Source organism: Botryllus schlosseri, chromosome 15 (genome assembly GCF_051294905.1).
Source record: "Botryllus schlosseri isolate E-star chromosome 15, Bs_hap1, whole genome shotgun sequence".
In the NCBI taxonomy this organism is placed as follows: Eukaryota; Metazoa; Chordata; class Ascidiacea; order Stolidobranchia; family Styelidae; genus Botryllus; species Botryllus schlosseri.
Window position 1 is genome coordinate 5175813 of NC_137250.1, and position 72089 is coordinate 5247901.

Genomic DNA, 72089 nt, shown 5'->3' on the forward strand with positions numbered 1-72089 from the left:
TGTAGTTTAGGAGATATTGGCAGATTTAGCCATTTTGGGGGGTATGAAAATTTATGAAAAGTTCATTTCCACCAAGATTTCGCTATGTTCTCGAGGGCCTACAGTTACAACTCTGCTACCAGATTGTAGCAATTCAAAAGTTACATCGAATGAGCCTATCGGCGTATTCCTGGCTATTGTAGTTTAGGAGATATTGGCAGATTTAGCCATTTTGGGGGGTATGAAAATTTATAAAAAGTTCAATTCCACCAAGATTTCTCTATGTTCCCGAGGGCCTGCAGTTACAACTCTGCTACCAGATTGTCGCAATGCAAAAGTTACATCGAATGAGCCTATCGGCGTATTCCTGGCTATTGTAGTTTAGGAGATATTGGCAGATTTAGCCATTTTGGGGGGTATGAAGATTTATGAAAAGTTCAATTCCACCAAGATTTCTCTATGTTCCCGAGGGCCTACAGTTACAACTCTGCTACCAGATTGTAGCAATTCAAAAGTTACATCGAATGAGCCTATTGGCATATTCCTGGCTATCGTAGTTTAGGAGATATTGGCAGATTTAGCCATTTTATGGGGTATGAAAATTTATGAAAAGTTCAATTCCACCAAGATTTCTCCATGTTCCCGAGGGCCTACAGTTACAACTCTGCTACCAGATTGTAGCAATTCAAAAGTTACATCGAATGAGCCTATCGGCGTATTCCTGGCTATTGTAGTTTAGGAGATATTGGCAGATTTAGCCATTTTGAGGGGTATGAAAATTTATGAAAAGTTCAATTCCACCAATATTTCTCTATGTTCCCGAGGGCCTACAGTTACAACTCTGCTACCAGATTGTAGCAATTCAAAAGTTACATCGAATGAGCCTATCGGCGTCTTCCTGGCTATTGTAGTTTGGGAGATATTGGCAGATTTAGCCATTTTGAGGGGTATGAAAATTTATGAAAAGTTCAATTCCACCAAGATTTCTCTATGTTCCCGAGGGCCTACAGTTACAACTCTGCTACCAGATTGTAGCAATTCAAAAGTTACATCGAATGAGCCTATCGGCGTATTCCTGGCTATTGTAGTTTAGGAGATATTGGCAGATTTAGCCATTTCGGGGGGTATGAAAATTTATGAAAAGTTCAATTTCACCAAGATTTCTCTATGTTCCCGAGGGCCTACAGTTACAACTCTGCTACCAGATTGTAGCAATTCAAAAGTTACATCGAATGAGCCTATCGGCGTATTCCTGGCTATCGTAGTTTAGGAGATATTGGCAGATTTAGCCATTTTGGGGGGTATGAAAATTTATGAAAAGTTCAATTCCACCAAGATTTCTCTATGTTCCCGAGGGCCTACAGTTACAACTCTGCTACCAGATTGTAGCAATTCAAAAGTTACATCGAATGAGCCTATCGGCGTCTTCCTGGCTATTGTAGTTTAGGAGATATTGGCAGATTTAGCCATTTTGAGGGGTATGAAAATTTATGAAAAGTTCAATTCCACCAAGATTTCTCTATGTTCCCGAGGGCCTACAGTTACAACTCTGCTACCAGATTGTAGCAATTCAAAAGTTACATCGAATGAGCCTATCAGCGTATTCCTGGCTATCGTAGTTTAGGAGATATTATCAGATTTAGCCATTTTGGGGGGTATGAAAATTTATTAAAGTTCAATTCCACCAAGATTTCTCTATGTTCCCGAGGGCCTACAGTTACAACTCTGCTACCAGATTGTAGCAATTCAAAAGTTACATCGAATGAGCCTATCGGCGTATTCCTGGCTATTGTAGTTTAGGAGATATTGGCAGATTTAGCCATTTCGGGGGGTATGAAAATTTATGAAAAGTTCAATTCCACCAAGATTTCTCTATGTTCCCGAGGGCCTGCAGTTACAACTCTGCTACCAGATTGTCGCAATGCAAAAGTTACATCGAATGAGCCTATCGGCGTATTCCTGGCTATTGTAGTTTAGGAGATATTGGCAGATTTAGCCATTTTGGGGGGTATGAAGATTTATGAAAAGTTCAATTCCACCAAGATTTCTCTATGTTCCCGAGGGCCTACAGTTACAACTCTGCTACCAGATTGTAGCAATTCAAAAGTTACATCGAATGAGCCTATCGGCGTATTCCTGGCTATCGTAGTTTAGGAGATATTGGCAGATTTAGCCATTTTATGGGGTATGAAAATTTATGAAAAGTTCAATTCCACCAAGATTTCTCCATGTTCCCGAGGGCCTACAGTTACAACTCTGCTACCAGATTGTAGCAATTCAAAAGTTACATCGAATGAGCCTATCGGCGTATTCCTGGCTATTGTAGTTTAGGAGATATTGGCAGATTTAGCCATTTTGGGGGGTATGAAAATTTATGAAAAGTTCAATTCCACCAAGATTTCTCTATGTTCCCGAGGGCCTACAGTTACAACTCTGCTACCAGATTGTAGCAATTCAAAAGTTACATCGAATGAGCCTATCGGCGTCTTCCTGGCTATTGTAGTTTAGGAGATATTGGCAGATTTAGCCATTTTGAGGGGTATGAAAATTTATGAAAAGTTCAATTCCACCAAGATTTCTCTATGTTCCCGAGGGCCTACAGTTACAACTCTGCTACCAGATTGTAGCAATTCAAAAGTTACATCGAATGAGCCTATCAGCGTATTCCTGGCTATCGTAGTTTAGGAGATATTATCAGATTTAGCCATTTTGGGGGGTATGAAAATTTATGAAAAGTTCAATTCCACCAAGATTTCTCTATGTTCCCGAGGGCCTACAGTTACAACTCTGCTACCAGATTGTAGCAATTCAAAAGTTACATCGAATGAGCCTATCGGCGTATTCCTGGCTATTGTAGTTTAGGAGATATTGGCAGATTTAGCCATTTCGGGGGGTATGAAAATTTATGAAAAGTTCAATTTCACCAAGATTTCTCTATGTTCCCGAGGGCGTACAGTTACAACTCTGCTACCAGATTGTAGCAATTCAAAAGTTACATCGAATGAGCCTATCGGCGTATTCCTGGCTATCGTAGTTTAGGAGATATTGGCAGATTTAGCCATTTTGGGGGGTATGAAAATTTATGAAAAGTTCAATTCCACCAAGATTTCTCTATGTTCCCGAGGGCCTACAGTTACAACTCTGCTACCAGATTGTAGCAATTCAAAAGTTACATCGAATGAGCCTATCGGCGTCTTCCTGGCTATTGTAGTTTAGGAGATATTGGCAGATTTAGCCATTTTGAGGGGTATGAAAATTTATGAAAAGTTCAATTCCACCAAGATTTCTCTATGTTCCCGAGGGCCTACAGTTACAACTCTGCTACCAGATTGTAGCAATTCAAAAGTTACATCGAATGAGCCTATCAGCGTATTCCTGGCTATCGTAGTTTAGGAGATATTATCAGATTTAGCCATTTTGGGGGGTATGAAAATTTATGAAAAGTTCAATTCCACCAAGATTTCTCTATGTTCCCGAGGGCCTACAGTTACAACTCTGCTACCAGATTGTAGCAATTCAAAAGTTACATCGAATGAGCCTATCGGCGTATTCCTGGCTATTGTAGTTTAGGAGATATTGGCAGATTTAGCCATTTCGGGGGGTATGAAAATTTATGAAAAGTTCAATTTCACCAAGATTTCTCTATGTTCCCGAGGGCCTACAGTTACAACTCTGCTACCAGATTGTAGCAATTCAAAAGTTACATCGAATGAGCCTATCGGCGTATTCCTGGCTATCGTAGTTTAGGAGATATTGGCAGATTTAGCTATTTTGGGGGGTATGAAATTTTATGAAAAGTTCAATTCCACCAAGATTTCTCTATGTTTCCGAGGGCCTACAGTTACAACTCTGCTACCAGATTGTAGCAATTCAAAAGTTACATCGAATGAGCCTATCGGCGTTTTCCTGGCTATTGTAGTTTAGGAGATATTGGCAGATTTAGCCATTTTGGGGGGTATGAAAATTTATGAAAAGTTCAATTCCACCAAGATTTCTCTATGTTCCCGAGGGCCTACAGTTACAACTCTGCTACCAGATTGTAGCAATTCAAAAGTTACATCGAATGAGCCTATCGGCGTATTCCTGGCTATTGTAGTTTAGGAGATATTGGCAGATTTAGCCATTTTGGGGGGTATGAAAATTTATAAAAAGTTCAATTCCACCAAGATTTCTCTATGTTCCCGAGGGCCTACAGTTACAACTCTGCTACCAGATTGTAGCAATTCAAAAGTTACATCGAATGAGCCTATCGACGTATTCCTGGCTATTGTAGTTTAGGAGATATTGGCAGATTTAGCCATTTTGGGGGGTATGAAAATTTATGAAAAGTTCAATTCCACCAAGATTTCGCTATGTTCTCGAGGGCCTACAGTTATAACTCTGCTACCAGATTGTAGCAATTCAAAAGTTACATCGAATGAGCCTATCGGCGTATTCCTGGCTATTGTAGTTTAGGAGATATTGGCAGATTTAGCCATTTTGGGGGGTATGAAGATTTATGAAAAGTTCAATTCCACCAAGATTTCTCTATGTTCCCGAGGGCCTACAGTTACAACTCTGCTACCAGATTGTAGCAATTCAAAAGTTACATCGAATGAGCCTATCGGCGTATTCCTTGCTATCGTAGTTTAGGAGATATTGGCAGATTTAGCCATTTTATGGGGTATGAAAATTTATGAAAAGTTCAATTCCACCAAGATTTCTCTATGTTCCCGAGGGCCTACAGTTACAACTCTGCTACCAGATTGTAGCAATTCAAAAGTTACATCGAATGAGCCTATCGGCGTATTCCTGGCTATTGTAGTTTAGGAGATATTGGCAGATTTAGCCATTTTGGGGGGTATGAAAATTTATGAAAAGTTCAATTCCACCAAGATTTCTCTATGTTCCCGAGGGCCTACAGTTACAACTCTGCTACCAGATTGTAGCAATTCAAAAGTTACATCGAATGAGCCTATCGGCGTATTCCTGGCTATTGTAGTTTAGGAGATATTGGCAGATTTAGCCATTTTGGGGGGTATGAAAATTTATGAAAAGTTCAATTCCACCAAGATTTCGCTATGTTCTCGAGGGCCTACAGTTACAACTCTGCTACCAGATTGTAGCAATTCAAAAGTTACATCGAATGAGCCTATCGGCGTATTCCTGGCTATTGTAGTTTAGGAGATATTGGCAGATTTAGCCATTTTGGGGGGTATGAAAATTTATGAAAAGTTCAATTCCACCAAGATTTCGCTATGTTCTCGAGGGCCTACAGTTACAACTCTGCTACCAGATTGTAGCAATTCAAAAGTTACATCGAATGAGCCTATCGGCGTATTCCTGGCTATTGTAGTTTAGGAGATATTGGCAGATTTAGCCATTTTGGGGGGTATGAAAATTTATGAAAAGTTCAATTCCACCAAGATTTCGCTATGTTCTCGAGGGCCTACAGTTACAACTCTGCTACCAGATTGTAGCAATTCAAAAGTTACATCGAATGAGCCTATCGGCGTATTCCTGGCTATTGTAGTTTAGGAGATATTGGCAGATTTAGCCATTTCGGGGGGTATGAAAATTTATGAAAAGTTCAATTCCACCAAGATTTCTCTATGTTCCCGAGGGCCTGCAGTTACAACTCTGCTACCAGATTGTCGCAATGCAAAAGTTACATCGAATGAGCCTATCGGCGTATTCCTGGCTATTGTAGTTTAGGAGATATTGGCAGATTTAGCCATTTTGGGGGGTATGAAGATTTATGAAAAGTTCAATTCCACCAAGATTTCTCTATGTTCCCGAGGGCCTACAGTTACAACTCTGCTACCAGATTGTAGCAATTCAAAAGTTACATCGAATGAGCCTATCGGCGTATTCCTGGCTATCGTAGTTTAGGAGATATTGGCAGATTTAGCCATTTTATGGGGTATGAAAATTTATGAAAAGTTCAATTCCACCAAGATTTCTCCATGTTCCCGAGGGCCTACAGTTACAACTCTGCTACCAGATTGTAGCAATTCAAAAGTTACATCGAATGAGCCTATCGGCGTATTCCTGGCTATTGTAGTTTAGGAGATATTGGCAGATTTAGCCATTTTGGGGGGTATGAAAATTTATGAAAAGTTCAATTCCACCAAGATTTCTCTATGTTCCCGAGGGCCTACAGTTACAACTCTGCTACCAGATTGTAGCAATTCAAAAGTTACATCGAATGAGCCTATCGGCGTCTTCCTGGCTATTGTAGTTTAGGAGATATTGGCAGATTTAGCCATTTTGAGGGGTATGAAAATTTATGAAAAGTTCAATTCCACCAAGATTTCTCTATGTTCCCGAGGGCCTACAGTTACAACTCTGCTACCAGATTGTAGCAATTCAAAAGTTACATCGAATGAGCCTATCAGCGTATTCCTGGCTATCGTAGTTTAGGAGATATTATCAGATTTAGCCATTTTGGGGGGTATGAAAATTTATGAAAAGTTCAATTCCACCAAGATTTCTCTATGTTCCCGAGGGCCTACAGTTACAACTCTGCTACCAGATTGTAGCAATTCAAAAGTTACATCGAATGAGCCTATCGGCGTATTCCTGGCTATTGTAGTTTAGGAGATATTGGCAGATTTAGCCATTTCGGGGGGTATGAAAATTTATGAAAAGTTCAATTTCACCAAGATTTCTCTATGTTCCCGAGGGCGTACAGTTACAACTCTGCTACCAGATTGTAGCAATTCAAAAGTTACATCGAATGAGCCTATCGGCGTATTCCTGGCTATCGTAGTTTAGGAGATATTGGCAGATTTAGCCATTTTGGGGGGTATGAAAATTTATGAAAAGTTCAATTCCACCAAGATTTCTCTATGTTCCCGAGGGCCTACAGTTACAACTCTGCTACCAGATTGTAGCAATTCAAAAGTTACATCGAATGAGCCTATCGGCGTCTTCCTGGCTATTGTAGTTTAGGAGATATTGGCAGATTTAGCCATTTTGAGGGGTATGAAAATTTATGAAAAGTTCAATTCCACCAAGATTTCTCTATGTTCCCGAGGGCCTACAGTTACAACTCTGCTACCAGATTGTAGCAATTCAAAAGTTACATCGAATGAGCCTATCAGCGTATTCCTGGCTATCGTAGTTTAGGAGATATTATCAGATTTAGCCATTTTGGGGGGTATGAAAATTTATGAAAAGTTCAATTCCACCAAGATTTCTCTATGTTCCCGAGGGCCTACAGTTACAACTCTGCTACCAGATTGTAGCAATTCAAAAGTTACATCGAATGAGCCTATCGGCGTATTCCTGGCTATTGTAGTTTAGGAGATATTGGCAGATTTAGCCATTTCGGGGGGTATGAAAATTTATGAAAAGTTCAATTTCACCAAGATTTCTCTATGTTCCCGAGGGCCTACAGTTACAACTCTGCTACCAGATTGTAGCAATTCAAAAGTTACATCGAATGAGCCTATCGGCGTATTCCTGGCTATCGTAGTTTAGGAGATATTGGCAGATTTAGCTATTTTGGGGGGTATGAAATTTTATGAAAAGTTCAATTCCACCAAGATTTCTCTATGTTTCCGAGGGCCTACAGTTACAACTCTGCTACCAGATTGTAGCAATTCAAAAGTTACATCGAATGAGCCTATCGGCGTTTTCCTGGCTATTGTAGTTTAGGAGATATTGGCAGATTTAGCCATTTTGGGGGGTATGAAAATTTATGAAAAGTTCAATTCCACCAAGATTTCTCTATGTTCCCGAGGGCCTACAGTTACAACTCTGCTACCAGATTGTAGCAATTCAAAAGTTACATCGAATGAGCCTATCGGCGTATTCCTGGCTATTGTAGTTTAGGAGATATTGGCAGATTTAGCCATTTTGGGGGGTATGAAAATTTATAAAAAGTTCAATTCCACCAAGATTTCTCTATGTTCCCGAGGGCCTACAGTTACAACTCTGCTACCAGATTGTAGCAATTCAAAAGTTACATCGAATGAGCCTATCGACGTATTCCTGGCTATTGTAGTTTAGGAGATATTGGCAGATTTAGCCATTTTGGGGGGTATGAAAATTTATGAAAAGTTCAATTCCACCAAGATTTCGCTATGTTCTCGAGGGCCTACAGTTATAACTCTGCTACCAGATTGTAGCAATTCAAAAGTTACATCGAATGAGCCTATCGGCGTATTCCTGGCTATTGTAGTTTAGGAGATATTGGCAGATTTAGCCATTTTGGGGGGTATGAAGATTTATGAAAAGTTCAATTCCACCAAGATTTCTCTATGTTCCCGAGGGCCTACAGTTACAACTCTGCTACCAGATTGTAGCAATTCAAAAGTTACATCGAATGAGCCTATCGGCGTATTCCTTGCTATCGTAGTTTAGGAGATATTGGCAGATTTAGCCATTTTATGGGGTATGAAAATTTATGAAAAGTTCAATTCCACCAAGATTTCTCTATGTTCCCGAGGGCCTACAGTTACAACTCTGCTACCAGATTGTAGCAATTCAAAAGTTACATCGAATGAGCCTATCGGCGTATTCCTGGCTATTGTAGTTTAGGAGATATTGGCAGATTTAGCCATTTTGGGGGGTATGAAAATTTATGAAAAGTTCAATTCCACCAAGATTTCTCTATGTTCCCGAGGGCCTACAGTTACAACTCTGCTACCAGATTGTAGCAATTCAAAAGTTACTTCGAATGAGCCTATCGGCGTATTCCTGGCTATTGGTGTTTAGGAGATATTGGCAGATTTAGCCATTTTGGGGGGTATGAAAATTTATGAAAAGTTCAATTTCACCAAGATTTCTCTATGTTCCCGAGGGCCTACAGTTACAACTCTGCTACCAGATTGTAGCAATTCAAAAGTTACATCGAATGAGCCTATCGGCGTATTCCTGGCTATCGTAGTTTAGGAGATATTGGCAGATTTAGCTATTTTGGGGGGTATGAAATTTTATGAAAAGTTCAATTCCACCAAGATTTCTCTATGTTCCCGAGGGCCTACAGTTACAACTCTGCTACCAGATTGTAGCAATTCAAAAGTTACATCGAATGAGCCTATCGGCGTTTTCCTGGCTATTGTAGTTTAGGAGATATTGGCAGATTTAGCCATTTTGGGGGGTATGAAAATTTATGAAAAGTTCAATTCCACCAAGATTTCTCTATGTTCCCGAGGGCCTACAGTTACAACTCTGCTACCAGATTGTAGCAATTCAAAAGTTACATCGAATGAGCCTATCGGCGTATTCCTGGCTATTGTAGTTTAGGAGATATTGGCAGATTTAGCCATTTTGGGGGGTATGAAAATTTATGAAAAGTTCAATTCCACCAAGATTTCTCTATGTTCCCGAGGGCCTACAGTTACAACTCTGCTACCAGATTGTAGCAATTCAAAAGTTACATCGAATGAGCCTATCGACGTATTCCTGGCTATTGTAGTTTAGGAGATATTGGCAGATTTAGCCATTTTGGGGGGTATGAAAATTTATGAAAAGTTCAATTCCACCAAGATTTCGCTATGTTCTCGAGGGCCTACAGTTACAACTCTGCTACCAGATTGTAGCAATTCAAAAGTTACATCGAATGAGCCTATCGGCGTATTCCTGGCTATTGTAGTTTAGGAGATATTGGCAGATTTAGCCATTTTGGGGGGTATGAAAATTTATGAAAAGTTCAATTCCACCAAGATTTCTCTATGTTCCCGAGGGCCTACAGTTACAACTCTGCTACCAGATTGTAGCAATTCAAAAGTTACTTCGAATGAGCCTATCGGCGTATTCCTGGCTATTGGTGTTTAGGAGATATTGGCAGATTTAGCCATTTTGGGGGGTATGAAAATTTATGAAAAGTTCAATTTCACCAAGATTTCTCTATGTTCCCGAGGGCCTACAGTTACAACTCTGCTACCAGATTGTAGCAATTCAAAAGTTACATCGAATGAGCCTATCGGCGTATTCCTGGCTATCGTAGTTTAGGAGATATTGGCAGATTTAGCTATTTTGGGGGGTATGAAATTTTATGAAAAGTTCAATTCCACCAAGATTTCTCTATGTTCCCGAGGGCCTACAGTTACAACTCTGCTACCAGATTGTAGCAATTCAAAAGTTACATCGAATGAGCCTATCGGCGTTTTCCTGGCTATTGTAGTTTAGGAGATATTGGCAGATTTAGCCATTTTGGGGGGTATGAAAATTTATGAAAAGTTCAATTCCACCAAGATTTCTCTATGTTCCCGAGGGCCTACAGTTACAACTCTGCTACCAGATTGTAGCAATTCAAAAGTTACATCGAATGAGCCTATCGGCGTATTCCTGGCTATTGTAGTTTAGGAGATATTGGCAGATTTAGCCATTTTGGGGGGTATGAAAATTTATGAAAAGTTCAATTCCACCAAGATTTCTCTATGTTCCCGAGGGCCTACAGTTACAACTCTGCTACCAGATTGTAGCAATTCAAAAGTTACATCGAATGAGCCTATCGACGTATTCCTGGCTATTGTAGTTTAGGAGATATTGGCAGATTTAGCCATTTTGGGGGGTATGAAAATTTATGAAAAGTTCAATTCCACCAAGATTTCGCTATGTTCTCGAGGGCCTACAGTTACAACTCTGCTACCAGATTGTAGCAATTCAAAAGTTACATCGAATGAGCCTATCGGCGTATTCCTGGCTATTGTAGTTTAGGAGATATTGGCAGATTTAGCCATTTTGGGGGGTATGAAAATTTATAAAAAGTTCAATTCCACCAAGATTCCTCTATGTTCCCGAGGGCCTGCAGTTACAACTCTGCTACCAGATTGTCGCAATGCTAAAGTTACATCGAATGAGCCTATCGGCGTATTCCTGGCTATTGTAGTTTAGGAGATATTGGCAGATTTAGCCATTTTGGGGGGTATGAAGATTTATGAAAAGTTCAATTCCACCAAGATTTCTCTATGTTCCCGAGGGCCTACAGTTACAACTCTGCTACCAGATTGTAGCAATTCAAAAGTTACATCGAATGAGCCTATCGGCGTATTCCTGGCTATCGTAGTTTAGGAGATATTGGCAGATTTAGCTATTTTGGGGGGTATGAAATTTTATGAAAAGTTCAATTCCACCAAGATTTCTCTATGTTCCCGAGGGCCTACAGTTACAACTCTGCTACCAGATTGTAGCAATTCAAAAGTTACATCGAATGAGCCTATCGACGTATTCCTGGCTATTGTAGTTTAGGAGATATTGGCAGATTTAGCCATTTTGGGGGGTATGAAAATTTATGAAAAGTTCAATTCCACCAAGATTTCGCTATGTTCTCGAGGGCCTACAGTTATAACTCTGCTACCAGATTGTAGCAATTCAAAAGTTACATCGAATGAGCCTATCGGCGTATTCCTGGCTATTGTAGTTTAGGAGATATTGGCAGATTTAGCCATTTTGGGGGGTATGAAAATTTATAAAAAGTTCAATTCCACCAAGATTTCTCTATGTTCCCGAGGGCCTGCAGTTACAACTCTGCTACCAGATTGTCGCAATGCAAAAGTTACATCGAATGAGCCTATCGGCGTATTCCTGGCTATTGTAGTTTAGGAGATATTGGCAGATTTAGCCATTTTGGGGGGTATGAAGATTTATGAAAAGTTCAATTCCACCAAGATTTCTCTATGTTCCCGAGGGCCTACAGTTACAACTCTGCTACCAGATTGTAGCAATTCAAAAGTTACATCGAATGAGCCTATCGGCGTATTCCTTGCTATCGTAGTTTAGGAGATATTGGCAGATTTAGCCATTTTATGGGGTATGAAAATTTATGAAAAGTTCAATTCCACCAAGATTTCTCTATGTTCCCGAGGGCCTACAGTTACAACTCTGCTACCAGATTGTAGCAATTCAAAAGTTACATCGAATGAGCCTATCGGCGTATTCCTGGCTATTGTAGTTTAGGAGATATTGGCAGATTTAGCCATTTTGGGGGGTATGAAAATTTATGAAAAGTTCAATTCCACCAAGATTTCTCTATGTTCCCGAGGGCCTACAGTTACAACTCTGCTACCAGATTGTAGCAATTCAAAAGTTACTTCGAATGAGCCTATCGGCGTATTCCTGGCTATTGGTGTTTAGGAGATATTGGCAGATTTAGCCATTTTGGGGGGTATGAAAATTTATGAAAAGTTCAATTTCACCAAGATTTCTCTATGTTCCCGAGGGCCTACAGTTACAACTCTGCTACCAGATTGTAGCAATTCAAAAGTTACATCGAATGAGCCTATCGGCGTATTCCTGGCTATCGTAGTTTAGGAGATATTGGCAGATTTAGCTATTTTGGGGGGTATGAAATTTTATGAAAAGTTCAATTCCACCAAGATTTCTCTATGTTCCCGAGGGCCTACAGTTACAACTCTGCTACCAGATTGTAGCAATTCAAAAGTTACATCGAATGAGCCTATCGGCGTTTTCCTGGCTATTGTAGTTTAGGAGATATTGGCAGATTTAGCCATTTTGGGGGGTATGAAAATTTATGAAAAGTTCAATTCCACCAAGATTTCTCTATGTTCCCGAGGGCCTACAGTTACAACTCTGCTACCAGATTGTAGCAATTCAAAAGTTACATCGAATGAGCCTATCGGCGTATTCCTGGCTATTGTAGTTTAGGAGATATTGGCAGATTTAGCCATTTTGGGGGGTATGAAAATTTATGAAAAGTTCAATTCCACCAAGATTTCTCTATGTTCCCGAGGGCCTACAGTTACAACTCTGCTACCAGATTGTAGCAATTCAAAAGTTACATCGAATGAGCCTATCGACGTATTCCTGGCTATTGTAGTTTAGGAGATATTGGCAGATTTAGCCATTTTGGGGGGTATGAAAATTTATGAAAAGTTCAATTCCACCAAGATTTCGCTATGTTCTCGAGGGCCTACAGTTACAACTCTGCTACCAGATTGTAGCAATTCAAAAGTTACATCGAATGAGCCTATCGGCGTATTCCTGGCTATTGTAGTTTAGGAGATATTGGCAGATTTAGCCATTTTGGGGGGTATAAAAATTTATAAAAAGTTCAATTCCACCAAGATTCCTCTATGTTCCCGAGGGCCTGCAGTTACAACTCTGCTACCAGATTGTCGCAATGCAAAAGTTACATCGAATGAGCCTATCGGCGTATTCCTGGCTATTGTAGTTTAGGAGATATTGGCAGATTTAGCCATTTTGGGGGGTATGAAGATTTATGAAAAGTTCAATTCCACCAAGATTTCTCTATGTTCCCGAGGGCCTACAGTTACAACTCTGCTACCAGATTGTAGCAATTCAAAAGTTACATCGAATGAGCCTATCGGCGTATTCCTGGCTATCGTAGTTTAGGAGATATTGGCAGATTTAGCTATTTTGGGGGGTATGAAATTTTATGAAAAGTTCAATTCCACCAAGATTTCTCTATGTTCCCGAGGGCCTACAGTTACAACTCTGCTACCAGATTGTAGCAATTCAAAATTTACATCGAATGAGCCTATCGGCGTTTTCCTGGCTATTGTAGTTTAGGAGATATTGGCAGATTTAGCCATTTTGGGGGGTATGAAAATTTATGAAAAGTTCAATTCCACCAAGATTTCTCTATGTTCCCGAGGGCCTACAGTTACAACTCTGCTACCAGATTGTAGCAATTCAAAAGTTACATCGAATGAGCCTATCGGCGTATTCCTGGCTATTGTAGTTTAGGAGATATTGGCAGATTTAGCCATTTTGGGGGGTATGAAAATTTATGAAAAGTTCAATTCCACCAAGATTTCTCTATGTTCCCGAGGGCCTACAGTTACAACTCTGCTACCAGATTGTAGCAATTCAAAAGTTACATCGAATGAGCCTATCGACGTATTCCTGGCTATTGTAGTTTAGGAGATATTGGCAGATTTAGCCATTTTGGGGGGTATGAAAATTTATGAAAAGTTCAATTCCACCAAGATTTCGCTATGTTCTCGAGGGCCTACAGTTACAACTCTGCTACCAGATTGTAGCAATTCAAAAGTTACATCGAATGAGCCTATCGGCGTATTCCTGGCTATTGTAGTTTAGGAGATATTGGCAGATTTAGCCATTTTGGGGGGTATGAAAATTTATAAAAAGTTCAATTCCACCAAGATTTCTCTATGTTCCCGAGGGCCTGCAGTTACAACTCTGCTACCAGATTGTCGCAATGCAAAAGTTACATCGAATGAGCCTATCGGCGTATTCCTGGCTATTGTAGTTTAGGAGATATTGGCAGATTTAGCCATTTTGGGGGGTATGAAGATTTATGAAAAGTTCAATTCCACCAAGATTTCTCTATGTTCCCGAGGGCCTACAGTTACAACTCTGCTACCAGATTGTAGCAATTCAAAAGTTACATCGAATGAGCCTATCGGCGTATTCCTGGCTATCGTAGTTTAGGAGATATTGGCAGATTTAGCCATTTTATGGGGTATGAAAATTTATGAAAAGTTCAATTCCACCAAGATTTCTCCATGTTTCCGAGGGCCTACAGTTACAACTCTGCTACCAGATTGTAGCAATTCAAAAGTTACATCGAATGAGCCTATCGGCGTATTCCTGGCTATTGTAGTTTAGGAGATATTGGCAGATTTAGCCATTTTGGGGGGTATGAACATTTATGAAAAGTTCAATTCCACCAAGATTTCTCTATGTTCCCGAGGGCCTACAGTTACAACTCTGCTACCAGATTGTAGCAATTCAAAAGTTACATCGAATGAGCCTATCGGCGTCTTCCTGGCTATTGTAGTTTAGGAGATATTGGCAGATTTAGCCATTTTGAGGGGTATGAAAATTTATGAAAAGTTCAATTCCACCAAGATTTCTCTATGTTCCCGAGGGCCTACAGTTACAACTCTGCTACCAGATTGTAGCAATTCAAAAGTTACATCGAATGAGCCTATCAGCGTATTCCTGGCTATCGTAGTTTAGGAGATATTATCAGATTTAGCCATTTTGGGGGGTATGAAAATTTATGAAAAGTTCAATTCCACCAAGATTTCTCTATGTTCCCGAGGGCCTACAGTTACAACTCTGCTACCAGATTGTAGCAATTCAAAAGTTACATCTAATGAGCCTATCGGCGTATTCCTGGCTATTGTAGTTTAGGAGATATTGGCAGATTTAGCCATTTTAGGGGGTATGAAAATTTATGAAAAGTTCAATTCCACCAAGATTTCTCTATGTTCCCGAGGGCCTACAGTTACAACTCTGCTACCAGATTGTAGCAATTCAAAAGTTACATCGAATGAGCCTATCGGCGTATTCCTGGCTATTGTAGTTTAGGAGATATTGGCAGATTTAGCCATTTTGGGGGGTATGAAAATTTATGAAAAGTTCAATTCCACCAAGATTTCTCTATGTTCCCGAGGGCCTGCAGTTACAACTCTGCTACCAGATTGTAGCAATGCGAAAGTTACATCGAATGAGCCTATCGGCGTATTCCTGGCTATTGTAGTTTAGGAGATATTGGCAGATTTAGCCATTTTGGGGGGATGAAGATTTATGAAAAGTTCAATTCCACCAAGATTTCTCTATGTTCCCGAGGGCCTACAGTTACAACTCTGCTACCAGATTGTAGCAATTCAAAAGTTACATCGAATGAGCCTATCGGCGTATTCCTGGCTATCGTAGTTTAGGAGATATTGGCAGATTTAGCCATTTTGGGGGGTATGAAAATTTATGAAAAGTTCAATTCCACCAAGATTTCTCTCTGTTCCCGAGGGCCTACAGTTACAACTCTGCTACCAGATTGTAGCAATCCAAAAGTTACATCGAATGAGCCTATCGGCGTATTCCTGGCTATTGTAGTTTAGGAGATATTGGCAGATTTAGCCATTTTTGGGGGTATGAAAATTTATGAAAAGTTCAATTCCACCAAGATTTCTCTATGTTCCCGAGGGCCTGCAGTTACAACTCTGCTACCAGATAGTAGCAATGCAAAAGTTACATCGAATGAGCCTATCGGCGTATTCCTGGCTATTGTAGTTTAGGAGATATTGGCAGATTTAGCCATTTTGGGGGGTATGAAGATTTATGAAAAGTTCAATTCCACCAAGATTTCTCTATGTTCCCGAGGGCCTACAGTTACAACTCTGCTACCAGATTGTAGCAATTCAAAAGTTACATCGAATGAGCCTATCGGCGTATTCCTGGCTATCGTAGTTTAGGAGATATTGGCAGATTTAGCCATTTTGAGGGGTATGAAAATTTATGAAAAGTTCAATTCCACCAAGATTTCTCTATGTTCCCGAGGGCCTACAGTTACAACTCTGCTACCAGATTGTAGCAATTCAAAAGTTACATCGAATGAGCCTATCAGCGTATTCCTGGCTATTGTAGTTTAGGAGATATTGGCAGATTTGGCCATTTTGGGGGGTATGAAAATTTATGAAAAGTTCAATTCCACCAAGATTTCTCAATGTTCCCGAGGGCCTACAGTTACAACTCTGCTACCAGATTGTAGCAATTCAAAAGTTACATCGAATGAGCCTATCGGCGTATTCCTGGCTATTGTAGTTTAGGAGATATTGGCAGATTTAGCCATTTTGGGGGGTATGAAAATTTATGAAAAGTTCAATTCCACCAAGATTTCTCTATGTTCCCGAGGGCCTACAGTTACAACTCTGCTACCAGATTGTAGCAATTCAAAAGTTACATCGAATGAGCCTATCGGCGTATTCCTGGCTATTGTAGTTTAGGAGATATTGGCAGATTTCGCCATTTTGGGGGGTATGAAAATTTATGAAAAGTTCAATTCCACCAAGACTTCTCTATGTTCCCGAGGGCCTACAGTTACAACTCTGCTACCAGATTGTAGCAATTCAAAAGTTACATCGAATGAGCCTATCGGTGTATTTCTGGCTATTGTAGTTTAGGAGATATTGGCAGATTTAGCCATTTTGGGGGGTATGAAAATTTATGAAAAGTTCAATTCCACCAAGATTTCTCAATGTTCCCGAGGGCCTACAGTTACAACTCTACTACCAGATTGTAGCAATTTAAAAGTTACATCGAATGAGCCTATCGGCGTATTCCTGGCTATTGTAGTTTAGGAGATATTGGCAGATTTAGCCATTTTGGGGGGTATGAAAATTTATGAAAAGTTCAATTCCACCAAGATTTCTCTATGTTCCCGAGGGCCTACAGTTACAACTCTGCTACCAGATTGTAGCAATTCAAAAGTTACATCGAATGAGCCTATCGGCGTATTCCTGGCTATTGTAGTTTAGGAGATATTGGCAGATTTAGCCATTTTGGGGGGTATGAAAATTTATGAAAAGTTCAATTCCACCAAGATTTCTCTATGTTCCCGAGGGCCTACAGTTACAACTCTGCTACCAGATTGTAGCAATTCAAAAGTTACATCGAATGAGCCTATCGGCGTATTCCTGGCTATCGTAGTTTAGGAGATATTATCAGATTTAACCATTTTGGGGGGTATGAAAATTTATGAAAAGTTCAATTCCACCAAGATTTCTCTATGTTCCCGAGGGCCTACAGTTACAACTCTGCTACCAGATTGTAGCAATTAAAAAGTTACATCGAATGAGCCTATCGGCGTATTCCTGGCTATTGTAGTTTAGAAGATATTGGCAGATTTAGCCATTTTGGGGGGTATGAAAATTTATGAAAAGTTCAATTCCACCAAGATTTCTCTATGTTCCCGAGGGCCTACAGTTACAACTCTGCTACCAGATTGTAGCAATTCAAAAGTTACATCGAATGAGCCTATCGGCGTATTCCTGGCTATTGTAGTTTAGAAGATATTGGCAGATTTAGCCATTTTGGGGGGTATGAAAATTTATGAAAAGTTCAATTCCACCAAGATTTCTCTATGTTCCCGAGGGCCTACAGTTACAACTCTGCTACCAGATTGTAGCAATTCAAAAGTTACATCGAATGAGACTATCGGCGTATTCCTGGCTATTGTAGTTGAGGAGATATTGGCAGATTTAGCCATTTTGGGGGGTATGAAAATTTATGAAAAGTTCAATTCCACCAAGATTTCTCTATGTTCCCGAGGGCCTACAGTTACAACTCTACTACCAGATTGTAGCAATTTAAAAGTTACATCAAATGAGCCTATCGGCGTATTCCTGGCTATTGTAGTTTAGGAGATATTGGCAGATTTAGCCATTTTCGGGGGTATGAAAATTTATGAAAAGTTCAATTCCACCAAGATTTCTCTATGTTCCCGAGGGCCTACAGTTACAACTCTGCTACCAGATTGTAGCAATTCAAAAGTTACATCGAATGAGCCTATCGGCGTATTCCTGGCTATTGTAGTTTAGGAGATATTGGCAGATTTAGCCATTTTGGGGGGTATGAAAATTTATGAAAAGTTCAATTCCACCAAGATTTCTCTATGTTCCCGAGGGCCTACAGTTACAACTCTGCTACCAGATTGTAGCAATTCAAAAGTTACATCGAATGAGCCTATCGGCGTCTTCCTGGCTATTGTAGTTTAGGAGATATTGGCAGATTTAGCCATTTTGAGGGGTATGAAAATTTATGAAAAGTTCAATTCCACCAAGATTTCTCTATGTTCCCGAGGGCCTACAGTTACAACTCTGCTACCAGATTGTAGCAATTCAAAAGTTACATCGAATGAGCCTATCAGCGTATTTCTGGCTATTGTAGTTTAGTAAATATTGTCAGATTTAGCCATTTTGGGGGGTATGAAAATTTATGAAAAGTTCAATTCCACCAAGATTTCTCTATGTTCCCGAGGGCCTACAGTTACAACTCTGCTACCAGATTGTAGCAATTCAAAAGTTACATCGAATGAGCCTATCGGCGTATTCCTGGCTATTGTAGTTTAGGAGATATTGGCAGATTTATCCATTTTGGGGGGTATGAAAATTTATGAAAAGTTCAATTCCTCCAAGACTTCTCTATGTTCCCGAGGGCCTACAGTTACAACTCTGCTACCAGATTGTAGCAATTCAAAAGTTACATCGAATGAGCCTATCGGTGTATTTCTGGCTATTGTAGTTTAGGAGATATTGGCAGATTTAGCCATTTTGGGGGGTATGAAAATTTATGAAAAGTTCAATTCCACCAAGATTTCTCTATGTTCCCGAGGGCCTGCAGTTACAACTCTACTACCAGACTGTAGCAATTTAAAAGTTACATCGAATGAGCCTATCGGCGTATTCCTGGCTATTGTAGTTGAGGAGATATTGGCAGATTTAGCCATTTTGGGGGGTATGAAAATTTATGAAAAGTTCAATTCCACCAAGATTTCTCTATGTTCCCGAGGGCCTACAGTTACAACTCTGCTACCAGATTGTAGCAATTCAAAAGTTACATCGAATGAGCCTATCAGCGTATTCCTGGCTATTGTAGTTTAGGAGATATTGGCAGATTTAGCCATTTTGGGGGGTATGAAAATTTATGAAAAGTTCAATTCCACAAAGATTTCTCTATGTTCCCGAGGGCCTACAGTTACAACTCTGCTACCAGATTGTAGCAATTCAAAAGTTACATCGGATGAGCCTATCGGCGTATTCCTGGCTATCGTAGTTTAGGAGATATTATCAGATTTAACCATTTTGGGGGGTATGAAAATTTATGAAAAGTTCAATTCCACCAAGATTTCTCTATGTTCCCGAGGGCCTACAGTTACAACTCTGCTACCAGATTGTAGCAATTCAAAAGTTACATCGAACGAGCCTATCGGCGTATTCCTGGCTATTGTAGTTTAGAAGATATTGGCAGATTTAGCCATTTTAGGGGGTATGAAAATTTATGAAAAGTTCAATTCCACCAAGATTTCTCTATGTTCCCGAGGGCCTACAGTTACAACTCTGCTACCAGATTGTAGCAATTCAAAAGTTACATCGAATGAGCCTATCGGCGTATTCCTGGCTATTGTAGTTTAGGAGATATTGGCAGATTTAGCCATTTTGGGGGGTATGAAAATTTATGAAAAGTTCAATTCCACCAAGATTTCTCTATGTTCCCGAGGGCCTACAGTTACAACTCTGCTACCAGATTGTAGCAATTCAAAAGTTACATCGAATGAGCCTATCGGCGTATTCCTGGCTATTGTAGTTTAGGAGATATTGGCAGATTTAGCCATTTTGGTGGGTATGAAAATTTATGAAAAGTTCAATTCCACCAAGATTTCTCTATGTTCCCGAGGGCCTACAGTTACAACTCTGCTACCAGATTGTAGCAATTCAAAAGTTACATCGAATGAGCCTATCGGCGTCTTCCTGGCTATTGTAGTTTAGGAGATATTGGCAGATTTAGCCATTTTGAGGGGTATGAAAATTTATGAAAAGTTCAATTCCACCAAGATTTCTCTATGTTCCCGAGGGCCTACAGTTACAACTCTGCTACCAGATTGTAGCAATTCAAAAGTTACATCGAATGAGCCTATCAGCGTATTTCTGGCTATTGTAGTTTAGTAAATATTGTCAGATTAAGCCATTTTGGGGGGTATGAAAATTTATGAAAAGTTCAATTCCACCAAGATTTCTCTATGTTCCCGAGGGCCTACAGTTACAACTCTGCTACCAGATTGTAGCAATTCAAAAGTTACATCGAATGAGCCTATCGGCGTATTCCTGGCTATTGTAGTTTAGGAGATATTGGCAGATTTAGCCATTTTGGGGGGTATGAAAATTTATGAAAAGTTCAATTCCACCAAGATTTCTCTATGTTCCCGAGGGCCTACAGTTACAACTCTGCTACCAGATTGTAGCAATTCAAAAGTTACTTCGAATGAGCCTATCGGCGTATTCCTGGCTATTGTAGTTTAGGAGATATTGGCAGATTTAGCCATTTTGGGGGGTATGAAAATTTATGAAAAGTTCAATTCCACCAAGATTTCTCTATGTTCCCGAGGGCCTACAGTTACAACTCTGCTACCAGATTGTAGCAATTCAAAAGTTACATCGAATGAGCCTATCGGCGTTTTCCTGGCTATTGTAGTTTAGGAGATATTGGCAGATTTAACCATTTTGGGGGGTATGAAAATTTATGAAAAGTTCAATTCCACCAAGATTTCTCTATGTTCCCGAGGGCCTACAGTTACAACTCTGCTACCAGATTGTAGCAATTCAAAAGTTACATCGAATGAGCCTATCGGCGTATTCCTGGCTATTGTAGTTTAGGAGATATTGGCAGATTTAGCCATTTTGAGGGGTATGAAAATTTATGAAAAGTTCAATTCCACAAAGATTTCTCTATGTTCCCGAGGGCCTACAGTTACAACTCTGCTACCAGATTGTAGCAATTCAAAAGTTACATCGAATGAGCCTATCGGCGTATTCCTGGCTATCGTAGTTTAGGAGATATTATCAGATTTAACCATTTTGGGGGGTATGAAAATTTATGAAAAGTTCAATTCCACCAAGATTTCTCTATGTTCCCGAGGGCCTACAGTTACAACTCTGCTACCAGATTGTAGCAATTCAAAAGTTACATCGAATGAGCCTATCGGCGTATTCCTGGCTATTGTAGTTTAGAAGATATTGGCAGATTTAGCCATTTTAGGGGGTATAAAAATTTATGAAAAGTTCAATTCCACCAAGATTTCTCTATGTTCCCGAGGGCCTACAGTTACAACTCTGCTACCAGATTGTAGCAATTCAAAAGTTACATCGAATGAGCCTATCGGCGTATTCCTGGCTATTGTAGTTTAGGAGATATTGGCAGATTTAGCCATTTTGGGGGGTATGAAAATTTATGAAAAGTTCAATTCCACCAAGATTTCTCTATGTTCCCGAGGGCCTACAGTTACAACTCTGCTACCAGATTGTAGCAATTCAAAAGTTACATCGAATGAGCCTATCGACGTATTCCTGGCTATTGTAGTTTAGGAGATATTGGCAGATTTAGCCATTTTGGGGGGTATGAAAATTTATGAAAAGTTCAATTCCACCAAGATTTCGCTATGTTCTCGAGGGCCTACAGTTATAACTCTGCTACCAGATTGTAGCAATTCAAAAGTTACATCGAATGAGCCTATCGGCGTATTCCTGGCTATTGTAGTTTAGGAGATATTGGCAGATTTAGCCATTTTGGGGGGTATGAAAATTTATAAAAAGTTCAATTCCACCAAGATTTCTCTATGTTCCCGAGGGCCTGCAGTTACAACTCTGCTACCAGATTGTCGCAATGCAAAAGTTACATCGAATGAGCCTATCGGCGTATTCCTGGCTATTGTAGTTTAGGAGATATTGGCAGATTTAGCCATTTTGGGGGGTATGAAGATTTATGAAAAGTTCAATTCCACCAAGATTTCTCTATGTTCCCGAGGGCCTACAGTTACAACTCTGCTACCAGATTGTAGCAATTCAAAAGTTACATCGAATGAGCCTATCGGCGTATTCCTTGCTATCGTAGTTTAGGAGATATTGGCAGATTTAGCCATTTTATGGGGTATGAAAATTTATGAAAAGTTCAATTCCACCAAGATTTCTCTATGTTCCCGAGGGCCTACAGTTACAACTCTGCTACCAGATTGTAGCAATTCAAAAGTTACATCGAATGAGCCTATCGGCGTATTCCTGGCTATTGTAGTTTAGGAGATATTGGCAGATTTAGCCATTTTGGGGGGTATGAAAATTTATGAAAAGTTCAATTCCACCAAGATTTCTCTATGTTCCCGAGGGCCTACAGTTACAACTCTGCTACCAGATTGTAGCAATTCAAAAGTTACTTCGAATGAGCCTATCGGCGTATTCCTGGCTATTGTAGTTTAGGAGATATTGGCAGATTTAGCCATTTTGGGGGGTATGAAAATTTATGAAAAGTTCAATTTCACCAAGATTTCTCTATGTTCCCGAGGGCCTACAGCAGGGGTCGCCAACTCAAAATAGGTCGCGGGCCACTTTTCCAAATTCCTGGAGGCCGCGGGCCGCATGACATCAATATCGATATAAAAGTAGGCAACGCAGTTCAACAACCACGTCTGATAACTCTACGTTATTACAACGCTGTGCTTTCTAACATAGGCGACGGTTATAGTCACCACAAAAGAACTAATATTTTATTGAACAAATACAACAAAAAGTATCATGATCATCAATGTCATTATATTTTGGACTATGAGCTGTACACGATACCTGACAATGACAACACTCTTTAGCCGCTAAAACAGGGGTGGCCAACATTTTTGTAATTCACGGCCGCATTTCGCGTACTCATGTAGCCTGCGGCCGCATACCGGTGGTTAGTCGTGATAAACTAGCTGGGGCCAAATACCCACGTTATCATGTCCATGTCCATTGCCGGTACACTCCGAACTAATCTATATGCACATATCGGCTTACTATGCGCACCAATTCGTTAGTAGTTATGTTGTAAAGAGCCACAGAGAGCCAATCTGTAGTCGCGCGAAGCGTGAAAAATTTTTCATGTTTATGAGTGAATTTCGTCAATATATATTAGTATAGTTTCACATATTACTATAAAATATTTATCCTTTCTCGGCCAATGTGATCAGATTCCCAGATACAGCTGATGCAGGGGGTATCTGTGAAAACTTAGGGTTATTATTACAAGTGTCGACAGCCGCATAATTTTCCTTCTACTGCTGCAGATTGGCCACCCATGGATTGAAGAATCAATATTGGGGTAAGCTATACACGGTAGGCCTACTTGCTAGACAACTATCTCCTCGTAAAGCATGGTCTTTTGGAGCGCCCGAAGTAGTTTTGCAGGCGTCTCGGTCTTGACAGTGGTGGGCCGTTGCACGTCAAGGCGATATGCCCATTCGTACCAGCAAATTCTTCATCCATGGAATGATATTACCATGCCGAAGCCGTATCAACTAGTGAGTAATAGTGATAGTGGGCACATAGAATGGCTCACTTTGAAAAACAACAACATTATGTTTCAACTGAAATCAATTTTAGCGTTTCAACATGATTTACTAAGCGTTTTTCTGAATTTTTTTCAAATCAGGTCGCGGGCCGCAAAATAGGACCTCGCGGGCCGCATGCGGCCCGCGGGCCGCGTGTTGGAGACCCCTGGCCTACAGTTACAACTCTGCTACCAGATTGTAGCAATTCAAAAGTTACATCGAATGAGCCTATCGGCGTATTCCTGGCTATCGTAGTTTAGGAGATATTGGCAGATTTAGCTATTTTGAGGGGTATGAAAATTTATGAAAAGTTCAATTCCACCAAGATTTCTCTATGTTCCCGAGGGCCTACAGTTACAACTCTGCTACCAGATTGTAGCAATTCAAAAGTTACATCGAATGAGCCTATCAGCGTATTCCTGGCTATCGTAGTTTAGGAGATATTATCAGATTTAGCCATTTTGGGGGGTATGAAAATTTATGAAAAGTTCAATTCCACCAAGATTTCTCTATGTTCCCGAGGGCCTACAGTTACAACTCTGCTACCAGATTGTAGCAATTCAAAAGTTACATCGAATGAGCCTATCGGCGTATTCCTGGCTATTGTAGTTTAGGAGATATTGGCAGATTTAGCCATTTTAGGGGGTATGAAAATTTATGAAAAGTTCAATTCCACCAAGATTTCTCTATGTTCCCGAGGGCCTACAGTTACAACTCTGCTACCAGATTGTAGCAATTCAAAAGTTACATCGAATGAGCCTATCGGCGTATTCCTGGCTATTGTAGTTTAGGAGATATTGGCAGATTTAGCCATTTTGGGGGGTATGAAAATTTATGAAAAGTTCAATTCCACCAAGATTTCTCTATGTTCCCGAGGGCCTGCAGTTACAACTCTGCTACCAGATTGTAGCAATGCGAAAGTTACATCGAATGAGCCTATCGGCGTATTCCTGGCTATTGTAGTTTAGGAGATATTGGCAGATTTAGCCATTTTGGGGGGATGAAGATTTATGAAAAGTTCAATTCCACCAAGATTTCTCTATGTTCCCGAGGGCCTACAGTTACAACTCTGCTACCAGATTGTAGCAATTCAAAAGTTACATCGAATGAGCCTATCGGCGTATTCCTGGCTATCGTAGTTTAGGAGATATTGGCAGATTTAGCCATTTTGGGGGGTATGAAAATTTATGAAAAGTTCAATTCCACCAAGATTTCTCTCTGTTCCCGAGGGCCTACAGTTACAACTCTGCTACCAGATTGTAGCAATTCAAAAGTTACATCGAATGAGCCTATCGGCGTATTCCTGGCTATTGTAGTTTAGGAGATATTGGCAGATTTAGCCATTTTTGGGGGTATGAAAATTTATGAAAAGTTCAATTCCACCAAGATTTCTCTATGTTCCCGAGGGCCTGCAGTTACAACTCTGCTACCAGATTGTAGCAATGCAAAAGTTACATCGAATGAGCCTATCGGCGTATTCCTGGCTGTTGTAGTTTAGGAGATATTGGCAGATTTAGCCATTTTGGGGGGTATGAAGATTTATGAAAAGTTCAATTCCACCAAGATTTCTCTATGTTCCCGAGGGCCTACAGTTACAACTCTGCTACCAGATTGTAGCAATTCAAAAGTTACATCGAATGAGCCTATCGGCGTATTCCTGGCTATCGTAGTTTAGGAGATATTGGCAGATTTAGCCATTTTGAGGGGTATGAAAATTTATGAAAAGTTCAATTCCACCAAGATTTCTCTATGTTCCCGAGGGCCTACAGTTACAACTCTGCTACCAGATTGTAGCAATTCAAAAGTTACATCGAATGAGCCTATCAGCGTATTCCTGGCTATTGTAGTTTAGGAGATATTGGCAGATTTAGCCATTTTGGGGGGTATGAAAATTTATGAAAAGTTCAATTCCACCAAGATTTCTCTATGTTCCCGAGGGCCTACAGTTACAACTCTGCTACCAGATTGTAGCAATTCAAAAGTTACATCGAATGAGCCTATCGGCGTATTCCTGGCTATTGTAGTTTAGGAGATATTGGCAGATTTAGCCATTTTGGGGGGTATGAAAATTTATGAAAAGTTCAATTCCACCAAGATTTCTCTATGTTCCCGAGGGCCTACAGTTACAACTCTGCTACCAGATTGTAGCAATTCAAAAGTTACATCGAATGAGCCTATCGACGTATTCCTGGCTATTGTAGTTTAGGAGATATTGGCAGATTTAGCCATTTTGGGGGGTATGAAAATTTATGAAAAGTTCAATTCCACCAAGATTTCGCTATGTTCTCGAGGGCCTACAGTTACAACTCTGCTACCAGATTGTAGCAATTCAAAAGTTACATCGAATGAGCCTATCGGCGTATTCCTGGCTATTGTAGTTTAGGAGATATTGGCAGATTTAGCCATTTTGGGGGGTATGAAAATTTATAAAAAGTTCAATTCCACCAAGATTTCTCTATGTTCCCGAGGGCCTGCAGTTACAACTCTGCTACCAGATTGTCGCAATGCAAAAGTTACATCGAATGAGCCTATCGGCGTATTCCTGGCTATTGTAGTTTAGGAGATATTGGCAGATTTAGCCATTTTGGGGGGTATGAAGATTTATGAAAAGTTCAATTCCACCAAGATTTCTCTATGTTCCCGAGGGCCTACAGTTACAACTCTGCTACCAGATTGTAGCAATTCAAAAGTTACATCGAATGAGCCTATCGGCGTATTCCTGGCTATCGTAGTTTAGGAGATATTGGCAGATTTAGCCATTTTATGGGGTATGAAAATTTATGAAAAGTTCAATTCCACCAAGATTTCTCTATGTTTCCGAGGGCCTACAGTTACAACTCTGCTACCAGATTGTAGCAATTCAAAAGTTACATCGAATGAGCCTATCGGCGTATTCCTGGCTATTGTAGTTTAGGAGATATTGGCAGATTTAGCCATTTTGGGGGGTATGAACATTTATGAAAAGTTCAATTCCACCAAGATTTCTCTATGTTCCCGAGGGCCTACAGTTACAACTCTGCTACCAGATTGTAGCAATTCAAAAGTTACATCGAATGAGCCTATCGGCGTCTTCCTGGCTATTGTAGTTTAGGAGATATTGGCAGATTTAGCCATTTTGAGGGGTATGAAAATTTATGAAAAGTTCAATTCCACCAAGATTTCTCTATGTTCCCGAGGGCCTACAGTTACAACTCTGCTACCAGATTGTAGCAATTCAAAAGTTACATCGAATGAGCCTATCAGCGTATTCCTGGCTATCGTAGTTTAGGAGATATTATCAGATTTAGCCATTTTGGGGGGTATGAAAATTTATGAAAAGTTCAATTCCACCAAGATTTCTCTATGTTCCCGAGGGCCTACAGTTACAACTCTGCTACCAGATTGTAGCAATTCAAAAGTTACATCGAATGAGCCTATCGGCGTATTCCTGGCTATTGTAGTTTAGGAGATATTGGCAGATTTAGCCATTTTAGGGGGTATGAAAATTTATGAAAAGTTCAATTCCACCAAGATTTCTCTATGTTCCCGAGGGCCTACAGTTACAACTCTGCTACCAGATTGTAGCAATTCAAAAGTTACATCGAATGAGCCTATCGGCGTATTCCTGGCTATTGTAGTTTAGGAGATATTGGCAGATTTAGCCATTTTGGGGGGTATGAAAATTTATGAAAAGTTCAATTCCACCAAAATTTCTCTATGTTCCCGAGGGCCTGCAGTTACAACTCTGCTACCAGATTGTAGCAATGCGAAAGTTACATCGAATGAGCCTATCGGCGTATTCCTGGCTATTGTAGTTTAGGAGATATTGGCAGATTTAGCCATTTTGGGGGGATGAAGATTTATGAAAAGTTCAATTCCACCAAGATTTCTCTATGTTCCCGAGGGCCTACAGTTACAACTCTGCTACCAGATTGTAGCAATTCAAAAGTTACATCGAATGAGCCTATCGGCGTATTCCTGGCTATCGTAGTTTAGGAGATATTGGCAGATTTAGCCATTTTGGGGGGTATGAAAATTTATGAAAAGTTCAATTCCACCAAGATTTCTCTCTGTTCCCGAGGGCCTACAGTTACAACTCTGCTACCAGATTGTAGCAATTCAAAAGTTACATCGAATGAGCCTATCGGCGTATTCCTGGCTATTGTAGTTTAGGAGATATTGGCAGATTTAGCCATTTTTGGGGGTATGAAAATTTATGAAAAGTTCAATTCCACCAAGATTTCTCTATGTTCCCGAGGGCCTGCAGTTACAACTCTGCTACCAGATTGTAGCAATGCAAAAGTTACATCGAATGAGCCTATCGGCGTATTCCTGGCTATTGTAGTTTAGGAGATATTGGCAGATTTAGCCATTTTGGGGGGTATGAAGATTTATGAAAAGTTCAATTCCACCAAGATTTCTCTATGTTCCCGAGGGCCTACAGTTACAACTCTGCTACCAGATTGTAGCAATTCAAAAGTTACATCGAATGAGCCTATCGGCGTATTCCTGGCTATCGTAGTTTAGGAGATATTGGCAGATTTAGCCATTTTGAGGGGTATGAAAATTTATGAAAAGTTCAATTCCACCAAGATTTCTCTATGTTCCCGAGGGCCTACAGTTACAACTCTGCTACCAGATTGTAGCAATTCAAAAGTTACATCGAATGAGCCTATCAGCGTATTCCTGGCTATTGTAGTTTAGGAGATATTGGCAGATTTAGCCATTTTGGGGGGTATGAAAATTTATGAAAAGTTCAATTCCATCAAGATTTCTCAATGTTCCCGGGGGGCCTACAGTTACAACTCTGCTACCAGATTGTAGCAATTCAAAAGTTACATCGAATGAGCCTATCGGCGTATTCCTGGCTATTGTAGTTTAGGAGATATTGGCAGATTTAGCCATTTTGGGGGGTATGAAAATTTATGAAAAGTTCAATTCCACCAAGATTTCTCTATGTTCCCGAGGGCCTACAGTTACAACTCTGCAACCAGATTGTAGCAATTCAAAAGTTACATCGAATGAGCCTATCGGTGTATTTCTGGCTATTGTAGTTTAGGAGATATTGGCAGATTTAGACATTTTGGGGGGTATGAAAATTTATGAAAAGTTCAATTCCACCAAGATTTCTCTATGTTCCCGAGGGCCTACAGTTACAACTCTACTACCAGATTGTAGCAATTTAAAAGTTACATCGAATGAGCCTATCGGCGTATTCCTGGCTATTGTAGTTTAGGAGATATTGGCAGATTTAGCCATTTTGGGGGGTATGAAAATTTATGAAAAGTTCAATTCCACCAAGATTTCTCAATGTTCCCGAGGGCCTACAGTTACAACTCTGCTACCAGATTGTAGCAATTCAAAAGTTACATCGAATGAGCCTATCGGCGTATTCCTGGCTATTGTAGTTTAGGAGATATTGGCAGATTTAGCCATTTTGGGGGGTATGAAAATTTATGAAAGTTCAATTCCACCAAGATTTCTCTATGTTCCCGAGGGCCTACAGTTACAACTCTGCTACCAGATTGTAGCAATTCAAAAGTTACATCGAATGAGCCTATCGGTGTATTTCTGGCTATTGTAGTTTAGGAGATATTGGCAGATTTAGACATTTTGGGGGGTATGAAAATTTATGAAAAGTTCAATTCCACCAAGATTTCTCTATGTTCCCGAGGGCCTACAGTTACAACTCTACTACCAGATTGTAGCAATTTAAAAGTTACATCGAATGAGCCTATCGGCGTATTCCTGGCTATTGTAGTTTAGGAGATATTGGCAGATTTAGCCATTTTCGGGGGTATGAAAATTTATGAAAAGTTCAATTCCACCAAGATTTCTCTATGTTCCCGAGGGCCTACAGTTACAACTCTGCTACCAGATTGTAGCAATTCAAAAGTTACATCGAATGAGCCTATCGGCGTCTTCCTGGCTATTGTAGTTTAGGAGATATTGGCAGATTTAGCCATTTTGGGGGGTATGAAAATTTATGAAAAGTTCAATTCCACTAAGATTTCTCTATGTTCCCGAGGGCCTACAGTCACAACTCTGCTACCAGATTGTAGCAATTCAAAAGTTACATCGAATGAGCCTATCGGCGTCTTCCTGGCTATTGTAGTTTAGGAGATATTGGCAGATTTAGCCATTTTGAGGGGTATGAAAATTTATGAAAAGTTCAATTCTACCAAGATTTCTCTATGTTCGCGAGGGCCTACAGTTACAACTCTGCTACCAGATTGTAGCAATTCAAAAGTTACATCGAATGAGCCTATCAGCGTATTCCTGGCTATTGTAGTTTAGGAGATATTGTCAGATTTAGCCATTTTTGGGGGTATGAAAATTTATGAAAAGTTCAATTCCACCAAGATTTCTCTATGTTCCCGAGGGCCTACAGTTACAACTCTGCTACCAGATTGTAGCAATTCAAAAGTTACATCGAATGAGCCTATCGGCGTATTCCTGGCTATTGTAGTTTAGGAGATATTGGCAGATTTAGCCATTTTGGGGGGTATGAAAATTTATGAAAAGTTCAATTCCACCAAGACTTCTCTATGTTCCCGAGGGCCTACAGTTACAACTCTGCTACCAGATTGTAGCAATTCAAAAGTTACATCGAATGAGCCTATCGGTGTATTTCTGGCTATTGTAGTTTAGGAGATATTGGCAGATTTAGCCATTTTGGGGGGTATGAAAATTTATGAAAAGTTCAATTCCACCAAGATTTCTCTATGTTCCCGAGGGCCTACAGTTACAACTCCACTACCAGATTGTAGCAATTTAAAAGTTACATCGAATGAGCCTATCGGCGTATTCCTGGCTATTGTAGTTTAGGAGATATTGGCAGATTTAGCCATTTTGGGGGGTATGAAAATTTATGAAAAGTTCAATTCCACCAAGATTTCTCTATGTTCCCGAGGGCCTACAGTTACAACTCTGCTACCAGATTGTAGCAATTCAAAAGTTACATCGAATGAGCCTATCGGCGTATTCCTGGCTATTGTAGTTTAGGAGATATTGGCAGATTTAGCCATTTTGGGGGGTATGAAAATTTATGAAAAGTTCAATTCCACCAAGATTTCTCTATGTTCCCGAGGGCCTACAGTTACAACTCTGCTACCAGATTGTAGCAATTCAAAAGTTACATCGAATGAGCCTATCGGCGTATTCCTGGCTATCGTAGTTTAGGAGATATTATCAGATTTAACCATTTTGGGGGGTATGAAAATTTATGAAAAGTTCAATTCCACCAAGATTTCTCTATGTTCCCGAGGGCCTACAGTTACAACTCTGCTACCAGATTGTAGCAATTCAAAAGTTACATCGAATGAGCCTATCGGCGTATTCCTGGCTATTGTAGTTTAGAAGATATTGGCAGATTTAGCCATTTTGGGGGGTATGAAAATTTATGAAAAGTTCAATTCCACCAAGATTTCTCTATGTTCCCGAGGGCCTACAGTTACAACTCTGCTACCAGATTGTAGCAATTCAAAAGTTACATCGAATGAGCCTATCGGCGTATTCCTGGCTATTGTAGTTTAGGAGATATTGGCAGATTTAGCCATTTTGGGGGGTATGAAAATTTATGAAAAGTTCAATTCCACCAAGATTTCTCTATGTTCCCGAGGGCCGACAGTTACAACTCTGCTACCGGATTGTAGCAATTCAAAAGTTACATCGAATGAGCCTATCGGCGTATTCCTGGCTATCGTAGTTTAGGAGATATTGGCAGATTTAGCCATTTTGAGGGGTATGAAAATTTATGAAAAGTTCAATTCCACCAAGATTTCTCTATGTTCCCGAGGGCCTACAGTTACAACTCTACTACCAGATTGTGGCAATTTAAAAGTTACATCGAATGAGCCTATCGGCGTATTCCTGGCTATTGTAGTTTAGGAGATATTGGCAGATTTAGCCATTTTCGGGGGTATGAAAATTTATGAAAAGTTCAATTCCACCAAGATTTCTCTATGTTCCCGAGGGCCTACAGTTACAACTCTGCTACCAGATTGTAGCAATTCAAAAGTTACATCGAATGAGCCTATCGGCGTATTCCTGGCTATTGTAGTTTAGGAGATATTGGCAGATTTAGCCATTTTGGGGGGTATGAAAATTTATGAAAAGTTCAATTCCACCAAGATTTCTCTATGTTCCCGAGGGCCTACAGTTACAACTCTGCTACCAGATTGTAGCAATTCAAAAGTTACATCGAATGAGCCTATCGGCGTCTTCCTGGCTATTGTAGTTTAGGAGATATTGGCAGATTTAGCCATTTTGAGGGGTATGAAAATTTATGAAAAGTTCAATTCCACCAAGATTTCTCTATGTTCCCGAGGGCCTACAGTTACAACTCTGCTACCAGATTGTAGCAATTCAAAAGTTACATCGAATGAGCCTATCAGCGTATTTCTGGCTATTGTAGTTTAGTAAATATTGTCAGATTTAGCCATTTTGGGGGGTATGAAAATTTATGAAAAGTTCAATTCCACCAAGATTTCTCTATGTTCCCGAGGGCCTACAGTTACAACTCTGCTACCAGATTGTAGCAATTCAAAAGTTACATCGAATGAGCCTATCGGCGTATTCCTGGCTATTGTAGTTTAGGAGATATTGGCAGATTTAGCCATTTTGGGGGGTATGAAAATTTATGAAAAGTTCAATTCCTCCAAGACTTCTCTATGTTCCCGAGGGCCTACAGTTACAACTCTGCTACCAGATTGTAGCAATTCAAAAGTTACATCGAATGAGCCTATCGGTGTATTTCTGGCTATTGTAGTTTAGGAGATATTGGCAGATTTAGCCATTTTGGTGGGTATGAAAATTTATGAAAAGTTCAATTCCACCAAGATTTCTCTATGTTCCCGAGGGCCTACAGTTACAACTCTGCTACCAGATTGTAGCAATTCAAAAGTTACATCGAATGAGCCTATCGGCGTATTCCTGGCTATTGTAGTTTAGGAGATATTGGCAGATTTAGCCATTTTGGGGGGTATGAAAATTTATGAAAAGTTCAATTCCACAAAGATTTCTCTATGTTCCCGAGGGCCTACAGTTACAACTCTGCTACCAGATTGTAGCAATTCAAAAGTTACATCGGATGAGCCTATCGGCGTATTCCTGGCTATCGTAGTTTAGGAGATATTATCAGATTTAACCATTTTGGGGGGTATGAAAATTTATGAAAAGTTCAATTCCACCAAGATTTCTCTATGTTCCCGAGGGCCTACAGTTACAACTCTGCTACCAGATTGTAGCAATTCAAAAGTTACATCGAACGAGCCTATCGGCGTATTCCTGGCTATTGTAGTTTAGAAGATATTGGCAGATTTAGCCATTTTAGGGGGTATGAAAATTTATGAAAAGTTCAATTCCACCAAGATTTCTCTATGTTCCCGAGGGCCTACAGTTACAACTCTGCTACCAGATTGTAGCAATTCAAAAGTTACATCGAATGAGCCTATCGGCGTATTCCTGGCTATTGTAGTTTAGGAGATATTGGCAGATTTAGCCATTTTGGGGGGTATGAAAATTTATGAAAAGTTCAATTCCACCAAGATTTCTCTATGTTCCCGAGGGCCTACAGTTACAACTCTGCTACCAGATTGTAGCAATTCAAAAGTTACATCGAATGAGCCTATCGGCGTATTCCTGGCTATTGTAGTTTAGGAGATATTGGCAGATTTAGCCATTTTGGGGGGTATGAAAATTTATGAAAAGTTCAATTCCACCAAGATTTCTCTATGTTCCCGAGGGCCTACAGTTACAACTCTGCTACCAGATTGTAGCAATTCAAAAGTTACATCGAATGAGCCTATCGGCGTCTTCCTGGCTATTGTAGTTTAGGAGATATTGGCAGATTTAGCCATTTTGAGGGGTATGAAAATTTATGAAAAGTTCAATTCCACCAAGATTTCTCTATGTTCCCGAGGGCCTACAGTTACAACTCTGCTACCAGATTGTAGCAATTCAAAAGTTACATCGAATGAGCCTATCAGCGTATTTCTGGCTATTGTAGTTTAGTAAATATTGTCAGATTTAGCCATTTTGGGGGGTATGAAAATTTATGAAAAGTTCAATTCAACCAAGATTTCTCTATGTTCCCGAGGGCCTACAGTTACAACTCTGCTACCAGATTGTAGCAATTCAAAAATTACATCGAATGAGCCTATCGGCGTATTCCTGGCTATTGTAGTTTAGGAGATATTGGCAGATTTAGCCATTTTGGGGGGTATGAAAATTTATGAAAAGTTCAATTCCACCAAGATTTCTCTATGTTCCCGAGGGCCTACAGTTACAACTCTACTACCAGATTGTAGCAATTTAAAAGTTACATCGAATGAGCCTATCGGCGTATTCCTGGCTATTGTAGTTGAGGAGATATTGGCAGATTTAGCCATTTTGGGGGGTATGAAAATTTATGAAAAGTTCAATTCCACCAAGATTTCTCTATGTTCCCGAGGGCCTACAGTTACAACTCTGCTACCAGATTGTAGCAATTCAAAAGTTACATCGAATGAGCCTATCGGCGTATTCCTGGCTATTGTAGTTTAGGAGATATTGGCAGATTTAGCCATTTTGAGGGGTATGAAAATTTATGAAAAGTTCAATTCCACAAAGATTTCTCTATGTTCCCGAGGGCCTACAGTTACAACTCTGCTACCAGATTGTAGCAATTCAAAAGTTACATCGAATGAGCCTATCGGCGTATTCCTGGCTATCGTAGTTTAGGAGATATTATCAGATTTAACCATTTTGGGGGGTATGAAAATTTATGAAAAGTTCAATTCCACCAAGATTTCTCTATGTTCCCGAGGGCCTACAGTTACAACTCTGCTACCAGATTGTAGCAATTCAAAAGTTACATCGAATGAGCCTATCGGCGTATTCCTGGCTATTGTAGTTTAGAAGATATTGGCAGATTTAGCCATTTTAGGGGGTATGAAAATTTATGAAAAGTTCAATTCCACCAAGATTTCTCTATGTTCCCGAGGGCCTACAGTTACAACTCTGCTACCAGATTGTAGCAATTCAAAAGTTACATCGAATGAGCCTATCGGCGTATTCCTGGCTATTGTAGTTTAGGAGATATTGGCAGATTTAGCCATTTTGGGGGGTATGAAAATTTATGAAAAGTTCAATTCCACCAAGATTTCTCTATGTTCCCGAGGGCCTACAGTTACAACTCTGCTACCAGATTGTAGCAATTCAAAAGTTACATCGAATGAGCCTATCGGCGTATTCCTGGCTATCGTAGTTTAGGAGATATTATCAGATTTAACCATTTTGGGGGGTATGAAAATTTATGAAAAGTTCAATTCCACCAAGATTTCTCTATGTTCCCGAGGGCCTACAGTTACAACTCTGCTACCAGATTGTAGCAATTCAAAAGTTACATCGAATGAGCCTATCGGCGTATTCCTGGCTATTGTAGTTTAGAAGATATTGGCAGATTTAGCCATTTTAGGGGGTATGAAAATTTATGAAAAGTTCAATTCCACCAAGATTTCTCTATGTTCCCGAGGGCCTACAGTTACAACTCTGCTACCAGATTGTAGCAATTCAAAAGTTACATCGAATGAGCCTATCGGCGTATTCCTGGCTATTGTAGTTTAGGAGATATTGGCAGATTTAGCCATTTTGGGGGGTATGAAAATTTATGAAAAGTTCAATTCCACCAAGATTTCTCTATGTTCCCGAGGGCCTACAGTTACAACTCTGCTACCAGATTGTAGCAATTCAAAAGTTACATCGAATGAGCCTATCGGCGTATTCCTGGCTATTGTAGTTTAGGAGATATTGGCAGATTTAGCCATTTTGGGGGGTATGAAAATTTATGAAAAGTTCAATTCCACCAAGATTTCTCTATGTTCCCGAGGGCCTACAGTTACCACTCTGCTACCAGATTGTAGCAATTCAAAAGTTACATCGAATGAGCCTATCGGCGTATTCCTGTCTATTGTAGTTTAGGAGATATTGGCAGATTTAGCCATTTGGGGGGTATGAAAATTTATGAAAAGTTCAATTCCACCAAGATTTCTCTATGTTCCCGAGGGCCGACAGTTACAACTCTGCTACCGGATTGTAGCAATTCAAAAGTTACATCGAATGAGCCTATCGGCGTATTCCTGGCTATCGTAGTTTAGGAGATATTGGCAGATTTAGCCATTTTGAGGGGTATGAAAATTTATGAAAAGTTCAATTCCACCAAGATTTCTCTATGTTCCCGAGGGCCTACAGTTACAACTCTGCTACCAGATTGTAGCAATTCAAAAGTTACATCGAATGAGCCTATCGGCGTATTCCTGGCTATTGTAGTTTAGGAGATATTGGCAGATTTAGCCATTTTGGGGGGTATGAAAATTTATGAAAAGTTCAATTCCACCAAGATTTCTCTATGTTCCCGAGGGCCTAGAGTTACCACTCTGCTACCAGATTGTAGCAATTCGAAAGTTACATCGAATGAGCCTATCGGCGTATTCCTGGCTATTGTAGTTTAGGAGATATTGGCAGATTTAGCCATTTTGGGGGGTATGAAAATTTATGAAAAGTTCAATTCCACCAAGATTTCTCTATGTTCCCGAGGGCCGACAGTTACAACTCTGCTACCGGATTGTAGCAATTCAAAAGTTACATCGAATGAGCCTATCGGCGTATTCCTGGCTATCGTAGTTTAGGAGATATTGGCAGATTTAGCCATTTTGAGGGGTATGAAAATTTATGAAAAGTTCAATTCCACCAAGATTTCTCTATGTTCCCGAGGGCCTACAGTTACAACTCTACTACCAGATTGTAGCAATTTAAAAGTTACATCGAATGAGCCTATCGGCGTATTCCTGGCTATTGTAGTTTAGGAGATATTGGCAGATTTAGCCATTTTCGGGATGATGAAAATTTATGAAAAGTTCAATTCCACCAAGATTTCTCTATGTTCCCGAGGGCCTACAGTTACAACTCTGCTACCAGATTGTAGCAATTCAAAAGTTACATCGAATGAGCCTATCGGCGTATTCCTGGCTATTGTAGTTTAGGAGATATTGGCAGATTTAGCCATTTTGGGGGGTATGAAAATTTATGAAAAGTTCAATTCCACCAAGATTTCTCTATGTTCCCGAGGGCCTACAGTTACAACTCTGCTACCAGATTGTAGCAATTCAAAAGTTACATCGAATGAGCCTATCAGCGTATTCCTGGCTATTGTAGTTTAGGAGATATTGTCAGATTTAGCCATTTTGGGGGGTATGAAAATTTATGAAAAGTTCAATTCCACCAAGATTTCTCTATGTTCCCGAGGGCCTACAGTTACAACTCTGCTACCAGATTGTAGCAATTCAAAAGTTACATCGAATGAGCCTATCAGCGTATTCCTGGCTATTGTAGTTTAGGAGATATTGTCAGATTTAGCCATTTTGGGGGGTATGAAAATTTATGAAAAGTTCAATTCCACCAAGATTTCTCTATGTTCCCGAGGGCCTACAGTTACAACTCTGCTACCAGATTGTAGCAATTCAAAAGTTACATCGAATGAGCCTATCAGCGTATTCCTGGCTATTGTAGTTTAGGAGATATTGTCAGATTTAGCCATTTTGGGGGGTATGAAAATTTATGAAAAGTTCAATTCCACCAAGATTTCTCTATGTTCCCGAGGGCCTACAGTTACAACTCTGCTACCAGATTGTAGCAATTCAAAAGTTACATCGAATGAGCCTATCGGCGTATTCCTGGCTATTGTAGTTTAGGAGATATTGGCAGATTTAGCCATTTTGGGGGGTATGAAAATTTATGAAAAGTTCAATTCCACCAAGACTTCTCTATGTTCCCGAGGGCCTACAGTTACAACTCTGCTACCAGATTGTAGCAATTCAAAAGTTACATCGAATGAGCCTATCGGTGTATTTCTGGCTATTGTAGTTTAGGAGATATTGGCAGATTTAGCCATTTTGGGGGGTATGAAAATTTATGAAAAGTTCAATTCCACCAAGATTTCTCTATGTTCCCGAGGGCCTACAGTTACAACTCTACTACCAGATTGTAGCAATTTAAAAGTTACATCGAATGAGCCTATCGGCGTATTCCTGGCTATTGTAGTTTAGGAGATATTGGCAGATTTAGCCATTTTGGGGGGTATGAAAATTTATGAAAAGTTCAATTCCACCAAGATTTCTCTATGTTCCCGAGGGCTTACAGTTACAACTCTTCTACCAGATTATAGCAATTCAAAAGTTACATCGAATGAGCCTATCGGCGTATTCCTGGCTATCGTAGTTTAGGAGATATTATCAGATTTAACCATTTTGGGGGGTATGAAAATTTATGAAAAGTTCAATTCCACCAAGATTTCTCTATGTTCCCGCGGGCCTACAGTTACAACTCTGCTACCAGATTGTAGCAATTCAAAAGTTACATCGAATGAGCCTATCGGCGTATTCCTGGCTATTGTAGTTTAGAAGATATTGGCAGATTTAGCCATTTTAGGGGGTATGAAAATTTATGAAAAGTTCAATTCCACCAAGATTTCTCTATGTTCCCGAGGGCCTACAGTTACAACTCTGCTACCAGATTGTAGCAATTCAAAAGTTACATCGAATGAGCCTATCGGCGTATTCCTGGCTATTGTAGTTTAGGAGATATTGGCAGATTTAGCCATTTTGGGGGGTATGAAAATTTATGAAAAGTTCAATTCCACCAAGATTTCTCTATGTTCCCGAGGGCCTACAGTTACAACTCTGCTACCAGATTGTAGCAATTCAAAAGTTACATCGAATGAGCCTATCGGCGTATTCCTGGCTATTGTAGTTTAGGAGATATTGGCAGATTTAGCCATTTTGGGGGGTATGAAAATTTATGAAAAGTTCAATTCCACCAAGATTTCTCTATGTTCCCGAGGGCCTACAGTTACAACTCTGCTACCAGATTGTAGCAATTCAAAAGTTACATCGAATGAGCCTATCGGCGTATTCCTGGCTATTGTAGTTTAGGAGATATTGGCAGATTTAGCCATTTTGGGGGGTATGAAAATTTATGAAAAGTTCAATTCCACCAAGATTTCTCTATGTTCCCGAGGGCCTACAGTTACAACTCTGCTACCAGATTGTAGCAATTCAAAAGTTACATCGAATGAGCCTATCGGCGTATTCCTGGCTATCGTAGTTTAGGAGATATTGGCAGATTTAGCCATTTTGGGGGGTATGAAAATTTATGAAAAGTTCAATTCCACCAAGATTTCTCTATGTTCCCGAGGGCCTACAGTTACAACTCTGCTACCAGATTGTAGCAATTCAAAAGTTACATCGAATGAGCCTATCGGCGTATTCCTGGCTATTGTAGTTTAGGAGATATTGGCAGATTTAGCCATTTTGGGGGGTATGAAAATTTATGAAAAGTTCAATTCCACCAAGATTTCTCTATGTTCCCGAGTGCCTACAGTTACAACTCTGCTACCAGATTGTAGCAATTCAAAAGTTACATCGAATGAGCCTATCGGCGTATTCCTGGCTATTGTAGTTTAGGAGATATTGGCAGATTTAGCCATTTTGGGGGGTATGAAAATTTATGAAAAGTTCAATTCCACCAAGATTTCTCTATGTTCCCGAGGGCCTACAGTTACAACTCTGCTACCAGATTGTAGCAATTCAAAAGTTACATCGAATGAGCCTATCGGCGTATTCCTGGCTATTGTAGTTTAGGAGATATTGGCAGATTTAGCCATTTTGGGGGGTATGAAAATTTATGAAAAGTTCAATTCCACAAAGATTTCTCTATGTTCCCGAGGGCCTACAGTTACAACTCTGCTACCAGATTGTAGCAATTCAAAAGTTACATCGGATGAGCCTATCGGCGTATTCCTGGCTATCGTAGTTTAGGAGATATTATCAGATTTAACCATTTTGGGGGGTATGAAAATTTATGAAAAGTTCAATTCCACCAAGATTTCTCTATGTTCCCGAGGGCCTACAGTTACAACTCTGCTACCAGATTGTAGCAATTCAAAAGTTACATCGAATGAGCCTATCGGCGTATTCCTGGCTATTGCAGTTTAGAAGATATTGGCAGATTTAGCCATTTTAGGGGGTATGAAAATTTATGAAAAGTTCAATTCCACCAAGATTTCTCTATGTTCCCGAGGGCCTACAGTTACAACTCTGCTACCAGATTGTAGCAATTCAAAAGTTACATCGAATGAGCCTATCGGCGTATTCCTGGCTATTGTAGTTTAGGAGATATTGGCAGATTTAGCCATTTTGGGGGGTATGAAAATTTATGAAAAGTTCAATTCCACCAAGATTTCTCTATGTTCCCGAGGGCCTACAGTTACAACTCTGCTACCAGATTGTAGCAATTCAAAAGTTACATCGAATGAGCCTATCGGCGTATTCCTGGCTATTGTAGTTTAGGAGATATTGGCAGATTTAGCCATTTTGGGGGGTATGAAAATTTATGAAAAGTTCAATTCCACCAAGATTTCTCTATGTTCCCGAGGGCCTACAGTTACAACTCTGCTACCAGATTGTAGCAATTCAAAAGTTACATCGAATGAGCCTATCGGCGTCTTCCTGGCTATTGTAGTTTAGGAGATATTGGCAGATTTAGCCATTTTGAGGGGTATGAAAATTTATGAAAAGTTCAATTCCACCAAGATTTCTCTATGTTCCCGAGGGCCTACAGTTACAACTCTGCTACCAGATTGTAGCAATTCAAAAGTTACATCGAATGAGCCTATCAGCGTATTTCTGGCTATTGTAGTTTAGTAAATATTGTCAGATTTAGCCATTTTGGGGGGTATGAAAATTTATGAAAAGTTCAATTCCACCAAGATTTCTCTATGTTCCCGAGGGCCTACAGTTACAACTCTGCTACCAGATTGTAGCAATTCAAAAGTTACATCGAATGAGCCTATCGGCGTATTCCTGGCTATTGTAGTTTAGGAGATATTGGCAGATTTAGCCATTTTGGGGGGTATGAAAATTTATGAAAAGTTCAATTCCACCAAGACTTCTCTATGTTCCCGAGGGCCTACAGTTACAACTCTGCTACCAGATTGTAGCAATTCAAAAGTTACATCGAATGAGCTTATCGGTGTATTTCTGGCTCTTGTAGTTTAGGAGATATTGGCAGATTTAGCCATTTTGGGGGGTATGAAAATTTATGAAAAGTTCAATTCCACCAAGATTTCTCTATGTTCCCGAGGGCCTACAGTTACAACTCTACTACCAGATTGTAGCAATTTAAAAGTTACATCGAATGAGCCTATCGGCGTATTCCTGGCTATTGTAGTTGAGGAGATATTGGCAGATTTAGCCATTTTGGGGGGTATGAAAATTTATGAAAAGTTCAATTCCACCAAGATTTCTCTATGTTCCCGAGGGCCTACAGTTACAACTCTGCTACCAGATTGTAGCAATTCAAAAGTTACATCGAATGAGCCTATCGGCGTATTCCTGGCTATTGTAGTTTAGGAGATATTGGCAGATTTAGCCATTTTGAGGGGTATGAAAATTTATGAAAAGTTCAATTCCACCAAGATTTCTCTATGTTCCCGAGGGCCTACAGTTACAACTCTGCTACCAGATTGTAGCAATTCAAAAGTTACATCGAATGAGCCTATCGGTGTATTTCTGGCTATTGTAGTTTAGGAGATATTGGCAGATTTAGCCATTTTGGGGGGTATGAAAATTTATGAAAAGTTCAATTCCACCAAGATTTCTCTATGTTCCCGAGGGCCTACAGTTACAACTCTACTACCAGATTGTAGCAATTTAAAAGTTACATCGAATGAGCCTATCGGCGTATTCCTGGCTATTGTAGTTGAGGAGATATTGGCAGATTTAGCCATTTTGGGGGGTATGAAAATTTATGAAAAGTTCAATTCCACCAAGATTTCTCTATGTTCCCGAGGGCCTACAGTTACAACTCTGCTACCAGATTGTAGCAATTCAAAAGTTACATCGAATGAGCCTATCGGCGTATTCCTGGCTATTGTAGTTTAGGAGATATTGGCAGATTTAGCCATTTTGAGGGGTATGAAAATTTATGAAAAGTTCAATTCCACAAAGATTTCTCTATGTTCCCGAGGGCCTACAGTTACAACTCTGCTACCAGATTGTAGCAATTCAAAAGTTACATCGAATGAGCCTATCGGCGTATTCCTGGCTATCGTAGTTTAGGAGATATTATCAGATTTAACCATTTTGGGGGGTATGAAAATTTATGAAAAGTTCAATTCCACCAAGATTTCTCTATGTTCCCGAGGGCCTACAGTTACAACTCTGCTACCAGATTGTAGCAATTCAAAAGTTACATCGAATGAGCCTATCGGCGTATTCCTGGCTATTGTAGTTTAGGAGATATTGGCAGATTTAGCCATTTTGGGGGGTATGAAAATTTATGAAAAGTTCAATTCCACCAAGATTTCTCTATGTTCCCGAGGGCCTACAGTTACAACTCTGCTACCAGATTGTAGCAATTCAAAAGTTACATCGAATGAGCCTATCGGCGTATTCCTGGCTATTGTAGTTTAGGAGATATTGGCAGATTTAGCCATTTTGGGGGGTATGAAAATTTATGAAAAGTTCAATTCCACCAAGATTTCTCTATGTTCCCGAGGGCCTACAGTTACAACTCTGCTACCAGATTGTAGCAATTCAAAAGTTACATCGAATGAGCCTATCGGCGTATTCCTGGCTATTGTAGTTTAGGAGATATTGGCAGATTTAGCCATTTTGAGGGGTATGAAAATTTATGAAAAGTTCAATTCCACAAAGATTTCTCTATGTTCCCGAGGGCCTACAGTTACAACTCTGCTACCAGATTGTAGCAATTCAAAAGTTACATCGAATGAGCCTATCGGCGTATTCCTGGCTATCGTAGTTTAGGAGATATTATCAGATTTAACCATTTTGGGGGGTATGAAAATTTATGAAAAGTTCAATTCCACCAAGATTTCTCTATGTTCCCGAGGGCCTACAGTTACAACTCTGCTACCAGATTGTAGCAATTCAAAAGTTACATCGAATGAGCCTATCGGCGTATTCCTGGCTATTGTAGTTTAGGAGATATTGGCAGATTTAGCCATTTTGGGGGGTATGAAAATTTATGAAAAGTTCAATTCCACCAAGATTTCTCTATGTTCCCGAGGGCCTACAGTTACAACTCTGCTACCAGATTGTAGCAATTCAAAAGTTACATCGAATGAGCCTATCGGCGTATTCCTGGCTATTGTAGTTTAGGAGATATTGGCAGATTTAGCCATTTTGGGGGGTATGAAAATTTATGAAAAGTTCAATTCCACCAAGATTTCTCTATGTTCCCGAGGGCCTACAGTTACCACTCTGCTACCAGATTGTAGCAATTCAAAAGTTACATCGAATGAGCCTATCGGCGTATTCCTGTCTATTGTAGTTTAGGAGATATTGGCAGATTTAGCCATTTTGGGGGGTATGAAAATTTATGAAAAGTTCAATTCCACCAAGATTTCTCTATGTTCCCGAGGGCCGACAGTTACAACTCTGCTACCGGATTGTAGCAATTCAAAAGTTACATCGAATGAGCCTATCGGCGTATTCCTGGCTATCGTAGTTTAGGAGATATTGGCAGATTTAGCCATTTTGAGGGGTATGAAAATTTATGAAAAGTTCAATTCCACCAAGATTTCCCTATGTTCCCGAGGGCCTACAGTTACAACTCTGCTACCAGATTGTAGCAATTCAAAAGTTACATCGAATGAGCCTATCGGCGTATTCCTGGCTATTGTAGTTTAGGAGATATTGGCAGATTTAGCCATTTTGGGGGGTATGAAAATTTATGAAAAGTTCAATTCCACCAAGATTTCTCTATGTTCCCGAGGGCCTAGAGTTACCACTCTGCTACCAGATTGTAGCAATTCGAAAGTTACATCGAATGAGCCTATCGGCGTATTCCTGGCTATTGTAGTTTAGGAGATATTGGCAGATTTAGCCATTTTGGGGGGTATGAAAATTTATGAAAAGTTCAATTCCACCAAGATTTCTCTATGTTCCCGAGGGCCGACAGTTACAACTCTGCTACCGGATTGTAGCAATTCAAAAGTTACATCGAATGAGCCTATCGGCGTATTCCTGGCTATCGTAGTTTAGGAGATATTGGCAGATTTAGCCATTTTGAGGGGTATGAAAATTTATGAAAAGTTCAATTCCACCAAGATTTCTCTATGTTCCCGAGGGCCTACAGTTACAACTCTACTACCAGATTGTAGCAATTTAAAAGTTACATCGAATGAGCCTATCGGCGTATTCCTGGCTATTGTAGTTTAGGAGATATTGGCAGATTTAGCCATTTTCGGGATGATGAAAATTTATGAAAAGTTCAATTCCACCAAGATTTCTCTATGTTCCCGAGGGCCTACAGTTACAACTCTGCTACCAGATTGTAGCAATTCAAAAGTTACATCGAATGAGCCTATCGGCGTATTCCTGGCTATTGTAGTTTAGGAGATATTGGCAGATTTAGCCATTTTGGGGGGTATGAAAATTTATGAAAAGTTCAATTCCACCAAGATTTCTCTATGTTCCCGAGGGCCTACAGTTACAACTCTGCTACCAGATTGTAGCAATTCAAAAGTTACATCGAATGAGCCTATCAGCGTATTCCTGGCTATTGTAGTTTAGGAGATATTGTCAGATTTAGCCATTTTAGGGGGTATGAAAATTTATGAAAAGTTCAATTCCACCAAGATTTCTCTATGTTCCCGAGGGCCTACAGTTACAACTCTGCTACCAGATTGTAGCAATTCAAAAGTTACATCGAATGAGCCTATCAGCGTATTCCTGGCTATTGTAGTTTAGGAGATATTGTCAGATTTAGCCATTTTGGGGGGTATGAAAATTTATGAAAAGTTCAATTCCACCAAGATTTCTCTATGTTCCCGAGGGCCTACAGTTACAACTCTGCTACCAGATTGTAGCAATTCAAAAGTTACATCGAATGAGCCTATCAGCGTATTCCTGGCTATTGTAGTTTAGGAGATATTGTCAGATTTAGCCATTTTGGGGGGTATGAAAATTTATGAATAGTTCAATTCCACCAAGATTTCTCTATGTTCCCGAGGGCCTACAGTTACAACTCTGCTACCAGATTGTAGCAATTCAAAAGTTACATCGAATGAGCCTATCGGCGTATTCCTGGCTATTGTAGTTTAGGAGATATTGGCAGATTTAGCCATTTTGGGGGGTATGAAAATTTATGAAAAGTTCAATTCCACCAAGACTTCTCTATGTTCCCGAGGGCCTACAGTTACAACTCTGCTACCAGATTGTAGCAATTCAAAAGTTACATCGAATGAGCCTATCGGTGTATTTCTGGCTATTGTAGTTTAGGAGATATTGGCAGATTTAGCCATTTTGGGGGGTATGAAAATTTATGAAAAGTTCAATTCCACCAAGATTTCTCTATGTTCCCGAGGGCCTACAGTTACAACTCTACTACCAGATTGTAGCAATTTAAAAGTTACATCGAATGAGCCTATCGGCGTATTCCTGGCTATTGTAGTTTAGGAGATATTGGCAGATTTAGCCATTTTGGGGGGTATGAAAATTTATGAAAAGTTCAATTCCACCAAGATTTCTCTATGTTCCCGAGGGCTTACAGTTACAACTCTTCTACCAGATTATAGCAATTCAAAAGTTACATCGAATGAGCCTATCGGCGTATTCCTGGCTATCGTAGTTTAGGAGATATTATCAGATTTAACCATTTTGGGGGGTATGAAAATTTATGAAAAGTTCAATTCCACCAAGATTTCTCTATGTTCCCGAGGGCCTACAGTTACCACTCTGCTACCAGATTGTAGCAATTCAAAAGTTACATCGAATGAGCCTATCGGCGTATTCCTGTCTATTGTAGTTTAGGAGATATTGGCAGATTTAGCCATTTTGGGGGGTATGAAAATTTATGAAAAGTTCAATTCCACCAAGATTTCTCTATGTTCCCGAGGGCCGACAGTTACAACTCTGCTACCGGATTGTAGCAATTCAAAAGTTACATCGAATGAGCCTATCGGCGTATTCCTGGCTATCGTAGTTTAGGAGATATTGGCAGATTTAGCCATTTTGAGGGGTATGAAAATTTATGAAAAGTTCAATTCCACCAAGATTTCCCTATGTTCCCGAGGGCCTACAGTTACAACTCTGCTACCAGATTGTAGCAATTCAAAAGTTACATCGAATGAGCCTATCGGCGTATTCCTGGCTATTGTAGTTTAGGAGATATTGGCAGATTTAGCCATTTTGGGGGGTATGAAAATTTATGAAAAGTTCAATTCCACCAAGATTTCTCTATGTTCCCGAGGGCCTAGAGTTACCACTCTGCTACCAGATTGTAGCAATTCGAAAGTTACATCGAATGAGCCTATCGGCGTATTCCTGGCTATTGTAGTTTAGGAGATATTGGCAGATTTAGCCATTTTGGGGGGTATGAAAATTTATGAAAAGTTCAATTCCACCAAGATTTCTCTATGTTCCCGAGGGCCGACAGTTACAACTCTGCTACCGGATTGTAGCAATTCAAAAGTTACATCGAATGAGCCTATCGGCGTATTCCTGGCTATCGTAGTTTAGGAGATATTGGCAGATTTAGCCATTTTGAGGGGTATGAAAATTTATGAAAAGTTCAATTCCACCAAGATTTCTCTATGTTCCCGAGGGCCTACAGTTACAACTCTACTACCAGATTGTAGCAATTTAAAAGTTACATCGAATGAGCCTATCGGCGTATTCCTGGCTATTGTAGTTTAGGAGATATTGGCAGATTTAGCCATTTTCGGGATGATGAAAATTTATGAAAAGTTCAATTCCACCAAGATTTCTCTATGTTCCCGAGGGCCTACAGTTACAACTCTGCTACCAGATTGTAGCAATTCAAAAGTTACATCGAATGAGCCTATCGGCGTATTCCTGGCTATTGTAGTTTAGGAGATATTGGCAGATTTAGCCATTTTGGGGGGTATGAAAATTTATGAAAAGTTCAATTCCACCAAGATTTCTCTATGTTCCCGAGGGCCTACAGTTACAACTCTGCTACCAGATTGTAGCAATTCAAAAGTTACATCGAATGAGCCTATCAGCGTATTCCTGGCTATTGTAGTTTAGGAGATATTGTCAGATTTAGCCATTTTGGGGGGTATGAAAATTTATGAAAAGTTCAATTCCACCAAGATTTCTCTATGTTCCCGAGGGCCTACAGTTACAACTCTGCTACCAGATTGTAGCAATTCAAAAGTTACATCGAATGAGCCTATCAGCGTATTCCTGGCTATTGTAGTTTAGGAGATATTGTCAGATTTAGCCATTTTGAGGGGTATGAAAATTTATGAATAGTTCAATTCCACCAAGATTTCTCTATGTTCCCGAGGGCCTACAGTTACAACTCTGCTACCAGATTGTAGCAATTCAAAAGTTACATCGAATGAGCCTATCGGCGTATTCCTGGCTATTGTAGTTTAGGAGATATTGGCAGATTTAGCCATTTTGGGGGGTATGAAAATTTATGAAAAGTTCAATTCCACCAAGACTTCTCTATGTTCCCGAGGGCCTACAGTTACAACTCTGCTACCAGATTGTAGCAATTCAAAAGTTACATCGAATGAGCCTATCGGTGTATTTCTGGCTATTGTAGTTTAGGAGATATTGGCAGATTTAGCCATTTTGGGGGGTATGAAAATTTATGAAAAGTTCAATTCCACCAAGATTTCTCTATGTTCCCGAGGGCCTACAGTTACAACTCTACTACCAGATTGTAGCAATTTAAAAGTTACATCGAATGAGCCTATCGGCGTATTCCTGGCTATTGTAGTTTAGGAGATATTGGCAGATTTAGCCATTTTGGGGGGTATGAAAATTTATGAAAAGTTCAATTCCACCAAGATTTCTCTATGTTCCCGAGGGCTTACAGTTACAACTCTTCTACCAGATTATAGCAATTCAAAAGTTACATCGAATGAGCCTATCGGCGTATTCCTGGCTATCGTAGTTTAGGAGATATTATCAGATTTAACCATTTTGGGGGGTATGAAAATTTATGAAAAGTTCAATTCCACCAAGATTTCTCTATGTTCCCGCGGGCCTACAGTTACAACTCTGCTACCAGATTGTAGCAATTCAAAAGTTACATCGAATGAGCCTATCGGCGTATTCCTGGCTATTGTAGTTTAGAAGATATTGGCAGATTTAGCCATTTTAGGGGGTATGAAAATTTATGAAAAGTTCAATTCCACCAAGATTTCTCTATGTTCCCGAGGGCCTACAGTTACAACTCTGCTACCAGATTGTAGCAATTCTAAAGTTACATCGAATGAGCCTATCGGCGTATTCCTGGCTATTGTAGTTTAGGAGATATTGGCAGATTTAGCCATTTTGGGGGGTATGAAAATTTATGAAAAGTTCAATTCCACCAAGATTTCTCTATGTTCCCGAGGGCCTACAGTTACAACTCTGCTACCAGATTGTAGCAATTCAAAAGTTACATCGAATGAGCCTATCGGCGTATTCCTGGCTATTGTAGTTTAGGAGATATTGGCAGATTTAGCCATTTTTGGGGGTATGAAAATTTATGAAAAGTTCAATTCCACCAAGATTTCTCTATGTTCCCGAGGGCCTACAGTTACAACTCTGCTACCAGATTGTAGCAATTCAAAAGTTACATCGAATGAGCCTATCGGCGTATTCCTGGCTATTGTAGTTTAGGAGATATTGGCAGATTTAGCCATTTTGGGGGGTATGAAAATTTATGAAAAGTTCAATTCCACCAAGATTTCTCTATGTTCCCGAGGGCCGACAGTTACAACTCTGCTACCGGATTGTAGCAATTCAAAAGTTACATCGAATGAGCCTATCGGCGTATTCCTGGCTATTGTAGTTTGGGAGATATTGGCAGATTTAGCCATTTTGGGGGGTATGAAAATTTATGAAAAGTTCAATTCCACCAAGATTTCTCTATGTTCCCGAGGGCCTACAGTTACAACTCTGCTACCAGATTGTAGCAATTCAAAAGTTACATCGAATGAGCCTATCGGCGTATTCCTGGCTATTGTAGTTTAGGAGATATTGGCAGATTTAGCCATTTTGGGGGGTATGAAAATTTATGAAAAGTTCAATTCCACCAAGATTTCTCTATGTTCCCGAGGGCCTACAGTTACAACTCTGCTACCAGATTGTAGCAATTCAAAAGTTACATCGAATGAGCCTATCGGCGTATTCCTGGCTATCGTAGTTTAGGAGATATTGGCAGATTTAGCCATTTTGGGGGGTATGAAAATTTATGAAAAGTTCAATTCCACCAAGATTTCTCTATGTTCCCGAGGGCCTACAGTTACAACTCTGCTACCAGATTGTAGCAATTCAAAAGTTACATCGAATGAGCCTATCGGCGTATTCCTGGCTATTGTAGTTTAGGAGATATTGGCAGATTTAGCCATTTTGGGGGGTATGAAAATTTATGAAAAGTTCAATTCCACAAAGATTTCTCTATGTTCCCGAGGGCCTACAGTTACAACTCTGCTACCAGATTGTAGCAATTCAAAAGTTACATCGGATGAGCCTATCGGCGTATTCCTGGCTATCGTAGTTTAGGAGATATTATCAGATTTAACCATTTTGGGGGGTATGAAAATTTATGAAAAGTTCAATTCCACCAAGATTTCTCTATGTTCCCGAGGGCCTACAGTTACAACTCTGCTACCAGATTGTAGCAATTCAAAAGTTACATCGAATGAGCCTATCGGCGTATTCCTGGCTATTGCAGTTTAGAAGATATTGGCAGATTTAGCCATTTTAGGGGGTATGAAAATTTATGAAAAGTTCAATTCCACCAAGATTTCTCTATGTTCCCGAGGGCCTACAGTTACAACTCTGCTACCAGATTGTAGCAATTCAAAAGTTACATCGGATGAGCCTATCGGCGTATTCCTGGCTATCGTAGTTTAGGAGATATTATCAGATTTAACCATTTTGGGGGGTATGAAAATTTATGAAAAGTTCAATTCCACCAAGATTTCTCTATGTTCCCGAGGGCCTACAGTTACAACTCTGCTACCAGATTGTAGCAATTCAAAAGTTACATCGAATGAGCCTATCGGCGTATTCCTGGCTATTGCAGTTTAGAAGATATTGGCAGATTTAGCCATTTTAGGGGGTATGAAAATTTATGAAAAGTTCAATTCCACCAAGATTTCTCTATGTTCCCGAGGGCCTACAGTTACAACTCTGCTACCAGATTGTAGCAATTCAAAAGTTACATCGAATGAGCCTATCGGCGTATTCCTGGCTATTGTAGTTTAGGAGATATTGGCAGATTTAGCCATTTTGGGGGGTATGAAAATTTATGAAAAGTTCAATTCCACCAAGATTTCTCTATGTTCCTGAGGGCCTACAGTTACAACTCTGCTACCAGATTGTAGCAATTCAAAAGTTACATCGAATGAGCCTATCGGCGTATTCCTGGCTATTGTAGTTTAGGAGATATTGGCAGATTTAGCCATTTTGGGGGGTATGAAAATTTATGAAAAGTTCAATTCCACCAAGATTTCTCTATGTTCCCGAGGGCCTACAGTTACAACTCTGCTACCAGATTGTAGCAATTCAAAAGTTACATCGAATGAGCCTATCGGCGTCTTCCTGGCTATTGTAGTTTAGGAGATATTGGCAGATTTAGCCATTTTGAGGGGTATGAAAATTTATGAAAAGTTCAATTCCACCAAGATTTCTCTATGTTCCCGAGGGCCTACAGTTACAACTCTGCTACCAGATTGTAGCAATTCAAAAGTTACATCGAATGAGCCTTTCAGCGTATTTCTGGCTATTGTAGTTTAGTAAATATTGTCAGATTTAGCCATTTTGGGGGGTATGAAAATTTATGAAAAGTTCAATTCCACCAAGATTTCTCTATGTTCCCGAGGGCCTACAGTTACAACTCTGCTACCAGATTGTAGCAATTCAAAAGTTACATCGAATGAGCCTATCGGCGTATTCCTGGCTATTGTAGTTTAGGAGATATTGGCAGATTTAGCCATTTTGGGGGGTATGAAAATTTATGAAAAGTTCAATTCCACCAAGACTTCTCTATGTTCCCGAGGGCCTACAGTTACAACTCTGCTACCAGATTGTAGCAATTCAAAAGTTACATCGAATGAGCCTATCGGTGTATTTCTGGCTCTTGTAGTTTAGGAGATATTGGCAGATTTAGCCATTTTGGGGGGTATGAAAATTTATGAAAAGTTCAATTCCACCAAGATTTCTCTATGTTCCCGAGGGCCTACAGTTACAACTCTACTACCAGATTGTAGCAATTTAAAAGTTACATCGAATGAGCCTATCGGCGTATTCCTGGCTATTGTAGTTGAGGAGATATTGGCAGATTTAGCCATTTTGGGGGGTATGAAAATTTATGAAAAGTTCAATTCCACCAAGATTTCTCTATGTTCCCGAGGGCCTACAGTTACAACTCTGCTACCAGATTGTAGCAATTCAAAAGTTACATCGAATGAGCCTATCGGCGTATTCCTGGCTATTGTAGTTTAGGAGATATTGGCAGATTTCGCCATTTTGAGGGGTATGAAAATTTATGAAAAGTTCAATTCCACAAAGATTTCTCTATGTTCCCGAGGGCCTACAGTTACAACTCTGCTACCAGATTGTAGCAATTCAAAAGTTACATCGAATGAGCCTATCGGCGTATTCCTGGCTATCGTAGTTTAGGAGATATTATCAGATTTAACCATTTTGGGGGGTATGAAAATTTATGAAAAGTTCAATTCCACCAAGATTTCTCTATGTTCCCGAGGGCCTACAGTTACAACTCTGCTACCAGATTGTAGCAATTCAAAAGTTACATCGAATGAGCCTATCGGCGTCTTCCTGGCTATTGTAGTTTAGGAGATATTGGCAGATTTAGCCATTTTGAGGGGTATGAAAATTTATGAAAAGTTCAATTCCACCAAGATTTCTCTATGTTCCCGAGGGCCTACAGTTACAACTCTGCTACCAGATTGTAGCAATTCAAAAGTTACATCGAATGAGCCTTTCAGCGTATTTCTGGCTATTGTAGTTTAGTAAATATTGTCAGATTTAGCCATTTTGGGGGGTATGAAAATTTATGAAAAGTTCAATTCCACCAAGATTTCTCTATGTTCCCGAGGGCCTACAGTTACAACTCTGCTACCAGATTGTAGCAATTCAAAAGTTACATCGAATGAGCCTATCGGCGTATTCCTGGCTATTGTAGTTTAGGAGATATTGGCAGATTTAGCCATTTTGGGGGGTATGAAAATTTATGAAAAGTTCAATTCCACCAAGACTTCTCTATGTTCCCGAGGGCCTACAGTTACAACTCTGCTACCAGATTGTAGCAATTCAAAAGTTACATCGAATGAGCCTATCGGTGTATTTCTGGCTCTTGTAGTTTAGGAGATATTGGCAGATTTAGCCATTTTGGGGGGTATGAAAATTTATGAAAAGTTCAATTCCACCAAGATTTCTCTATGTTCCCGAGGGCCTACAGTTACAACTCTACTACCAGATTGTAGCAATTTAAAAGTTACATCGAATGAGCCTATCGGCGTATTCCTGGCTATTGTAGTTGAGGAGATATTGGCAGATTTAGCCATTTTGGGGGGTATGAAAATTTATGAAAAGTTCAATTCCACCAAGATTTCTCTATGTTCCCGAGGGCCTACAGTTACAACTCTGCTACCAGATTGTAGCAATTCAAAAGTTACATCGAATGAGCCTATCGGCGTATTCCTGGCTATTGTAGTTTAGGAGATATTGGCAGATTTCGCCATTTTGAGGGGTATGAAAATTTATGAAAAGTTCAATTCCACAAAGATTTCTCTATGTTCCCGAGGGCCTACAGTTACAACTCTGCTACCAGATTGTAGCAATTCAAAAGTTACATCGAATGAGCCTATCGGCGTATTCCTGGCTATCGTAGTTTAGGAGATATTATCAGATTTAACCATTTTGGGGGGTATGAAAATTTATGAAAAGTTCAATTCCACCAAGATTTCTCTATGTTCCCGAGGGCCTACAGTTACAACTCTGCTACCAGATTGTAGCAATTCAAAAGTTACATCGAATGAGCCTATCGGCGTCTTCCTGGCTATTGTAGTTTAGGAGATATTGGCAGATTTAGCCATTTTGAGGGGTATGAAAATTTATGAAAAGTTCAATTCCACCAAGATTTCTCTATGTTCCCGAGGGCCTACAGTTACAACTCTGCTACCAGATTGTAGCAATTCAAAAGTTACATCGAATGAGCCTTTCAGCGTATTTCTGGCTATTGTAGTTTAGTAAATATTGTCAGATTTAGCCATTTTGGGGGGTATGAAAATTTATGAAAAGTTCAATTCCACCAAGATTTCTCTATGTTCCCGAGGGCCTACAGTTACAACTCTGCTACCAGATTGTAGCAATTCAAAAGTTACATCGAATGAGCCTATCGGCGTATTCCTGGCTATTGTAGTTTAGGAGATATTGGCAGATTTAGCCATTTTGGGGGGTATGAAAATTTATGAAAAGTTCAATTCCACCAAGACTTCTCTATGTTCCCGAGGGCCTACAGTTACAACTCTGCTACCAGATTGTAGCAATTCAAAAGTTACATCGAATGAGCCTATCGGTGTATTTCTGGCTCTTGTAGTTTAGGAGATATTGGCAGATTTAGCCATTTTGGGGGGTATGAAAATTTATGAAAAGTTCAATTCCACCAAGATTTCTCTATGTTCCCGAGGGCCTACAGTTACAACTCTACTACCAGATTGTAGCAATTTAAAAGTTACATCGAATGAGCCTATCGGCGTATTCCTGGCTATTGTAGTTGAGGAGATATTGGCAGATTTAGCCATTTTGGGGGGTATGAAAATTTATGAAAAGTTCAATTCCACCAAGATTTCTCTATGTTCCCGAGGGCCTACAGTTACAACTCTGCTACCAGATTGTAGCAATTCAAAAGTTACATCGAATGAGCCTATCGGCGTATTCCTGGCTATTGTAGTTTAGGAGATATTGGCAGATTTCGCCATTTTGAGGGGTATGAAAATTTATGAAAAGTTCAATTCCACAAAGATTTCTCTATGTTCCCGAGGGCCTACAGTTACAACTCTGCTACCAGATTGTAGCAATTCAAAAGTTACATCGAATGAGCCTATCGGCGTATTCCTGGCTATCGTAGTTTAGGAGATATTATCAGATTTAACCATTTTGGGGGGTATGAAAATTTATGAAAAGTTCAATTCCACCAAGATTTCTCTATGTTCCCGAGGGCCTACAGTTACAACTCTGCTACCAGATTGTAGCAATTCAAAAGTTACTTCGAATGAGCCTATCGGCGTATTCCTGGCTATTGTAGTTTAGAAGATATTGGCAGATTTAGCCATTTTAGGGGGTATGAAAATTTATGAAAAGTTCAATTCCACCAAGATTTCTCTATGTTCCCGAGGGCCTACAGTTACAACTCTGCTACCAGATTGTAGCAATTCAAAAGTTACATCGAATGAGCCTATCGGCGTATTCCTGGCTATTGTAGTTTAGGAGATATTGGCAGATTTAGCCATTTTGGGGGGTATGAAAATTTATGAAAAGTTCAATTCCACCAAGATTTCTCTATGTTCCCGAGGGCCTACAGTTACAACTCTGCTACCAGATTGTAGCAATTCAAAAGTTACATCGAATGAGCCTATCAGCGTATTCCTGGCTATTGTAGTTTAGGAGATATTGTCAGATTTAGCCATTTTGGGGGGTATGAAAATTTATGAAAAGTTCAATTCCACCAAGATTTCTCTATGTTCCCGAGGGCCTACAGTTACAACTCTGCTACCAGATTGTAGCAATTCAAAAGTTACATCGAATGAGCCTATCAGCGTATTCCTGGCTATTGTAGTTTAGGAGATATTGTCAGATTTAGCCATTTTGAGGGGTATGAAAATTTATGAATAGTTCAATTCCACCAAGATTTCTCTATGTTCCCGAGGGCCTACAGTTACAACTCTGCTACCAGATTGTAGCAATTCAAAAGTTACATCGAATGAGCCTATCGGCGTATTCCTGGCTATTGTAGTTTAGGAGATATTGGCAGATTTAGCCAATTTGGGGGGTATGAAAATTTATGAAAAGTTCAATTCCACCAAGACTTCTCTATGTTCCCGAGGGCCTACAGTTACAACTCTGCTACCAGATTGTAGCAATTCAAAAGTTACATCGAATGAGCCTATCGGTGTATTTCTGGCTATTGTAGTTTAGGAGATATTGGCAGATTTAGCCATTTTGGGGGGTATGAAAATTTATGAAAAGTTCAATTCCACCAAGATTTCTCTATGTTCCCGAGGGCCTACAGTTACAACTCTACTACCAGATTGTAGCAATTTAAAAGTTACATCGAATGAGCCTATCGGCGTATTCCTGGCTATTGTAGTTTAGGAGATATTGGCAGATTTAGCCATTTTGGGGGGTATGAAAATTTATGAAAAGTTCAATTCCACCAAGATTTCTCTATGTTCCCGAGGGCTTACAGTTACAACTCTTCTACCAGATTATAGCAATTCAAAAGTTACATCGAATGAGCCTATCGGCGTATTCCTGGCTATCGTAGTTTAGGAGATATTATCAGATTTAACCATTTTGGGGGGTATGAAAATTTATGAAAAGTTCAATTCCACCAAGATTTCTCTATGTTCCCGCGGGCCTACAGTTACAACTCTGCTACCAGATTGTAGCAATTCAAAAGTTACATCGAATGAGCCTATCGGCGTATTCCTGGCTATTGTAGTTTAGAAGATATTGGCAGATTTAGCCATTTTAGGGGGTATGAAAATTTATGAAAAGTTCAATTCCACCAAGATTTCTCTATGTTCCCGAGGGCCTACAGTTACAACTCTGCTACCAGATTGTAGCAATTCTAAAGTTACATCGAATGAGCCTATCGGCGTATTCCTGGCTATTGTAGTTTAGGAGATATTGGCAGATTTAGCCATTTTGGGGGGTATGAAAATTTATGAAAAGTTCAATTCCACCAAGATTTCTCTATGTTCCCGAGGGCCTACAGTTACAACTCTGCTACCAGATTGTAGCAATTCAAAAGTTACATCGAATGAGCCTATCGGCGTATTCCTGGCTATTGTAGTTTAGGAGATATTGGCAGATTTAGCCATTTTTGGGGGTATGAAAATTTATGAAAAGTTCAATTCCACCAAGATTTCTCTATGTTCCCGAGGGCCTACAGTTACAACTCTGCTACCAGATTGTAGCAATTCAAAAGTTACATCGAATGAGCCTATCGGCGTATTCCTGGCTATTGTAGTTTAGGAGATATTGGCAGATTTAGCCATTTTGGGGGGTATGAAAATTTATGAAAAGTTCAATTCCACCAAGATTTCTCTATGTTCCCGAGGGCCGACAGTTACAACTCTGCTACCGGATTGTAGCAATTCAAAAGTTACATCGAATGAGCCTATCGGCGTATTCCTGGCTATTGTAGTTTGGGAGATATTGGCAGATTTAGCCATTTTGGGGGGTATGAAAATTTATGAAAAGTTCAATTCCACCAAGATTTCTCTATGTTCCCGAGGGCCTACAGTTACAACTCTGCTACCAGATTGTAGCAATTCAAAAGTTACATCGAATGAGCCTATCGGCGTATTCCTGGCTATTGTAGTTTAGGAGATATTGGCAGATTTAGCCATTTTGGGGGGTATGAAAATTTATGAAAAGTTCAATTCCACCAAGATTTCTCTATGTTCCCGAGGGCCTACAGTTACAACTCTGCTACCAGATTGTAGCAATTCAAAAGTTACATCGAATGAGCCTATCGGCGTATTCCTGGCTATCGTAGTTTAGGAGATATTGGCAGATTTAGCCATTTTGGGGGGTATGAAAATTTATGAAAAGTTCAATTCCACCAAGATTTCTCTATGTTCCCGAGGGCCTACAGTTACAACTCTGCTACCAGATTGTAGCAATTCAAAAGTTACATCGAATGAGCCTATCGGCGTATTCCTGGCTATTGTAGTTTAGGAGATATTGGCAGATTTAGCCATTTTGGGGGGTATGAAAATTTATGAAAAGTTCAATTCCACAAAGATTTCTCTATGTTCCCGAGGGCCTACAGTTACAACTCTGCTACCAGATTGTAGCAATTCAAAAGTTACATCGGATGAGCCTATCGGCGTATTCCTGGCTATCGTAGTTTAGGAGATATTATCAGATTTAACCATTTTGGGGGGTATGAAAATTTATGAAAAGTTCAATTCCACCAAGATTTCTCTATGTTCCCGAGGGCCTACAGTTACAACTCTGCTACCAGATTGTAGCAATTCAAAAGTTACATCGAATGAGCCTATCGGCGTATTCCTGGCTATTGCAGTTTAGAAGATATTGGCAGATTTAGCCATTTTAGGGGGTATGAAAATTTATGAAAAGTTCAATTCCACCAAGATTTCTCTATGTTCCCGAGGGCCTACAGTTACAACTCTGCTACCAGATTGTAGCAATTCAAAAGTTACATCGGATGAGCCTATCGGCGTATTCCTGGCTATCGTAGTTTAGGAGATATTATCAGATTTAACCATTTTGGGGGGTATGAAAATTTATGAAAAGTTCAATTCCACCAAGATTTCTCTATGTTCCCGAGGGCCTACAGTTACAACTCTGCTACCAGATTGTAGCAATTCAAAAGTTACATCGAATGAGCCTATCGGCGTATTCCTGGCTATTGCAGTTTAGAAGATATTGGCAGATTTAGCCATTTTAGGGGGTATGAAAATTTATGAAAAGTTCAATTCCACCAAGATTTCTCTATGTTCCCGAGGGCCTACAGTTACAACTCTGCTACCAGATTGTAGCAATTCAAAAGTTACATCGAATGAGCCTATCGGCGTATTCCTGGCTATTGTAGTTTAGGAGATATTGGCAGATTTAGCCATTTTGGGGGGTATGAAAATTTATGAAAAGTTCAATTCCACCAAGATTTCTCTATGTTCCTGAGGGCCTACAGTTACAACTCTGCTACCAGATTGTAGCAATTCAAAAGTTACATCGAATGAGCCTATCGGCGTATTCCTGGCTATTGTAGTTTAGGAGATATTGGCAGATTTAGCCATTTTGGGGGGTATGAAAATTTATGAAAAGTTCAATTCCACCAAGATTTCTCTATGTTCCCGAGGGCCTACAGTTACAACTCTGCTACCAGATTGTAGCAATTCAAAAGTTACATCGAATGAGCCTATCGGCGTCTTCCTGGCTATTGTAGTTTAGGAGATATTGGCAGATTTAGCCATTTTGAGGGGTATGAAAATTTATGAAAAGTTCAATTCCACCAAGATTTCTCTATGTTCCCGAGGGCCTACAGTTACAACTCTGCTACCAGATTGTAGCAATTCAAAAGTTACATCGAATGAGCCTTTCAGCGTATTTCTGGCTATTGTAGTTTAGTAAATATTGTCAGATTTAGCCATTTTGGGGGGTATGAAAATTTATGAAAAGTTCAATTCCACCAAGATTTCTCTATGTTCCCGAGGGCCTACAGTTACAACTCTGCTACCAGATTGTAGCAATTCAAAAGTTACATCGAATGAGCCTATCGGCGTATTCCTGGCTATTGTAGTTTAGGAGATATTGGCAGATTTAGCCATTTTGGGGGGTATGAAAATTTATGAAAAGTTCAATTCCACCAAGACTTCTCTATGTTCCCGAGGGCCTACAGTTACAACTCTGCTACCAGATTGTAGCAATTCAAAAGTTACATCGAATGAGCCTATCGGTGTATTTCTGGCTCTTGTAGTTTAGGAGATATTGGCAGATTTAGCCATTTTGGGGGGTATGAAAATTTATGAAAAGTTCAATTCCACCAAGATTTCTCTATGTTCCCGAGGGCCTACAGTTACAACTCTACTACCAGATTGTAGCAATTTAAAAGTTACATCGAATGAGCCTATCGGCGTATTCCTGGCTATTGTAGTTGAGGAGATATTGGCAGATTTAGCCATTTTGGGGGGTATGAAAATTTATGAAAAGTTCAATTCCACCAAGATTTCTCTATGTTCCCGAGGGCCTACAGTTACAACTCTGCTACCAGATTGTAGCAATTCAAAAGTTACATCGAATGAGCCTATCGGCGTATTCCTGGCTATTGTAGTTTAGGAGATATTGGCAGATTTCGCCATTTTGAGGGGTATGAAAATTTATGAAAAGTTCAATTCCACAAAGATTTCTCTATGTTCCCGAGGGCCTACAGTTACAACTCTGCTACCAGATTGTAGCAATTCAAAAGTTACATCGAATGAGCCTATCGGCGTATTCCTGGCTATCGTAGTTTAGGAGATATTATCAGATTTAACCATTTTGGGGGGTATGAAAATTTATGAAAAGTTCAATTCCACCAAGATTTCTCTATGTTCCCGAGGGCCTACAGTTACAACTCTGCTACCAGATTGTAGCAATTCAAAAGTTACTTCGAATGAGCCTATCGGCGTATTCCTGGCTATTGTAGTTTAGAAGATATTGGCAGATTTAGCCATTTTAGGGGGTATGAAAATTTATGAAAAGTTCAATTCCACCAAGATTTCTCTATGTTCCCGAGGGCCTACAGTTACAACTCTGCTACCAGATTGTAGCAATTCAAAAGTTGCATCGAATGAGCCTATCGGCGTATTCCTGGCTATTGTAGTTTAGGAGATATTGGCAGATTTAGCCATTTTGGGGGGTATGAAAATTTATGAAAAGTTCAATTCCACCAAGATTTCTCTATGTTCCCGAGGGCCTACAGTTACAACTCTGCTACCAGATTGTAGCAATTCAAAAGTTACATCGAATGAGCCTATCGGCGTATTCCTGGCTATTGTAGTTTAGGAGATATTGGCAGATTTAGCCATTTTGGGGGGTATGAAAATTTATAAAAAGTTCAATTCCACCAAGATTTCTCTATGTTCCCGAGGGCCTACAGTTACCACTCTGCTACCAGATTGTAGCAATTCAAAAGTTACATCGAATGAGCCTATCGGCGTATTCCTGGCTATTGTAGTTTAGGAGATATTGGCAGATTTAGCCATTTTGGGGGGTATGAAAATTTATGAAAAGTTCAATTCCACCAAGATTTCTCTATGTTATCGAGGGCCGACAGTTACAACTCTGCTACCGGATTGTAGCAATTCAAAAGTTACATCGAATGAGCCTATCGGCGTATTCCTGGCTATTGTAGTTTGGGAGATATTGGCAGATTTAGCCATTTTGGGGGGTATGAAAATTTATGAAAAGTTCAATTCCACCAAGATTTCTCTATGTTCCCGAGGGCCTACAGTTACAACTCTGCTACCAGATTGTAGCAATTCAAAAGTTACATCGAATGAGCCTATCGGCGTATTCCTGGCTATTGTAGTTTAGGAGATATTGGCAGATTTAGCCATTTTGGGGGGTATGAAAATTTATGAAAAGTTCAATTCCACCAAGATTTCTCTATGTTCCCGAGGGCCTACAGTTACAACTCTGCTACCAGATTGTAGCAATTCAAAAGTTACATCGAATGAGCCTATCGGCGTATTCCTGGCTATCGTAGTTTAGGAGATATTGGCAGATTTAGCCATTTTGGGGGGTATGAAAATTTATGAAAAGTTCAATTCCACCAAGATTTCTCTATGTTCCCGAGGGCCTACAGTTACAACTCTGCTACCAGATTGTAGCAATTCAAAAGTTACATCGAATGAGCCTATCGGCGTATTCCTGGCTATTGTAGTTTAGGAGATATTGGCAGATTTAGCCATTTTGGGGGGTATGAAAATTTATGAAAAGTTCAATTCCACCAAGATTTCTCTATGTTCCCGAGTGCCTACAGTTACAACTCTGCTACCAGATTGTAGCAATTCAAAAGTTACATCGAATGAGCCTATCGGCGTATTCCTGGCTATTGTAGTTTAGGAGATATTGGCAGATTTAGCCATTTTGGGGGGTATGAAAATTTATGAAAAGTTCAATTCCACCAAGATTTCTCTATGTTCCCGAGGGCCTACAGTTACAACTCTGCTACCAGATTGTAGCAATTCAAAAGTTACATCGAATGAGCCTATCGGCGTATTCCTGGCTATTGTAGTTTAGGAGATATTGGCAGATTTAGCCATTTTGGGGGGTATGAAAATTTATGAAAAGTTCAATTCCACAAAGATTTCTCTATGTTCCCGAGGGCCTACAGTTACAACTCTGCTACCAGATTGTAGCAATTCAAAAGTTACATCGGATGAGCCTATCGGCGTATTCCTGGCTATCGTAGTTTAGGAGATATTATCAGATTTAACCATTTTGGGGGGTATGAAAATTTATGAAAAGTTCAATTCCACCAAGATTTCTCTATGTTCCCGAGGGCCTACAGTTACAACTCTGCTACCAGATTGTAGCAATTCAAAAGTTACATCGAATGAGCCTATCGGCGTATTCCTGGCTATTGCAGTTTAGAAGATATTGGCAGATTTAGCCATTTTAGGGGGTATGAAAATTTATGAAAAGTTCAATTCCACCAAGATTTCTCTATGTTCCCGAGGGCCTACAGTTACAACTCTGCTACCAGATTGTAGCAATTCAAAAGTTACATCGAATGAGCCTATCGGCGTATTCCTGGCTATTGTAGTTTAGGAGATATTGGCAGATTTAGCCATTTTGGGGGGTATGAAAATTTATGAAAAGTTCAATTCCACCAAGATTTCTCTATGTTCCCGAGGGCCTACAGTTACAACTCTGCTACCAGATTGTAGCAATTCAAAAGTTACATCGAATGAGCCTATCGGCGTATTCCTGGCTATTGTAGTTTAGGAGATATTGGCAGATTTAGCCATTTTGGGGGGTATGAAAATTTATGAAAAGTTCAATTCCACCAAGATTTCTCTATTCTCCCGAGGGCCTACAGTTACAACTCTGCTACCAGATTGTAGCAATTCAAAAGTTACATCGAATGAGCCTATCGGCGTCTTCCTGGCTATTGTAGTTTAGGAGATATTGGCAGATTTAGCCATTTTGAGGGGTATGAAAATTTATGAAAAGTTCAATTCCACCAAGATTTCTCTATGTTCCCGAGGGCCTACAGTTACAACTCTGCTACCAGATTGTAGCAATTCAAAAGTTACATCGAATGAGCCTATCAGCGTATTTCTGGCTATTGTAGTTTAGTAAATATTGTCAGATTTAGCCATTTTGGGGGGTATGAAAATTTATGAAAAGTTCAATTCCACCAAGATTTCTCTATGTTCCCGAGGGCCTACAGTTACAACTCTGCTACCAGATTGTAGCAATTCAAAAGTTACATCGAATGAGCCTATCGGCGTATTCCTGGCTATTGTAGTTTAGGAGATATTGGCAGATTTAGCCATTTTGGGGGGTATGAAAATTTATGAAAAGTTCAATTCCACCAAGACTTCTCTATGTTCCCGAGGGCCTACAGTTACAACTCTGCTACCAGATTGTAGCAATTCAAAAGTTACATCGAATGAGCCTATCGGTGTATTTCTGGCTCTTGTAGTTTAGGAGATATTGGCAGATTTAGCCATTTTGGGGGGTATGAAAATTTATGAAAAGTTCAATTCCACCAAGATTTCTCTATGTTCCCGAGGGCCTACAGTTACAACTCTACTACCAGATTGTAGCAATTTAAAAGTTACATCGAATGAGCCTATCGGCGTATTCCTGGCTATTGTAGTTGAGGAGATATTGGCAGATTTAGCCATTTTGGGGGGTATGAAAATTTATGAAAAGTTCAATTCCACCAAGATTTCTCTATGTTCCCGAGGGCCTACAGTTACAACTCTGCTACCAGATTGTAGCAATTCAAAAGTTACATCGAATGAGCCTATCGGCGTATTCCTGGCTATTGTAGTTTAGGAGATATTGGCAGATTTAGCCATTTTGAGGGGTATGAAAATTTATGAAAAGTTCAATTCCACAAAGATTTCTCTATGTTCCCGAAGGCCTACAGTTACAACTCTGCTACCAGATTGTAGCAATTCAAAAGTTACATCGAATGAGCCTATCGGCGTATTCCTGGCTATCGTAGTTTAGGAGATATTATCAGATTTAACCATTTTGGGGGGTATGAAAATTTATGAAAAGTTCAATTCCACCAAGATTTCTCTATGTTCCCGAGGGCCTACAGTTACAACTCTGCTACCAGATTGTAGCAATTCAAAAGTTACTTCGAATGAGCCTATCGGCGTATTCCTGGCTATTGTAGTTTAGAAGATATTGGCAGATTTAGCCATTTTAGGGGGTATGAAAATTTATGAAAAGTTCAATTCCACCAAGATTTCTCTATGTTCCCGAGGGCCTACAGTTACAACTCTGCTACCAGATTGTAGCAATTCAAAAGTTACATCGAATGAGCCTATCGGCGTATTCCTGGCTATTGTAGTTTAGGAGATATTGGCAGATTTAGCCATTTTGGGGGGTATGAAAATTTATGAAAAGTTCAATTCCACCAAGATTTCTCTATGTTCCCGAGGGCCTACAGTTACAACTCTGCTACCAGATTGTAAAAATTCAAAAGTTACATCGAATGAGCCTATCGGCGTATTCCTGGCTATTGTAGTTCAGGAGATATTGGCAGATTTAGCCATTTTGGGGGGTATGAAAATTTATAAAAAGTTCAATTCCACCAAGATTTCTCAATGTTCCCGAGGGCCTACAGTTACCACTCTGCTACCAGATTGTAGCAATTCAAAAGTTACATCGAATGAGCCTATCGGCGTATTCCTGGCTATTGTAGTTTAGGAGATATTGGCAGATTTAGCCATTTTGGGGGGTATGAAAATTTATGAAAAGTTCAATTCCACCAAGATTTCTCTATGTTCCCGAGGGCCGACAGTTACAACTCTGCTACCGGATTGTAGCAATTCAAAAGTTTCATCGAATGAGCCTATCGGCGTATTCCTGGCTATCGTAGTTTAGGAGATATTGGCAGATTTAGCCATTTTGAGGGGTATGAAAATTTATGAAAAGTTCAATTCCACCAAGATTTCTCTATGTTCCCGAGGGCCTACAGTTACCACTCTGCTACCAGATTGTAGCAATTCAAAAGTTACATCGAATGAGCCTATCGGCGTATTCCTGGCTATTGTAGTTTAGGAGATATTGGCAGATTTAGCCATTTTGAGGGGTATGAAAATTTATGAAAATTTCAATTCCACAAAGATTTCTCTATGTTCCCGAGGGCCTACAGTTACAACTCTGCTACCAGATTGTAGCAATTCAAAAGTTACATCGAATGAGCCTATCGGCGTATTCCTGGCTATCGTAGTTTAGGAGATATTATCAGATTTAACCATTTTGGGGGGTATGAAAATTTATGAAAAGTTCAATTCCACCAAGATTTCTCTATGTTCCCGAGGGCCTACAGTTACAACTCTGCTACCAGATTGTAGCAATTCAAAAGTTACTTCGAATGAGCCTATCGGCGTATTCCTGGCTATTGTAGTTTAGAAGATATTGGCAGATTTAGCCATTTTAGGGGGTATGAAAATTTATGAAAAGTTCAATTCCACCAAGATTTCTCTATGTTCCCGAGGGCCTACAGTTACAACTCTGCTACCAGATTGTAGCAATTCAAAAGTTACATCGAATGAGCCTATCGGCGTATTCCTGGCTATTGTAGTTTAGGAGATATTGGCAGATTTAGCCATTTTGGGGGGTATGAAAATTTATGAAAAGTTCAATTCCACCAAGATTTCTCTATGTTCCCGAGGGCCTACAGTTACAACTCTGCTACCAGATTGTAGCAATTCAAAAGTTACATCGAATGAGCCTATCGGCGTATTCCTGGCTATTGTAGTTTAGGAGATATTGGCAGATTTAGCCATTTTGGGGGGTATGAAAATTTATAAAAAGTTCAATTCCACCAAGATTTCTCTATGTTCCCGAGGGCCTACAGTTACCACTCTGCTACCAGATTGTAGCAATTCAAAAGTTACATCGAATGAGCCTATCGGCGTATTCCTGGCTATTGTAGTTTAGGAGATATTGGCAGATTTAGCCATTTTGGGGGGTATGAAAATTTATGAAAAGTTCAATTCCACCAAGATTTCTCTATGTTCCCGAGGGCCGACAGTTACAACTCTGCTACCGGATTGTAGCAATTCAAAAGTTTCATCGAATGAGCTTATCGGCGTATTCCTGGCTATCGTAGTTTAGGAGATATTGGCAGATTTAGCCATTTTGAGGGGTATGAAAATTTATGAAAAGTTCAATTCCACCAAGATTTCTCTATGTTCCCGAGGGCCTACAGTTACAACTCTGCTACCAGATTGTAGCAATTCAAAAGTTACATCGAATGAGCCTATCGGCGTATTCCTGGCTATTGTAGTTTAGGAGATATTGGCAGATTTAGCCATTTTGGGGGGTATGAAAATTTATGAAAAGTTCAATTCCACCAAGATTTCTCTATGTTCCCGAGGGCCTACAGTTACCACTCTGCTACCAGATTGTAGCAATTCAAAAGTTACATCGAATGAGCCTATCGGCGTATTCCTGGCTATTGTAGTTTAGGAGATATTGGCAGATTTAGCCATTTTGGGGGGTATGAAAATTTATGAAAAGTTCAATTCCACCAAGATTTCTCTATGTTCCCGAGGGCCGACAGTTACAACTCTGCTACCGGATTGTAGCAATTCAAAAGTTACATCGAATGAGCCTATCGGCGTATTCCTGGCTATCGTAGTTTAGGAGATATTGGCAGATTTAGCCATTTTGAGGGGTATGAAAATTTATGAAAAGTTCAATTCCACCAAGATTTCTCTATGTTCCCGAGGGCCTACAGTTACAACTCTACTACCAGATTGTAGCAATTTAAAAGTTACATCGAATGAGCCTATCGGCGTATTCCTGGCTATTGTAGTTTAGGAGATATTGGCAGATTTAGCCATTTTCGGGGGTATGAAAATTTATGAAAAGTTCAATTCCACCAAGATTTCTCTATGTTCCCGAGGGCCTACAGTTACAACTCTGCTACCAGATTGTAGCAATTCAAAAGTTACATCGAATGAGCCTATCGGCGTATTCCTGGCTATTGTAGTTTAGGAGATATTGGCAGATTTAGCCATTTTGGGGGGTATGAAAATTTATGAAAAGTTCAATTCCACCAAGATTTCTCTATGTTCCCGAGGGCCTACAGTTACAACTCTGCTACCAGATTGTAGCAATTCAAAAGTTACATCGAATGAGCCTATCGGCGTCTTCCTGGCTATTGTAGTTTAGGAGATATTGGCAGATTTAGCCATTTTGAGGGGTATGAAAATTTATGAAAAGTTCAATTCCACCAAGATTTCTCTATGTTCCCGAGGGCCTACAGTTACAACTCTGCTACCAGATTGTAGCAATTCAAAAGTTACATCGAATGAGCCTATCAGCGTATTCCTGGCTATTGTAGTTTAGGAGATATTGTCAGATTTAGCCATTTTGGGGGGTATGAAAATTTATGAAAAGTTCAATTCCACCAAGATTTCTCTATGTTCCCGAGGGCCTACAGTTACAACTCTGCTACCAGATTGTAGCAATTCAAAAGTTACATCGAATGAGCCTATCGGCGTATTCCTGGCTATTGTAGTTTAGGAGATATTGGCAGATTTAGCCATTTTGGGGGGTATGAAAATTTATGAAAAGTTCAATTCCACCAAGATTTCTCTATGTTCCCGAGGGCCTACAGTTACCACTCTGCTACCAGATTGTAGCAATTCAAAAGTTACATCGAATGAGCCTATCGGCGTATTCCTGGCTATTGTAGTTTAGGAGATATTGGCAGATTTAGCCATTTTGGGGAGTATGAAAATTTATGAAAAGTTCAATTCCACCAAGATTTCTCTATGTTCCCGAGGGCCGACAGTTACAACTCTGCTACCGGATTGTAGCAATTCAAAAGTTACATCGAATGAGCCTATCGGCGTATTCCTGGCTATCGTAGTTTAGGAGATATTGGCAGATTTAGCCATTTTGAGGGGTATGAAAATTTATGAAAAGTTCAATTCCACCAAGATTTCTCTATGTTCCCGAGGGCCTACAGTTACAACTCTACTACCAGATTGTAGCAATTTAAAAGTTACATCGAATGAGCCTATCGGCGTATTCCTGGCTATTGTAGTTTAGGAGATATTGGCAGATTTAGCCATTTTCGGGGGTATGAAAATTTATGAAAAGTTCAATTCCACCTAGATTTCTCTATGTTCCCGAGGGCCTACAGTTACAACTCTGCTACCAGATTGTAGCAATTCAAAAGTTACATCGAATGAGCCTATCGGCGTATTCCTGGCTATTGTAGTTTAGGAGATATTGGCAGATTTAGCCATTTTGGGGGGTATGAAAATTTATGAAAAGTTCAATTCCACCAAGATTTCTCTATGTTCCCGAGGGCCTACAGTTACAACTCTGCTACCAGATCGTAGCAATTCAAAAGTTACATCGAATGAGCCTATCGGCGTCTTCCTGGCTATTGTAGTTTAGGAGATATTGGCAGATTTAGCCATTTTGGGGGGTATGAAAATTTATGAAAAGTTCAATTCCACCAAGATTTCTCTATGTTCCCGAGGGCCTACAGTTACAACTCTGCTACCAGATCGTAGCAATTCAAAAGTTACATCGAATGAGCCTATCGGCGTCTTCCTGGCTATTGTAGTTTAGGAGATATTGGCAGATTTAGCCATTTTGAGGGGTATGAAAATTTATGAAAAGTTCAATTCCACCAAGATTTCTCTATGTTCCCGAGGGCCTACAGTTACAACTCTGCTACCAGATTGTAGCAATTCAAAAGTTACATCGAATGAGCCTATCGGCGTATTCCTGGCTATTGTAGTTTAGGAGATATTGGCAGATTTAGCCATTTTGGGGGGTATGAAAATTTATGAAAAGTTCAATTCCACCAAGATTTCTCTATGTTCCCGAGGGCCTACAGTTACAACTCTGCTACCAGATTGTAGCAATTCAAAAGTTACATCGAATGAGCCTATCGGCGTATTCCTGGCTATTGTAGTTTAGGAGATATTGGCAGATTTAGCCATTTTGGGGGGTATGAAAATTTATGAAAAGTTCAATTCCACCAAGATTTCTCTATTCTCCCGAGGGCCTACAGTTACAACTCTGCTACCAGATTGTAGCAATTCAAAAGTTACATCGAATGAGCCTATCGGCGTCTTCCTGGCTATTGTAGTTTAGGAGATATTGGCAGATTTAGCCATTTTGAGGGGTATGAAAATTTATGAAAAGTTCAATTCCACCAAGATTTCTCTATGTTCCCGAGGGCCTACAGTTACAACTCTGCTACCAGATTGTAGCAATTCAAAAGTTACATCGAATGAGCCTATCAGCGTATTTCTGGCTATTGTAGTTTAGTAAATATTGTCAGATTTAGCCATTTTGGGGGGTATGAAAATTTATGAAAAGTTCAATTCCACCAAGATTTCTCTATGTTCCCGAGGGCCTACAGTTACAACTCTGCTACCAGATTGTAGCAATTCAAAAGTTACATCGAATGAGCCTATCGGCGTATTCCTGGCTATTGTAGTTTAGGAGATATTGGCAGATTTAGCCATTTTGGGGGGTATGAAAATTTATGAAAAGTTCAATTCCACCAAGACTTCTCTATGTTCCCGAGGGCCTACAGTTACAACTCTGCTACCAGATTGTAGCAATTCAAAAGTTACATCGAATGAGCCTATCGGTGTATTTCTGGCTCTTGTAGTTTAGGAGATATTGGCAGATTTAGCCATTTTGGGGGGTATGAAAATTTATGAAAAGTTCAATTCCACCAAGATTTCTCTATGTTCCCGAGGGCCTACAGTTACAACTCTACTACCAGATTGTAGCAATTTAAAAGTTACATCGAATGAGCCTATCGGCGTATTCCTGGCTATTGTAGTTTAGGAGATATTGGCAGATTTAGCCATTTTGAGGGGTATGAAAATTTATGAAAAGTTCAATTCCACAAAGATTTCTCTATGTTCCCGAAGGCCTACAGTTACAACTCTGCTACCAGATTGTAGCAATTCAAAAGTTACATCGAATGAGCCTATCGGCGTATTCCTGGCTATCGTAGTTTAGGAGATATTATCAGATTTAACCATTTTGGGGGGTATGAAAATTTATGAAAAGTTCAATTCCACCAAGATTTCTCTATGTTCCCGAGGGCCTACAGTTACAACTCTGCTACCAGATTGTAGCAATTCAAAAGTTACATCGAATGAGCCTATCGGCGTCTTCCTGGCTATTGTAGTTTAGGAGATATTGGCAGATTTAGCCATTTTGAGGGGTATGAAAATTTATGAAAAGTTCAATTCCACCAAGATTTCTCTATGTTCCCGAGGGCCTACAGTTACAACTCTGCTACCAGATTGTAGCAATTCAAAAGTTACATCGAATGAGCCTATCGGCGTATTCCTGGCTATTGTAGTTTAGGAGATATTGGCAGATTTAGCCATTTTGGGGGGTATGAAAATTTATGAAAAGTTCAATTCCACCAAGATTTCTCTATGTTCCCGAGGGCCTACAGTTACAACTCTGCTACCAGATTGTAAAAATTCAAAAGTTACATCGAATGAGCCTATCGGCGTATTCCTGGCTATTGTAGTTCAGGAGATATTGGCAGATTTAGCCATTTTGGGGGGTATGAAAATTTATAAAAAGTTCAATTCCACCAAGATTTCTCTATGTTCCCGAGGGCCTACAGTTACCACTCTGCTACCAGATTGTAGCAATTCAAAAGTTACATCGAATGAGCCTATCGGCGTATTCCTGGCTATTGTAGTTTAGGAGATATTGGCAGATTTAGCCATTTTGGGGGGTATGAAAATTTATGAAAAGTTCAATTCCACCAAGATTTCTCTATGTTCCCGAGGGCCGACAGTTACAACTCTGCTACCGGATTGTAGCAATTCAAAAGTTTCATCGAATGAGCCTATCGGCGTATTCCTGGCTATCGTAGTTTAGGAGATATTGGCAGATTTAGCCATTTTGAGGGGTATGAAAATTTATGAAAAGTTCAATTCCACCAAGATTTCTCTATGTTCCCGAGGGCCTACAGTTACCACTCTGCTACCAGATTGTAGCAATTCAAAAGTTACATCGAATGAGCCTATCGGCGTATTCCTGGCTATTGTAGTTTAGGAGATATTGGCAGATTTAGCCATTTTGAGGGGTATGAAAATTTATGAAAATTTCAATTCCACAAAGATTTCTCTATGTTCCCGAGGGCCTACAGTTACAACTCTGCTACCAGATTGTAGCAATTCAAAAGTTACATCGAATGAGCCTATCGGCGTATTCCTATCTATCGTAGTTTAGGAGATATTATCAGATTTAACCATTTTGGGGGGTATGAAAATTTATGAAAAGTTCAATTCCACCAAGATTTCTCTATGTTCCCGAGGGCCTACAGTTACAACTCTGCTACCAGATTGTAGCAATTCAAAAGTTACTTCGAATGAGCCTATCGGCGTATTCCTGGCTATTGTAGTTTAGAAGATATTGGCAGATTTAGCCATTTTAGGGGGTATGAAAATTTATGAAAAGTTCAATTCCACCAAGATTTCTCTATGTTCCCGAGGGCCTACAGTTACAACTCTGCTACCAGATTGTAGCAATTCAAAAGTTACATCGAATGAGCCTATCGGCGTATTCCTGGCTATTGTAGTTTAGGAGATATTGGCAGATTTAGCCATTTTGGGGGGTATGAAAATTTATGAAAAGTTCAATTCCACCAAGATTTCTCTATGTTCCCGAGGGCCTACAGTTACAACTCTGCTACCAGATTGTAGCAATTCAAAAGTTACATCGAATGAGCCTATCGGCGTATTCCTGGCTATTGTAGTTTAGGAGATATTGGCAGATTTAGCCATTTTGGGGGGTATGAAAATTTATAAAAAGTTCAATTCCACCAAGATTTCTCTATGTTCCCGAGGGCCTACAGTTACCACTCTGCTACCAGATTGTAGCAATTCAAAAGTTACATCGAATGAGCCTATCGGCGTATTCCTGGCTATTGTAGTTTAGGAGATATTGGCAGATTTAGCCATTTTGGGGGGTATGAAAATTTATGAAAAGTTCAATTCCACCAAGATTTCTCTATGTTCCCGAGGGCCGACAGTTACAACTCTGCTACCGGATTGTAGCAATTCAAAAGTTTCATCGAATGAGCCTATCGGCGTATTCCTGGCTATCGTAGTTTAGGAGATATTGGCAGATTTAGCCATTTTGAGGGGTATGAAAATTTATGAAAAGTTCAATTCCACCAAGATTTCTCTATGTTCCCGAGGGCCTACAGTTACAACTCTGCTACCAGATTGTAGCAATTCAAAAGTTACATCGAATGAGCCTATCGGCGTATTCCTGGCTATTGTAGTTTAGGAGATATTGGCAGATTTAGCCATTTTGGGGGGTATGAAAATTTATGAAAAGTTCAATTCCACCAAGATTTCTCTATGTTCCCGAGGGCCTACAGTTACCACTCTGCTACCAGATTGTAGCAATTCAAAAGTTACATCGAATGAGCCTATCGGCGTATTCCTGGCTATTGTAGTTTAGGAGATATTGGCAGATTTAGCCATTTTGGGGGGTATGAAAATTTATGAAAAGTTCAATTCCACCAAGATTTCTCTATGTTCCCGAGGGCCGACAGTTACAACTCTGCTACCGGATTGTAGCAATTCAAAAGTTACATCGAATGAGCCTATCGGCGTATTCCTGGCTATCGTAGTTTAGGAGATATTGGCAGATTTAGCCATTTTGAGGGGTATGAAAATTTATGAAAAGTTCAATTCCACCAAGATTTCTCTATGTTCCCGAGGGCCTACAGTTACAACTCTACTACCAGATTGTAGCAATTTAAAAGTTACATCGAATGAGCCTATCGGCGTATTCCTGGCTATTGTAGTTTAGGAGATATTGGCAGATTTAGCCATTTTCGGGGGTATGAAAATTTATGAAAAGTTCAATTCCACCAAGATTTCTCTATGTTCCCGAGGGCCTACAGTTACAACTCTGCTACCAGATTGTAGCAATTCAAAAGTTACATCGAATGAGCCTATCGGCGTATTCCTGGCTATTGTAGTTTAGGAGATATTGGCAGATTTAGCCATTTTGGGGGGTATGAAAATTTATGAAAAGTTCAATTCCACCAAGATTTCTCTATGTTCCCGAGGGCCTACAGTTACAACTCTGCTACCAGATTGTAGCAATTCAAAAGTTACATCGAATGAGCCTATCGGCGTCTTCCTGGCTATTGTAGTTTAGGAGATATTGGCAGATTTAGCCATTTTGAGGGGTATGAAAATTTATGAAAAGTTCAATTCCACCAAGATTTCTCTATGTTCCCGAGGGCCTACAGTTAC